The sequence below is a fragment of the Psammomys obesus genome, unplaced genomic scaffold (genome assembly GCF_907164565.1).
Source record: "Psammomys obesus unplaced genomic scaffold, mPsaObe1.curated_primary_1811, whole genome shotgun sequence".
NCBI lineage: Eukaryota > Metazoa > Chordata > Mammalia > Rodentia > Muridae > Psammomys > Psammomys obesus.
Window position 1 is genome coordinate 15,259 of NW_026589817.1, and position 69,020 is coordinate 84,278.

General features: G+C 39.6%; 2 protein-coding genes across 5 annotated transcripts; both read left to right on the forward strand.

Moving 5' to 3' along the window:
* The first annotated feature begins 1,094 nt into the window (after window positions 1-1,094).
* On the forward strand, window positions 1,095-30,909 carry Znf606 (zinc finger protein 606). 4 transcript variants are annotated; one of them, XM_055605445.1, is made up of 10 exons: window positions 1,106-1,126; window positions 1,396-1,472; window positions 2,574-2,656; window positions 3,447-3,503; window positions 3,989-4,080; window positions 23,431-23,472; window positions 23,561-23,647; window positions 23,798-23,924; window positions 24,239-24,334; window positions 26,921-30,909. In XM_055605445.1, exons 3-10 carry the CDS (start codon window positions 2,626-2,628, stop codon window positions 28,894-28,896), a joined length of 2,508 nt encoding a protein of 835 aa, XP_055461420.1. In that variant the 5' UTR covers window positions 1,106-1,126; window positions 1,396-1,472; window positions 2,574-2,625; the 3' UTR covers window positions 28,897-30,909. The 4 variants fall into 4 exon arrangements, with proteins under 4 accessions (XP_055461421.1, XP_055461420.1, XP_055461419.1 ...); XM_055605446.1 differs by lacking the exon at window positions 1,396-1,472 and having other exon boundaries at window positions 1,095-1,126; XM_055605444.1 differs by lacking the exon at window positions 1,106-1,126 and having other exon boundaries at window positions 1,168-1,472.
* A 5,735-nt stretch (window positions 30,910-36,644) lies between these two features.
* On the forward strand, window positions 36,645-49,636 carry CUNH19orf18 (chromosome unknown C19orf18 homolog). The gene is made up of 7 exons (XM_055605448.1): window positions 36,645-37,181; window positions 37,287-37,376; window positions 41,614-41,709; window positions 44,391-44,443; window positions 44,526-44,731; window positions 47,636-47,796; window positions 49,145-49,636. The coding sequence occupies exons 1-7, from the start codon at window positions 37,079-37,081 to the stop codon at window positions 49,297-49,299; spliced, it is 864 nt and encodes a 287-aa protein (XP_055461423.1). The 5' UTR covers window positions 36,645-37,078; the 3' UTR covers window positions 49,300-49,636.
* The last annotated feature ends 19,384 nt before the right edge of the window (window positions 49,637-69,020 follow it).

A 69,020-nucleotide genomic window follows, 5' to 3' on the forward strand; every position in this document is an offset into this window, starting at 1 on the left:
ACTAACTAACTAACTAACTAACTAACTAACTAACTAACTAACTAACTTAACTAACTAGCTAAGTAATTAAAGACACACACACACACACACACACACACACACACACACAGTCATCATTTTCTCACCTAAACTTTTCAGTGGTTCCCTCTAACTCACAACAAAGAAGCCAGATTTCTAGGGTAGGGTTGCAGTTCAGTTGGTAGAGTGCCTGCCCAACATGAACAAAGCCTTGAGCTGGATCCCCAGCAATGCAGAAAGGTGGTAGTACCTGTAACCTCTGCACTCAGGAGTTGAAGGCAGGAGGATTAGAAACTCAAAACCATTTCCTCTTCCTGCAAATCTTTGACACTCTTTAATCCTACATTTAAGCCATGTATCTCATAAGTTGCTCTTCAGTTTTTCCATCCTCTCTCTTAATTCCGAAAACTTACTCACACAGCTTCTATTGGTTAATATGTTTTCTGGGGCCACCTTTGCTTCTCTGTGATCCATAACTATGTGTTGCTAGTGTATGCCTGACTAGTTTTACTTGCATTTCTTGAAAGTGGTCTTGCCCTCCCTAAACTATGCAACCTCACTGGTCATAAACTGGTCTGACTTGGCAGAGGTTTCTTTGGCTCTTTTCTGTTCTATTCTCAACCACTGTTCAATAAACGCTGACTCAGGGAAATACCACAAAATAACTTGATATCCTAGACTTGGCTTTCCCATCTTGAAAGAGATTTGGGGGACAATCCTGATGTTCTCAGAAGTGGGGCTTTATAGGTAAGGGGACACTCAGAATTAGGTTCTTCATCTAAAAATAAGTAGGTATAATAACAACCACATTCTAAATCTTGTCAAGGTTGAAGCAAGTGCTTCTGAGAGATCATTTACCCTCATCAAGCTCTGACTTCGAAAGTGGGTGCCCTGAGCTGACATTTTACTGAGATGTAAAGTGAGGTTCCTGCCCTCCCAATCTATCCTAGTGGAAAAAGAGAGAACCAAATATCCCGGCCTTGTTTGGCTTCCGGTAGAAGCAGGAAGTGCGCCTCCTTGAAACTACAACTCCCAGTAGTCCTTGCATTGCGCCCTGATCGACTCGGGGGAGGGGGGGGGGGGGCGGCCGCCATTGTCCACAGCGGAGGTAAGGCCTTATTCCAGACAGAAGGGCTTCCAATGTCGCTGTTGCGGAGAGACTGGCAGGTCGTGGGAATGGTCAGTGAGAAGCGGCGCCTGCAGTCAGGGCTTGTTCAGTGCCGGGGTGCGTCGGGCTCCTTCTCTTTTCTTGTCGACTTGGTGCCCCCGTTGCCCTCAACCCTCCTGCACCCCGGGTCTGGGTGCGCGGTTTCTTCATTCTCGGAAAGGCCGGCCGGACTGGGCCGAGTAGACCAGTGGAATCTTGTCTGTGTGCAGGACCGAAGCCAGACGCTCAGTGCAGCAGCCCCGAGCCAGCTAAGCCTGCCGCGCAGGGTCGGGGGGCTACGAGCCAGGTAGGGCGGGCAGCTTGCTGAAACCAGCTCCTGGAGTGACCCGGAGGCTCTTACCCCTTCCGCACAGGGCCTTATTTGGGAAGGCCCAGGGTTCTTTTAAACTTGAAGCGACAGGGAGGTGTGTGTGGTGTGTTGTGTGCGTGTGAGTGTGCGTAGAGAGAGAGAGAGAGAGAGAGAGAGAGGGAGAGAGAGGGAGGGAGAGAGGCAGGGAGGAGGGGGGAAGGAGGGAAGGGGAGAGGGAGTGAGAGGATTCTTGTAACTTGCTTGCCCTGTGTTTTGGTTCAAATCCTGGGGTGTCTGAGTCTCAGTGAGTGTGCCAATGCTTAGTACCCGACATCTCTCCATCACTCTGAGAAGTTACCGGTCTCACACAAAGACCTGGAATCCGTGCATTTGTGGGGTCTGACGGCACTTTTGCCTCTAGTGAGGCTGCAAGGAGGGGACCGATGGGCTTGATTCTGGAAGATCTTGCAGGTGGCTTCTGTTGTTGTTTGGCTTTAACATTTGTATAACGATCACATTTTTATCGTTAAATGTGGATTCAGTCGATTTGTTGTATAAACTGTGCAGCTGTACAACCCCCTCTACCAAGAATAACCAGTCTTTTTAAATATGGAAATGCGCTTTGTAATTATTCACCAAGAACTGCATGACCAATGTTATGCTTGGCAAACATGAGTGCTGTATACTCATTTTGCTCCAGTTCTGTCATTTTTCTTTTTCTTGTGCTATGTCTATGTCGACTGTGAGGTTGGTGTTGGGTGTCTTCTTCAGTTGCTTTCCATCTTGCCTTTGAGACAGGGTCTCTTACTGAACCTGGACCCTCTAATTCCACTCTGTGGACTGGCCAGAAATCCCCAGGGATCCTCCTGTATATACATATGAGTATGTAACAGGTCCTCTTGCATGCTCATGTCCCTGACTCAGCTGTTTGTGTTTGAAATGTAAATAAGTTTTTTTTTTTTTTTTTTTTTTTTTTAAATCTTGCTTCTTAGTGGTCTTTTGTTACCTTTGTAGATGTGTTCTTTTTGTTCTCCCTGGATCTTTTGTGAGAAAGAACCAAGTATGTCTTTTTTTTTTTTTTTCCCACTTTGTCTCTAGGTTGGTAATTGCAGTGCTCCTGGGCAGGACCCTGGTCAACTAATCCTCAGGGATGGCAGCCATCAACGGATGGCCCTCCTGGGGTGAGTCCAAGTCTTGATTTTTCTGCACCTTCCCTACAGAAGACTTACTGTTCCTGTAGGTTAGGGCTGAGAAGGTGCTACTGGCTTTGGGAGCTAATAGGAGGTCTAGCTGTCTTGGTATAAAATTAGAACTAATTAGTGGTTAAGGGGAATTTTATTCATAAAAGACAGCATAAATCTTGTATATTTGATGGTCAGCTTCTGAAAAGGGCCTCTATGAGATACTCGAGTAATTTATAGGACTCTTTAGAAAAGAGTCATACAGTACATACAATCAAAACATTTTTATTTCTCCGGTGTTTTTCACTTTATTATTGTATAATACATAACGTTAATCTGTATTTTAAAAGCAGTGTTAATAATGATATGTTTTATCTTTGAGTTGTTATCACCATAGACATCAAAGCAGTAACCTACTTATATAAAAATACGTGAGGTTGCACCTTATCAGACACTTATGCAAAGGGTTCTGTTTGTTTAGATTTTTGAGACAGGTTTTTCTGTGTTGCCTTGGCTGTCCTGGACTTGCTCTGTAGACTAGGCTGGCCTTGAAACTGCCTCTGCCTCTGGAGTGCCCCAATGCCAGCCTTCAGAGGGTTCTGTTTTTAGTTGCCTTGTTGTTAAATCATATTCTACAAGTGCATTTCCTATAGAGATCCAGGTTATGTTGGATTTTTTTTTTTTTTAATATGCCTTTGGACTCTGTAGAGGGCTCTGTCATGTTCCTTTTTTCTTGTGTTACCTGTAATCCCTGGGTTTGTGTCAGTCATAATCTGTTGTTTCTCTGCAGGTCCCCTCATGGACCAGTCTTGGGAGATGGCAGCTGCTGGTCCCTCTGCCTCCTGGGGTGAGTGAAGAACATGTACCGTCAACTGTGTTGGCTGCCGTGGAATGTCCTCTTCCATTAGTCATCTGCCATAGTTGGGGTCAGAGCTGGTGAACAGTGGTTCTTTAAAAGAGGAGCTTGTAGTCCAGCTGTCACCAGGGAGTTGGAATAAAAAGGGGTCAGAAAATTGTCTGTAGGGGTAAAGTGATGATGATGTCTTTAGGACAGATAACAGCAGAATTGATGTCTAAATATTGAGGGCTGAGACCTAGAAAGGCTGTGAAAAGTGCTTCACAGAGATGGTGCCTCATGGCATAGGTTGGTGAGGATTCACATGTTATTTCTCTGATTCCCATTTCCTTTATCTTTGGGGTGAAGAAGTGGCTTTCTTCCTTACCCCTGATGGTAGCAGCAGGGACAAGGATTAGCCCTTCTCATTTCCATAGGGTAAATGATGGAATTCTGGCGGGAAGAGGTGCCTCTATGATGTCTTTTTCCTTTCTTAGCCCTGTGCCCTCAGGTTGCAGCATGGTCCATACAGGGAAGCCCTGAGGAGGAGGGAAGAAGGACAGCTGTTCTTCCAACAGCTCAAGTCCAGGTGAGATGGAACTTCTGCTTTTTCTTGAACGGTCACTGTCTTCCCAGAGGATGAGTAGGTTTTCCTTCGCCACCCTAATTGATAAGGTTCCATAATTTACAGCAGCAAGAACATAGGTTGAAGAGTCAGCCAGTTAGGGATTCCTGAATGCAGGTAGGGGAAGCTAGTCAATTCTCCATGATACAAAGCCTTGCTGTCATCCCGCCTGTCCACAGAGCTGAGACACATGTGCCAGCAATTGTTTTGAGAGAGGTGAATAATGGTCATTTGTCTGTAGCTCCTACTCCTTCCCCCACTAGTTTTTTACTTCTGTGTTCAGAATCAGATTTAGGCTGATGCTGGGCAGTACACTCTGTGCTTGCTATGAGAACAAGAACAGATGTGAGCTTTTACCTGGAGGACCCAACAGGCCACTTTTTAAGGTGTTTCACTCAGGTGATGACACTTCATAGCTACCTTGGGGCTACACATGCTTTCTAGGACACAGGAACCCTGAGACATGGAGGGAAACTATAAGCTATATTGCAGCTCAGTCCACTGATGCCTTGGGAGATGAGACAGTCTGCATAGAGGTCAGAAGGGATATAGGATTGTGGAGGGGGAGGTTACCGAGAATAAGCCAAGTGATTAAAGGAAGGTATCAGATGGGCACATCTGGTAAGCAAGGGTAGCTGCACGTGTAGTTTTGAGAGCTGGGGTGTGCTGTATGCCTGGTGTCTGCATACGGACTTATTTTAGGTAGGAGAGGCTGGGAAGAACTCAGGTGAGCCTGCATGCCTGTGGCAGAGTTAGGAACCTCAGAATTGTTGCCATTAGGAGCCACCATGATCCGGAATGTGGCTGGAAAGGTGTGTGTGGAGAGGCTGTGAGAGGCAGGCTGGTGTCAGAGGCTTCAGTCTGATCAGGGTCTGAAAACTAGAGAGGAGAGTAAAATCAGAGAGATACAGGGGAGCCCTGCAGCAGCTTCAGGACAGTGAGAGCACCCAGGTAGCTCCTCCGAGAGAGGAGAGGGATGTTGGGTGGGAGTAGTGTCACTGCGTTCCCCTCTCTTCTGGGTTTGCCATCAGAGGGAGCCACTTGTCTTCTTTTTTCCTTTTAAAAAATATAATAGCTTTATTGAGATAATAGCTATATGCTAGAATGTTGACCCTTAAATTTAAGTTATACAGTTCATTGGTTTTTAATGTAGTCACAGAATAGTGCTTCTAACCTCTAATTCTAGAACATTTTTTGTCACTGAAGAAGAAATCTTCTATTCATTAGCAGTCACTGCCTTTCTCCCTACTTTCAGTCCCTGTCAACCACTGATCTTTAATTTAAATAGAATCATAACATAGTACATTTTGAATCTGGCTTCTTTCACTTGACATATTTTAAGGGTTATTAATTTAAAAAACTTTAAAAATTAATTTGTTTGTGTGTGGGTGCATGTGTGGAGGTGTGAGTGTTGGGAGGGGGAATCTGAGGACAGTTTTGAAGAGTTGATTGTCTTCTTTCATCATGTGGGTCCCAGAGATTAAATCCAGGTTGTCAGGCTTGGCAGCAAGCGCCATCTTACCAGTCCCTTTAGAAGACTAAGGTTTTTTTCATTTCTGTGTATGGTTTTTTGCCTACATGTATGTCTGTACGGGTAGGTCAGCCATCTTTTTAGGCACTTAAATTTATTGTGTTTGTGTGTATGTGTGTGTGTCTACATCCAGGTACCCAAGAAAACCAGGAGAGGGTTCTGGGTCCTTTGTAGATGGAGTTAAAGGTATTTGTGGGCTGCCAAACTTGAGTGCTAGGGACCTGATGAAAGAAGAGTGTCTAGCTGCTAAGCCGTTTTGCCAGCCTCCGTGGGTGAGCTCATATTTTAGAGTGCTGTGGAGCAGTGGGTCTCAGTGTGGGCCGTGACCCATTTGGGGGTTGAATGACTCTTTCACATAATATTTACGTTACAATTACACAAAATATGAGATATTTACATTATGATTAATAATATAGTAACATTACAGTTATAAAGTAACAACAAAAATAATTTTATGTTTGGGGTCACCGCAACATGAGGAACTGTCCTAAAGGGTCACAGCATTAGGAAGGTTAAGAACACCTGCTCTAGAGTCTTTTCGTGACACAGGCTCAATTATTTGTTTTTTTCTCTCTCTCTGTAGTTTTGTAAATCTTGATGTTTCCAAATAGAATTTTGTTTGTTTTTTTCAAGACAGGGTTTCTCTGTGTAGCCTTGGCTGTACTGGATTGCTTTGTAGACCAGGCTGGCCTTGAACTCATAGAGATCCATCTTCCTCTCCATCCCTGAGTGCTGGGATTACCAGCATGTGCCAACATGCCTGGCTTCCAAATAGAATTTTAAAAAGTTTTAACTTTAAAAAAAATTAATCAAATTTACATTTATTCTGCTTTCTCCTTGCTGTGAAAGGTAGGAAAAAGTAGTTTGAAGTTCTAGGTCTTTTCCTTGTAAGTTAAAATGATGAAGCAGGAAAGCAAGATAACGTGAGATAGTGAAATATAAAATGTCTTAAAATAACACCTTTATTTAACTTCCTTCCCTCAAATTAAAAAAAAAAAAAAAAGCCTTTTACAGTTTCAAAGCTAGCAGGTGAACTGCACTGAGAGTGTGGTTACCACACGGCGGTGCTGCTGTCCTGAGAAGCAGAGAGGTCTGGCAGAGATGCAGGTGCTGGTTATCTGGCCAAGGCTCCCTCCCTGCTGTCACAGTGTGGACATCATTTTCACTTCCTTCAACAAAATCACCAGCAGTGAAGATAGGCTAGGAAAGCCAGCTGGGTGCCCAGTCAGTCTCGAGGACAGAAGTTAGCTATGATCAAATGCTATGAAGAAGCCTGATTAATTACCGTGTTGTACTCAATGGTTAAATTACGTGAGTTTCTGAAAATGACTAGTTATTGCTGGAAAAATAAAACAGTTAAAATAACAACACTTCCCAATGTCTGAAGAGTTGTGATTTCTGAGACCATCCTTATGGCTCTCTTGCCAGATCATTACTGTGAATTTTCTCTGCTGGAAACTTGGGCTTGAGTTTTGAATTTTTTTTTTTTTGAGATTGGGTCTTGCTTTATAGTCTTGGTTCACCTGGAACTTGCTATTGAACTAACATTGAACTCAGAAGAGGTCTACTTCCTTCTGCCTCCCAAGTACTGGGTTAAAAGCATTCCTCACCACAGCCAGCTATGACTTCTTAATTAAGCAAAATTATGAGGAAGACATTATGCCTGTTGTTTCTGTATGGCTCTCTCCAAGTTAAGTAATTATTGAAATAAAGCATTCACTTAGTGGAAAAATCAAGAGGTGCCATCTCAACTGAATTCTTTGAAACATGTCTAGCATGACCCTGGATCCTGTTCTTTCAAGGACTAGGGGAAACAGTATTAATGATAATATTCCAGTTTGCTTAAAAATACCAAGGAGCCGATCCTAATATGGAAATGTTCTCTGTAATAATTCACCAAGAATTTCTGCATGACAAATGTTAATGCTTGGCAAACATGAGTGGTGTGTAGTCATTATTCATCAGGTGTGAAGGTTTACACTTTTCTGCAAAGAGCTTGTGTTCAAATGCTAATAATAGCCAGGTATTGTAGTGCATGCCTGAAATCCTAGTACTTTGGATGCTAAGGCTGGAGAACCATGAGTCTGAAACCCTGTCTTAAAAACAAACAAACAAACAAACTGGGTGGCTGGAGAGATGATTTTGTGCTTAAGAGCAGTTATTGCTGTTCAGAGTTCCAATTTTGGTTCCTAGCATTGATGCTAGGTGGTTCACAACTACATATGACTCCGGCTTCAGAAGATCTGACAGTGTGCTCTGGATTTGGCTGGCACCTGCACACATAAACATTCACATACAGTCACACAGATACACATGCATAAGCAGAAATAATTAATTAGTCCCTTAAAAACAACGACCACAACCACCAAACAAAACACTGGCTGGTGAGATGACTCAGCAGGCGGAATGTTTGCCAACCAACAATTCTTGATGGAGGGAGAGAACTGACTCCACAAGTGTGCCATGACACATGTGCCACATCACACACAACAGTAATATGTGAAAATTATAAAACAACCCCAAACAGTACATAAAGCACTAGTAATGAAAATCTTTAGGAATGGCACAGAGTCCACGAAGGAATCTGTAGATAATTAGCAGCCTTACTAGGCAGACAGCTATGACTGAGTTCATCCACCTTAGGTGAGTGGTTTAAATGTGTGGCTAGTGTGTAAACATGCTTTAGAATGCCTAGGTCAAAGCACGAGGTAAATATAAAGTAATACATGCAAGAACGTTTACAAGAATTTGAGTATGACATCTCTGCAGTCATCCCACCATGTGACTGGAATTACCTGTGTTCTGCAGTCTCACCCAGTGCCCCAGGTAGTGCTGAACTCTCTGCTCTTAGTGATGAGGTGCCATGGAAACTGCTGCCTATTACCTTCTAGTATCACTTTCAGCTGCTGTGTTTTTCATTTTCATTTGAAGTTTTAGACTGCAAATGTTTAATGAGTCTTCTCTCTGAGATGAGACCTATGATTTTGGTGTTTTCATCTGAAGGACTCACTGTCTTTACAGGCCTAGTTTGATATTTTTTTCCTATAATTACAGAAATGTGTAAAGAGTAATTAAAATCCCATCTCTGAATACACAGCTATTACTGACAAGTGTGGTAGCACATGCCTTAACTTTAACAGGACCAGAGAGGCAGAGATAGATCTCTGAGTTTGAGGCCAGCCTGCCTTGTATATTAAGCTTCAGGCCAGCCAGTGATACATAGAGACACCCTATCTTAAGAAACAAATGGGGGAAAAAGCCCTTTCCTGACAAAACCCAATAGTTATTGTTTTACTGTATTTGCTTCAGTCTTTGCATAGTCTTCAATCTGTCAGAGCAACTGAACTTGGATGGTTTCCTTATATACAGAGTCTATTTTTATATGTAGAATATATTGGCAATCCAATCTCTTAACCAATACTACAAGTAGCTTTCAAAAATTTTTTAATTTTTACTTTTTATGTTGTGTGTGCATGCTTGTCTATGCACCATGTGCATACAACGCTTGTGGAGGTCAGAAGAGGACAGTGGATTTTCTAAGACTAGAGTTACATTTGGTTGTGAGCTGCCATGTGGGTGTTGGGAACTGAAACCAGGTAATATGCAACAGCGACCAGTCCTTTTAACCCTTGAGTCATCTCTTCAGCTCTACATATAGTTTTAAAAAAGCCTACTTTGATAAGTTTGGAAGTTTGCTTTCATTGATAGACATAAACAGGTCAGGTTTGTTCTTTCTGTACCACCAGGCATTCATTACCTTCAGCAAATTGCATCCTACCCCTCCTTTTATGGATGGGTGTCTAAATCCTCTACCCCTGTTATCACTGCTATTTCAGCTAAAGCTGTGCAAGTGTTCTTGTTACTTCCTTTGTGTACATATGAAACTTGTACACAAAGCTTATGTGTCCAAAGGCTGAAACCACTGTTCAGTTCATTTTAGGAGAAAATACCCATTTTCTTTTTTTAATATAATCTTTTATTATTGCAATTTATTCATTTTGATTCCAGCTGTAGCCCCCACCCAATCCTACCCTCTCTCTCTCTTCTCTGCCTGTGCCCCTCCCCCAGTCCACTGATAAGGGAGGTCCTCCTCCCCTTCCCTCTGATCCTAGTCTATCAGGTCTCATCAGGAGTGGCTGCATTGTCTTCCTCTGCAGCCTGGTAAGGCTGCTCCCTGCCTCAGGGGGAGGTGATCAAAGAGCAGGCCAATCAGTTCCTGCCAGAGACAGTCCCTGTCCCCATTACTATGGAACATCACTTGCTTTTAAATTGCAAGGTCAAAAAAGTGCATTACATTACTTTAGTTTGAATGAATTTGATTCACATGAATATATTTGATTCAAATTAAAAAACTATTTGATTTAGTGAAGCTGGGTAGTTTTTTTGCTATGTGTTTCTTTTTTTTTAACTTTTATTAATTATACTTTATTCATTTTGTATCTCCCCATAAGCCCCTTTCTCCTCCCCTCCCGGTCCCACCCTCCCTCCGTTCTGCATGCATGCCCCTCCCCAAGTCCACTGATAGGGGAGGTCCTCCTCTCCTTCTTTCTGATCTTAGTCTATCAGTTCTCATCAGAAGTGGATGCATTGTCAGGGTTCTAGGTTATCTCCACAGATAGTCCTTGGTTGGAGTATGAGTCTCTGGGAAGTTCCCTGTGTTCAAATTTTCTTGTTCTGTTGCTCTCCTTGTGGAGTTCCTGTCCTCTCCAGCTCTTACTATTTCCCACTTGTTACATAAAATTCCATTCACTCTGCCCATCAGTTGGCCATCAGGCTCAGCATCTGCTTTGACAGTCTGCACAGCAGAGGCTTTCAGGGGCTCTCTGTGGCAGGTTCCTAGGTTGTTTCCTGTTTTCTTTTTCTTCTGATGTCCATCCTCTTTGCCTTTCAGGATGGAGATTGAGCATTTTTAGTTAGGGTCCTCTCTTTTGCTTAGTTTGTTTAGATGTACAGGTTTTAGTGGGTTTATTCTATGTTGTATGTTTATATGAGTGAGGATATACCGTGTGTGTCTTTTTGCTTCTGGGACAACACACTCAGGATGATCCTTTCCAGGTCCCACCATTTACCTGCAAATTTCATGATTTCCTTATTTTTCATTGCTGAGTAATAGTCCATTGTATCGATGTACCACAGTTTCTGCATCCATTCTTCAGTTGAGGGGCATCTGGGCTGTTTCCAGCTTCTGGCTATTACAAATAAAGCTGCTACAAACATGGTTGAGCAAATGTCCTTTTTGTGTACTTGAGCCTGTTTTGGGTAAATGCCTAGGAGTGGTATGGCTGGATCTTGAGGAAGCGCTATTCCTAGTTGTCTGAGAAAGCGCCAGATTGATTTCCAGAGTGGTTGTACAAGTTTACATTCCCACCAGCAGTGGAGAAGGGTTCCCCGTTCTCCACAACCTCTCCAGCATGTGTTGTCCCTTGAGTTTTTGATCTTGGCCATTCTGATGGGTGTAAGGTGAAATCTCAGGGTTGTTTTGATTTGCATTTCCCTAATGGCTAATGAGGTTGAGCATTTCTTTAAGTGCTTCTCTGCCATTCGATATTCCTCTACAGACAGTTCTCTGTTTAGCTCTGTTCCCCATTTTTTAAGTGGATTACTTGGTTTGCTGCTTTTCAGCTTCTTTAGTTCTTTATATATACTGGATATGAGTCCTCTGTCAGATAAAGGTTTGGTGATGATTCTTTCCCAATCTGTAGGCAGTCGCTTTGTTTTGATGACGGTGTCCTTTCCTTTACAGAAGCTTTTCAGTTTCATGAGGTCCCATTTATTGATTGTTGCTCTTAGAGCCTATGCTGTTGGTGTTCTGTTCAGGAAGTTTTCTCCTGTACCAATGGGTTCTAGGGTATTCCCCACCTTTTTTTCTAGCCGATTTAATGTGTCTGATTTTATGTTGAGGTCTTTGATCCACTTGGACTTCAGTTTTGTGCAGGGTGGTAAGTATGGATCTATTTTCATTTTTCTACATGTAGACATCCAGTTGGACCAGCACCATTTGTTGAAGATGTTATCTTTTTTCCATTGTATGGTTTTGGCATCTTTGTCAAAAATCGGGTGTCCATAAGTGTGTGGGTTTATTTCTGGGTCTTCTGTTCGAATCCATTGATCCACCATTCTATTTCTGTGCCAGTACCATGCAGTTTTTATAACTGTTGCTCTATAGTACAGCTTGAGATCAGGGATGGAGATACCTCCAGAAGATCTTCTATTGTAGAGGATTGTTTTAGAAATTCTCGGTTGCTTGTTATTCCATACGAAGTTGAGAATTTTTCTTTCCAGGTCTGTAAAGAATTGTGTTGGCAATTTGATGGGAATTGCATTAAATCTGTAGATTGCTTTTGGTAAGATGGCCATTTTTACTATGTTAATCCTGCCAAGCCATGAGCATGGGAGATCTTTCCATCTTCTCATATCTTCTTCTAATTCTTTCTTCAGAGACTTGAAATTTTTTTTCATACAAGTCTTTGATTTTGGTTAGGGTTACACCAAGGTACTTTATGTCATTTGTGGCTATTGTGAAGCTTGTTGTTTTTCTAATTTCTTTCTCAGCCCTTTTGTCTTTTGTATACAGGAGTGCTACTGAGTTTTTTGAGTTAATTTTGTATCTGGCCACTTTGCTGAAGGTGTTTATCAGCTGTAGGAGTTCCCTGGTAGAGTTTTTGGGGTCACTCATGTATACTATCATATCATCTGTAAATAGTGATAATTTGACTTCTTCCTTTCCCATCTGTATCCCCTTGATCTCCTTCAACTGTCTTATTGCTCTAGCAAGGACTTCCAGCACTATGTAAAAGAGATATGGAGAGAGTGGGCAGCCTTGTCTTGTCCCTGATTTCAGTGGGATTGCTTTAAGTTTCTCTCCATTCAGTTCGATGTTGGCTATAGGCTTGCTGTATATCGCCTTTACTATGTTTAGATATGTGCCTTGTATCCCTGATCTCTCCAATACTTTAAACATGAGTGGATGTTGGATTTTGTCAAATGCTTTTTCAGCATCTAGGGAGATTATCATGTGGTTTTTTTCTTTCAGTTTGTTAATATGGTGGATCACATTGATGGATTTCCGTATATTGAACCACCCCTGCATACCTGGGATGAAGCCTACTTGGTCATAGTGGATAATATCTTTGATGTGTTCTTGTATTCGGTTTGCAAGTATTTTGTTAAGTATTTTTGCATTAATGTTCATAAGGGAGATTGGCCTGAAATTCTCTTTCTTTGTTGAGTCTTTGTGAGGTTTAGGTACCAAGGTGACTGTAGCTTCATAGAATGAGTTTGGTAATGTTCCTTCTGTTTCTATTTTGTGGAATAGTTTGAAGAGAATTGGAGTTAGCTCTTCTTTGAAGGTCTGGTAGAATTCTGCGCTGAAGCCATCTGGTCCTGGGCTTTTTTTGGATGGGAGACTTTTGATGACTGCTTCTATTTCTTTGGGGGATATAGGACTATTTAATTGATTTACCTGGTCCTGATTCAGCTTTGGTAAGTCAAATCGATGATGAAAATTGTTCATTTCATTTAGATTTTCAAATTTTGTTGAGTTTGGACTTTTGAAGTAAGTCCTAATGATTGTTTGGATTTCCTCAGTGTCTGTAGTTATGTCCCCCTTTTCATTTCTGATTTTGTTGATTTGGGTGGTGTCTCTCTGCCTTTTAGTTAGCTTGGCTAAGGGTTTGTCGATCTTGTTGATTTTCTCAAAGAACCAGCTCTTGGTTTCATTGATTCTTTGAATTGTTTTATTTGTTTCTAATTGATTGATTTCAGCCCTGAGTTTGATTATTTCCAGCCGTCTACTCCTTTTTGGTGTGTCTGCTTCTTCTTTTTCTAGGGTTTTTAAATGGGCCATTAAGTTGCTTGAATGAGCTGTCTCGAATTTCTTCTTGAAGGCACTTAGTGCTATGAACTTTCCTCTTAGCACTGCTTTCATTGTGTCCCACAAGGTTGGGTATGTTGTATCTTCATTTTCATTGAGTTCTAGGAAGACTTTTAATTTCTTTCTTTATTTCTTCCCTGTCCCAGCTGTCATTTAGTAACAAGTTGTTCAGTTTCCATGTGTGTGTAGGCTTTTTGCTATTTCTGTTGTTGTTGAAGTCCAGCTTTATTCCATGGTGATCAGACAAGATACAAGAGATTATTTCAATCTTCTTGTATCTGTTGAGGCTTGCTTTTTGACCAACTATTTGGTCTATTTTGGAGAAGGTTCCATGAGGTGCTGAGAAGAAGGTAAATTGTTTTGTGTTTGGGTGCAAAGTTCTGTAAATGTCTGTGAGGTCCATTTGATTCATGACCTCTGTCAGAGATATTGTTTCTTTGTTTAATTTCTGTTTTGTTGACCTGTCTTTTGTTGAGAGTGAGGTATTGAAGTCTCCCACTATTAATGTGTGAGGATCTATATGTGGTTTAAATTTTATCCATGTTTCTTTCACAAATGTGGGTGCTCTTGTATTTGGAGCATAGATGTTCAGGATTGTGATGCCTTCATGGTGAAATTTTCCCTTGGTGAGCATGAAGCGTCCTTCCCCATCTCTTTTTATTAATTTTGGTTGAAAGTCTATTTTATCAGATATTAGAATGGCTACTCCTGCTTGTTTCTTGGGTCCATTTGCTTGGAAAGTCGTCTTCCAACCTTTTACCCTCAGGTAATGTCTATCTTTGTGCCTTAGGTGTGTTTCTTGTATGCAACAGATTGCTGGGTTTTGTTTATGTATCCATTCTGTTAATCTGTGTCTTTTTACTGGAGAGTTGAATCCACTGATGTTGAGAGAGATTAATGACCAGTGGCTGCTAGATCCCTTGATTTTGATGTTGGCTGTGGTCATAAGGTTGTGTGCTTGGTTGCTTTTTGTTTTACTGTAGTAAGGTTAATTTTTTTTCTGTGGTTTCTTGACAGAAGCTAATTTTCTTGGGTTGTATTTTCCCTTCCAGTGTGTTCTGTAATGCTGGATTCGTGTGTAGGTATTGTTGAAATTTGTTTTTGTCATTGAATATCTTGTTTTCTCCGTCTATGAGGCCTGAGAGTTTTGCAGGGTATAGTAGCCTGGGCTGACATTTGTGTTCTCTTAGGGTCTGCATGATATCTGTCCAGGCTCTTCTGGCTTTCATAGTTTCTGTTGAAAAGTCAGGTGTGATTCTAATGGGTTTGCCATTATATGTTACTTGGCCTTTTTCCCTTGCAGCTTTTAGTATTTTTCTTTGTTCTGTATACTTACTGTTTTGATTATTATGTGGCTGGAGGATTTTCTTTTCTGGTCAAATTTGTTGGGTGTTCTGTAGGCCTCGTGTATTCTTATTGGCTTCTCCTTTAACTTGGGGAAATTTTCTTCAATGATTTTGTTGAAAATATTTTCTGTGCCTTGGATTAGGGAGTCTTCTTTTTCCTCTATACCTATTATTCTTAGGTTTTGTCTTTTCATATTGTCTTGGACTTCTTGGACGGTCTGTGTCAGGAATTTTTTGGATTTAACATTTTCTTTGACAGATACATCGATTTCTTCCACTGTATCTTCTACACCTGAGATTCTTTCTTCCATCTCTTGTAGTCTGTTGGTTATGCTTACCTCTGTAGTTCCTGTTTTCTTCCCTAAATTCTTCCTCTCCATTATTTCCTCCATTTGTGTTTAATTTTTCCACTTCTATCTTCAGGTCTTGAGTTGTCTTGTTTACTTCCTTCACCTGTCTGCTTGTATTTTCCTCTTTTTCTTTTAGTTCCTTCAACTCTGTTCCTTTTATTTCTTTCAGTGATTTAATTATTTCTTCCCTGAAGGCCGCAAACGCTTTGGCTGCATCTTCCCGTATTTCTTCACGGATGGCCATAATCTGCTTGTCTCTAACTTCTTCCATTTCTTTACGGATAGCCATGATCTGTTTGGTTTTATCTTCCTCTAATTCTTTACGTATTTTATTTTTTTCCTCTTTTAACCTCTTCATCAGCATAGATTTAAGGTCATCTTCTTGATTTTCTATTATGCTGTGTTGTCCAGGGCTGTTCGCCCTTGGATCGCTGGGTTCTGGAGATGCCATATTGCTCTGTCTTTTGTTGGTTGAGCTTTTACGCTGACCTCTACCCATTGGGCTGTTTTATGTGTTGGCTGTTAGTTTCTTTGCTTCCTGGAGTCGAGGTAGGGAGAATCCCCTTGGCCGGAAGATGATTTTTCCTGAAGGAGTCCTCCTTTGCTTTTTGGTTATGGTCACTGTATGGTCAGTGTTTCTCAGGAATTGCCACTGCTCACCTCAGGTGTATAGCCCTGAGTAGTAGCTGTGGTCTTTGTTAGGCAGGGGGGGATCTCCTCTTACCTATAGAAGTTCTCAAGACAGCTGCCCCACTGCTGGGTTTCTCGTTATAAATTTAGTGAGCTGCTGCTGTTACAGTTTTCCATGTACAGTCCTCTTGAAGAACCTGCTGATTCCCTAGCTGTGGGGTTTTCTCCCAACAAGGAAACTCAGTCTGTTATCCTGGGGCGCACAGTTCTGTCCGGGAAAGTGGGAGGTGCGCCCAGCAATTCTCTGGGCCAGAAGCTGAGTGCTCTGCTCTGGGCCTGGAGAATGTGCACCTAGGTTGAGTTGGTGCCTGGGGGCACTGCTCTGGTCTGGAGGCTGGGTGCCTCACTCTGGACCAGAAGCTGTGTGTCCCTGTCTGGGATGGCGGCTGCAGGTACTGCTCTGGTCCAGACGCTGTGGGTGCAGCCCTCTTGAAGGACCAGGGATTCCCACAGTTTTGTCAGTCTAGCTAGGGATAACTGGTTGATCCTTGGCATAGTATCTGAGGGTTTCTGTAATGGCTCTCTGGCTTTTGTAGGTCTGAGGATGCAGCTGTGTGCCCCAGTGCCCTAGGGGAACTCAATAATGGCGGCTGAGCACAGCGCTCCTGCCTGCATTAGAAAGCTAGAGCCTAGAGTCTGTGTGAATCCAGAAAGTCTTTTGGTGCTGGGTGTCCTGAGTTTTAGACCTGATGATCCCCCACCGCTGGGGGTTTCCTCCTTCCAGAGACACCCAGTCTTTGCTTTGGGGACTGCTGTTCTGTCTGGGGTGGCGAGTAGAACCCACAGGCACAGACACCCGCCCGTGGCTCCGCCTTTCTGTCCTTTGGGAGCCTGGGCGTCTGCCTAAACTGGATAATTTTCCCGAGACCTTTTCGGGGTGGGGGTGTCGGCTGAATGCTGTGAGATCAGACCAGCCGTTTCCCTCCCTGTGGGTTTGCACCTGAGAGTGAGACTCAGTCTGTGGTGTCCTGTTGCCCTGGGGCCCACAGTTCTATCTGAGGCGGCGAATCAGGTGCACAGGCAGGGCTCTGTGCAGGCGCCTGGATCCCTGGCTCTGGCTCAGGGCCGGCTCCTGGGGCGCCGGCAGAACCCGAGTCTTTTCCAGAGGATGTCTGGGTGACCTAAGGTCGGTCCCAATGATTTCCTGCTTCGTGGGGTTATCTCTTGACTGGAAAATCTAGTCTGTGATGTTCAGGGCCCACAATTCAGTCTGAGACAGTGACCAGATCATGCTGGCGTGTAGCTCTGGGCTGGCGACCAAGCGCCTGGTGGAACCAGGATCTCTTCCGCAGTTTAGCCGGGTGAGTTAAAGCTGATTGAATCCCCCACTGTGGGGTATCCTCTCACCTGTGAAACACAATCACTTATGTTTTATGGCTGCGAGTTCTGATTGCTGGTCACTGTGCCAATCCTGCTGTGCTGCTCCTCAGAATGAGAGTCCTCCCGGTGCCGCCATCTTGCCCCGCCCCTGCTATGTGTTTCTTATCTTTAACTCTCAGATATCCAGCAACTACCTTTTCCATGTGCATTCTGGGTCCTGACCATATATATGATGATATGAATAATACATATCATACATATGCATATATATGATGATATGAATTATCTTTTTCTTAACTTGTGGTATTTCACCAGCTAAAATGATTATTGATGTTTTGCCAAATGTTTGTCTTTGTTTATGGCTGGTTGCATTGGCATCTCAAAATACCATGTATTATTTTTAGAAGTAGTTCTATCCTTTATATTCTTTCTGGAGTCTTCTGGTAGATATTGGATTTCCTGGATAAACTACTATTTGATTTTCTCCCTGAGTGTCATATTCTTGGTAGAGGTGGGAGCCCAGGAATCTATTTCCACTACCACAGAAATCTTTCTATGCACCACTCTCACTAAAGTGATTTCTATCCTGTCTATTCTTCAAAGCCTTTGTATCTGTTTTTTTCTTAAAACAAACAAACAAACAAACAAACAAACAAACAGAAAAGAAAACCGCTTTTCCTGGAGCATCCTATTATGTTTTGTATTCAACCTCTTCAGGCTTAGAACAATAATGAGACCTTACAGTTGTTTGAAAGTTGCCTGAGTCTTCTCTCTGGATTTGTGTCCTCTTGACCACCTAGTTGCCTGTTTACCTGTGTGGCAAATGTTCCTGCCTTCTATATATTCTCACCAAGAAAAGTTTGTAGGACTTCTTGATGGTCATACTGGGTCGCTGCCCCACAGCTTTCCCTCCTGATTGCTGCTTTCTGCTTTTCTGCTAATGCTACTGGTTCCATGGGTTCATGGGTTTAGGTCAACTACTCAGTTGTTTCCCTAGTGCAAAGCCTACAGTCCTTCCTGTTTCTGTGCCAGACTGAAGATGTTTCAGCTCATTGGTAAGCCAGAACTGTCTATACTCTTGAACCCAGAGGGCCTGTAGGAATTATGCTCAGGTGTCTTAAATGCACTGCAGCTGGTAGCACTGCCCACAGGGTGGAGGGTCAGGTTTTCCTGAGCACGAGCCTTTGCCCCCACTGTTCTCAGGCTGATTTTTCTGCTCCCTTTGCTGTATCATTTAAGCTGAGAGAACAGTCCCTTCTGTGGTCTTCCTGCAGGTGGTTCCTATCCTACTGCAGTCCTGCCTACTGTGTGGGGTTGGAAGTGTGGGACAAGGGGACTGTGTACCACTATTTGAATAGTTAGCATTGTGGCAGGAATGTGGGGAGTCCACGGTGCTTCTGGTCCATTCTTTTCATTGGATGGGATATTTCCTTTCATTAAAAATTTTGTGTATAAGTGTTCTGCCAGTATATATGTGTGTGTGTTTTTAACACATGTATGGCTGATGTTCTCAGGGCGGAGGAGAGCATTGGATTCCCTAGTACTAGAGTAAAAGACAGCTGTAAGCCTTCATATGGGGGCCGAGAATTAAACCAAAATCCTTTGGAAAAGCAGCAAGTGCTCTTAATCATTGAGCCATCTCTTAAGCCCCCTAATTCAAACAAACAAACAAACAACAACAAAAAAGATCTCTAAGAAGAAAAATAGAACATAAACTGAGGATTACCTTTTTGTTGCTATTGTAACAGAGTAACAAATTTAGGTGCTGAGAGCAATTGTATTTATTTGTTTTGAACTCAGAAGTGTAAAATGGGTTTGCATATTTGGGAGTACTACCATAAGTCTCTAACCTTGGCTCTTGGGAAGTGGAGGCAGGAAAATCAAGAGTTCAAGACTAGCTGGGGTAGTGGCATATACCTTTAATCCCAGCGCTTGGGAGGCAGAGACAGGCAGATCTCTGTGACGTCGAGACCAGCCTAATCCACAGAGCTAGTTCCAGAACAGCCAGGCTCTTACACAGAGAAACCCTGTCTTGAAAAACAAAACAAAACAAAAAAGTTAAAGGCTGTCATCAGGTGTGGTTCTCTTCTTCTCTAGCGGGCTGTTGGCTACCAGCCCATGAAGTTAGGAGGAGCAGAAGGCAAGACACAGGGCTCGGAAGGCAGCGAACACGATGGAAATGACCTCCAGGAACCACTTCAGCGAGATAGTTCAACTTTATTCAGGGAGAACAAAGACTATATAGTCCTTGAGGAGTGGGTGAGAGGCTCCCAGGATAGGTGTACATAATTGTTTAGAAGTAGGCGCTTCAAGAATGCTTGGTTTGCATTAAGCAGCATGCTCCTATCATATGAACGGGAACACAGTACCTAGTTATCCTATAGGCACAGGGAGAGGAGATCTTGCAGGGAACTGTGTTAAAGGCCATGTACCAGATATGGCTAGGGGCATCTATGCCTAAAGACACTCTCCACATGAGGTTAGACAGAGAGTAGGAGGAGCTGGGGAGCGAAAGCCCTCCATCTAGTGCTAAGCTCAGAATGAGAGGACTGCAACCTCAAACAGCAGGGTCCTTCTAACAATCAGGTATGTACTGAGTTCAAGGACTGAGTTTGAGGCCAGCCCAAGCAACTTAAGATCCTGTGTAAAACAAGAATAAAAACAAACCCAGCAAACCCAAACAAAACACTGCCACCACCAAGTATCCAGGATGCAGGGCTGTGTTCCTTATGAAGGCCCCAGGAGAGTCTCTCTCCCAACCCCCATTGTGTGGCGTGTTTCTTTCCTTTCCTGCACAGTGAAGGCCGTACTGGGAATTTAGTCTAGAGCACAGTAGGCAAGAACTCTACCACTAAGCAGCATCCTTACTCTTCTCTGTAAAACAAATCATTCTCACTAATGCTTCCATCATTACATCTCTGACCTTTATACTGCTTCCTTCTTCACATAGATGACCTTCTGATTACATTGGATTCACTCAGACAATTCAGACTACTCTTGTCTCAGCATCTTTACCTTAGCTACATATGTAAGTCCTATCATTAAGGTAACAGATTTTGAAGGTTAGGACTGGACATCCTTCTGCTCTTGTTGTGCCTTCCATATATCCTCATGTTCACCACTTTCAGCAACAGCAGTTTTTAGTTTCTGCCTTTGACTTGTTCTGCGTAGCTTTTTTGTTCAGGTGGAACATTTTAAAAACAAATCTCAGAACCTATAAGTATTTCTGAGTATCTGTTTTAGGACATAACCAACAGTACCTTTCTCAGTCCAGCAAAAGTTAGCTAATGGCCAGCTCACATTCCATTTTTTACTTGTCCTACTATGTCACAGTCTTATAGTTGGTAAAACCAGGACCTTACATTGCTTGTACTTTTTATCCGAAGAAAATAGATCACCTCTTGATTTACTGTTCCTGATGTCATCGAAATGTTATTTCCTCAGTCCTCTGTAGACGGGTAGTTGTACGAGAGGTCTAAGTAAATTCATTTGGCATTTTCAGCAAGAGCAGTTCTTGAGTGGTGCTTAGTCCCTCCGTGTGTGTATGTATGTGTGTGTGTAGAGAGAGCTTTTGGAAGTTAGTTCTTTTCCTCTACTACATAGGTGACAGGAACTCAGCTCATAGGCTTCGTAGTAAAAGTCTTTACTGAGTCATTTCACCAATCCCATTGTGTTTGTTTTGTTGCTGATTTTTTAAATAAAAATTACTTCATTGTAATGAACTCATAAAAACATCATAGAACATTTAAGCAAACATTTGCCCAGTCCCAAACTGTATATCCCAACGAACAGTTAGAATAGCCACCTGAGGCATTGGAGCTTTGGTAAGAGTAAAACATATCTTATTTTTGAGACAGTGTCTCTCACTGTCTGGGGCTTGCTGATAGGATAGGCTGGCTGGCCAATTAGCTCCAGGGATCTTCCTGTCTCTGCCTCCACAGTGCTAGGGTGACAGTGTCTGCTATTATCTGCAGCTTTTTATGAAGGTGCTGGGAATTGATTGTATCTCATTATGCTTATTGGACAAACTCTTTACCAGTTGAGTTTTTGCTCCAGCCTTTATCTTGTTAGTGAGCATATGGCGTTTGGTTGTTGGATTTTTCAGGTGACAGGGTGGATTATCAGGTGTGAGGTATTGTTATACTGATGCCTTTGTTATACACCTTAAGTCTTCTGACAGCTATGGCTTAGTGGTTATTGGTGGTTATTGCCAGTGGCCACTGTTACTGTCAGGGTTTATAAAATCCTCTAATAATATCATTTGTCTTGTGTTTATTAGATATTATATTCACTTTTGATCATATTTAAAAGGGGAGGAGGTGAATTTGTGGTGGTCTACAGGGTTGATAGTTGCTAGGTTGTGTGTATTGACTCTGTTAAGTTTGTTTAAGCTATTTGGGCAATGCTTCTCCTCCACCCAATAGGAGTTAGGTAGTATGAGACAGACAGGGACTAGAAGCCCCAGGGTAGTAAGCATGGCTTCTCAGCTTGCCTGCAAAAATTCATTGTGCTTAGATTTTTACACTTCTCTGTCATTCTGTAGAAACAACAGGAAGTTTGAAGGAAATGGGTCTGGGAAGATCTGTAACAACAAAAATATGGAATTGACCTTGTTGCCAAGGTTGGAGAGGATTTTGAGAAGGGGTATAGTATGTTTAGCACTTCTAGGTGCTTTGTATTGGAAAGGTGGAGGCAGAAATCCACATCCTTGCTTAACAGTCTCAAAGCAGCAGGGATTTTGGTAAGAGCTTGCTGAAAATAACATTCACCTCTGCATGTTCATTGTCCCTAGATACTTCAGTATAGAGCAGCAACAGCGATGGGATACAGTAAAACTGAATGTGTCAAGAGTGTCTGCAGGAGTTGAGTTTGGGGTTATAAGGCAGTCTTTGAAACAGAATCAAGATTTTGTTTTAAGTCAGTCATTTTATGAAGGCAGAATAAATGCAGTTCTGTTGGGCAAAGTAAAAAAGTTAGTATATTGAAGAGTAGGTAGCTCAGATCAGACATGACAAGTTGTTTATCAGATGTGATAAACAGACATAAAGGAGGACCATGGGAAAAGCAGTATCCAGGTAAGAAGAAGCTAGAAGCTTTAAAGGGAGGGCAGAGGGTCAGAAGACCCTGATGTGTACCTGCTGCATTGTACACATACCAGTCCAACAGCTTTTTCTTAGGGTTGATTCTTTGTCAGTGATGAGCGAACCAGGGAGTCATTCTCCAGTCAGTGATTTGGACCTTGTATATAGAAAGGTTTTGGAGGCCAAGAAGTGAATAGAGACTATAGGGTTTGTGGCCTACCACCCATACACTCTGCCCTGCAAGTGTAACACCTCCTGTTCCACTCAGGATGCCCAGACAGCGGTTTTACATTGCTTTCTTAAAAGGAGTACTAAAGATAAAATCATTGTAAAAATCAGACTTAGGTTAGCATTGTCTTCATCTTCTCTAGTTTTCTAGGTTCTATTTTCCCTTTCCCCCTTTGGATTTTATATTTTTTGTTTGCTTAGAAACAGTTTCTTTCTGGGTAGCACAGGCAGGCTTCAACCTCTGATCCTTCTGCGTTGGTGTTCCGAGTTCCTGAATTATAGACCTATACCATGCCTGTCCTGGTTTCTGTATTTATTTTTGGCACTATGTTGCTGAGGCTGATATTGAACCTGGGAGCTCAACTCATCTCTTCTTGCTTCAGTCCCTGATGAGTAACTGGGATTACAGGTGGATGCTACCCTTCCAGCCAGCTTGGATTTTTTTATTTTTTAACTGAACTGTTTTTGACTACTGCTGTAACCAATTCCTCAGCCCAAGTTGCTCTGAGCCGTCCTGCTTATCCTTGGTTCCAGCCCTTTGATGGAAATGACCAGTGACTGGAAACTTTATCCTATGGTAAGGATGGCAGATTCCAGATCATCTTCAAGATCCCAGGTCCACATATTAGAGCAAAGATTTTTCTAACACAAGGTCTCTGGCCCACAGGTAGCCTCCTTCTACTCTGGTCCCAGGTGTATTCATGTATTGAGAGGACAGGGCATTGTCAAGGTGGGATTCCTTTTTGTACTGGCCATTGTTACCAGAATTGGTTTCTAATAAGAAATAAACTGGGAAACATATTAAAGATCCTCTCTGTGTCTTTTACTGACTCCATGTTTCTGTTTTTGGCTCTTGATAATTTAATTAATGTTGTGTGTGCATATTCCCTTCTAGGTTGGAGCTTTCAGGACTCTTGATGAGCACATTTTTGCTGTGGTTGGTACTCAGTTAAACTTGATATGTATCAGCTAGAATCTTTTATTAAAAATATTTTTTGAAACAGGATCTCTCTTTCTCTACATAGCCAGGCTGTTCTAGAACTCATTACATAGACCACGCTGGCCTCAAACGCACAGAGATCCATTTACCTCTGCCTCTGGAAAGTGCTAAAGTAAGTCACAACACCTGAAAAATCCTGGTACTGTCTAGCCCATCATTTATATCCTGTCTTCTCTCTTCGAAGGCTGTCAACCTCATTCCATCCCTAGAAAATTTGGAAAGGTTTGCCATAGGCTGAAAAGGATCATATATGCTCTTTCAGGAACCAGTGACTTTCAAAGATGTGGCTGTGGCCTTCACCCAAGAAGAATGGGGGCAGCTGGACCTTGTTCAGAGGACTCTGTACCGTGACGTGATGCTGGAGACCTATGGACACCTACTGTGTGTGGGTAAGGTGGAAACTGACAGTATCCTCAGTTATTCTGTGAAGGAAGTATTTATATTTTTGAAGGGCTGAGATAATCATGAACGTTGAGATTCAGGGATGAAACTCCTAATACTTATGAAGTGTAGAAGGAGAAGGATATAGAAGGAGAAGGATATATATATATATATATATATATATATATATATATATATATATATATATATTCTCCCTCAGTGAGGAGTGACATGAGAAAGAGGCAAGGGAAGATTTTTTTTTTTCCTTCTGGCAATTCCCAAGCGTTGTCTCCAAAGTCACATGTCTTTCCTCCATGTGTAGGGAATCAGATTGCTAAGCCTGAAGTCATCTCCCTGTTGGAACAAGGAGAAGAGCCATGGTCAGTGGAGCAAGCATATCCTCAAAGCACTTGTCCAGGTGAGGTGAAGCCACAGGCATGAGCTTTTCCTAAAAGCTCTCCTTTTTGAGAACTGGGCTAAGGGTAGAGAATTATTATTATTATTATTATTTTAATACATTCTGAATTCCTTCTAGAGAGATTTCATTTTCTTCATGTTTTCCTTTCTATCTACTGCATGATTCAGAGCAGAGCCTCTCATAAGGTTGCAGTTGTAAGCTGAGCGCCTCCCCCCACTTTCTGTCTGCACTGTGGTTGTTCATATTTGCCTTCTCTAACATATATTCTCAGTTATTTACCTACTTAAAAATTTATTTTTAAATTTCTAAATTGTAGTCTATGGCTTCAAACACTTATTTACAAAAGCAAAAAACAAAAATAGTTTTTGAATATAGGCTATGTTTTCACCAATCTAAAAAAGACAAAAGCTACATAAAATGTATAAGTTGAAATTTCCTATACACTCACTCTAACCCACATTGTCACATTACTATTACTTCCCAGTATACATGTAATAGATTCTCTTTACTATGTCTTTTTCTTGTTGTTGTTATTGTCTTAGTGGTTGTGGTGAGGATTACAATTAACCTCTCTAGTTATCTTATTGGATTAATACTAATTTAATCTTAATAAGTAATATAATAATATAACAATAAATATAATAAAATAAATAATCTAATAATGATAAATAAAATAATATAATAATAAACTTTGCTTTTGTATAGCTTGTCCTCTTTTACACACTAAATGTATTTTATGTTATTAGCACACATTTATAATTAATTATGTTTTATCTTTTTAAATTTTCAGCTATTAGAATTCTTAAATTTTTGAATTATATTTATTTGTATGGAGGTGGTAGGTTGGGAATAGGGGAAGGTCAGAAGATAATTTGCAGGAATCAGTTTTTTCTTTTCGTCATATTAATGTTTCAGGTTGTCAGATTTGGTGGCAGGTATCACTGAGTTATTGTGTTATTGATTTTATCTCTAAAATCAGATAAAGAGATGTTATAAAGATAACACTGTAATTTGCTGAGTGTGGTGGTACATGCTTTTAATTCTGAGCACTTGGGAAGAAGAGGCAGCTGAATCACTGAGTTCCAGGCTAACCTTGTCTACAAAGCAAGTTGCAGTACAACCAAAGCTATATAGACAAACACTGTCCTGAAAAAACAGAAAAGAAGAAAAAGAATGTGATTTTGCTGTCTTGTTACTATGTAATTTCTTTGAGTTACTTCTTAGGTTTTTTTTTTTTTTTCATGTCAGCCTAAAGGTCTTTTAAAATTTTTTTATTTTTAATTGTGTATGTGTGTGTGCACTGTCACAAGTGCCCAAAATTATAGGTGGTTTTGTGCTATTATTTAAATATAGATGATCAAACTTTGTCACATGGCTGTTTCACCATACTGTACTTTTTTTCTAGTCCATCTCTTATATCATTGCTCTAAAACTGTTGCTTTAGTGGTCACAGGAATTGCTTCTTCAGGGGAATCTTTATACCATGAAATTTCCTTTTGATAAGTCTTATGTGTTTAAATCGTGACTGGACTCTGGAACAACAAATATTATAGTAGTAGTTTATATAAATAACATCCTGGCTTGAAACCTTTTGGTGATATCTTTCTCACTCCATCCCTCACCCCCACCATTTCCAGATTGGCAAGCAGGAAAACATTATAACACATAAGTAAATTATAACTTTAATCACTAAACATTACTTTCCAAAGGCCTGCATGCTTATTTATTAAGCCCTTCATTCCCTCCATCCCTTCATTCATCCCTCCCTCCATTCCTCCTTCCTTCATTTTTTCGTTTCTTCCTAATAGTATTCATTGTGTCCTTTTGTCAGTGGTTTCCAGTGCTGCCTCATGACTTATAGGACTTGAAATTCACCACCATCATGGTTATGGTTTATTGCAGTAAAAGTATATACAGCAATATCAGTAGAGTCCAGAGGATACCAACTATAAGTTATTACTGGTATTTTCACAACAGAATTGTATATTTCTAGCAAGAAATTGTGATGACCTGTGAAGTTGTCTACTGGGAAACACGGTTGGGTTTAAGCTAGTATCCATTGTACTTATTGGAGATTGTCGTGTAGGCAGTACTACTACTGTGACTGAGATCCCACATACTCTAGATTCCTAGAAAGAAAGCACGTCTTCACTAGAAATGACATTAATTAGAGCTTTCTTGAGAAATTGCTGTAGTTTGCTTCAAGGCCATGAGCGTGAAAAGCTGTTACAATAGTTGCAACATTTCATAGTCTTGATTCTCAGGAGTTGGCTAAGGCTGAGCCATAAAGCAAGCCAGGTTGGTAATGTGTATGACTTGAGTAGCTCAGTCCTGCATAGTTAACTTTCTCCTGTAAATCCTTCTTTTCATGAGAAAATACTCCTCAATGGTTTTATTGGTGTCATTATATACTTTTTTTTTTTTTTTAATAATTAGCTATTGTTTACTTTTCACTATTTCTCAGGCTTTTTTGTCTGGACTTGAAAATGAAATATACTCTAGCATTTTTCATGGTAGGAATAATGAGTTTCACCAGTAAACCCTGACATCTTTTTGCACTCACAGCTCCTCCTGTTTCCGTTTCAGAGTCGATGAGAAATGTTGAAAGCAAAGCATTGATTCCAGTTCAGAGTGGTTTTGAGGAAGAACAATCCAATGAAATCACACTAGAAAGATACATATGGGATGATACTTGCCTCTCCAAGCTAGGAGTTTTGGGATGTGAAAACCAATTAGAAATGTATCACATGAACCGGAGTACAGGTATGAGGCAAATGGTTTTCATGCAAAAACAAGTACTTTCTCAACGAGGTTCTGAATTCTGTGAAGTTGGTACAGCGTACAGCCAAAGCTTAAACTTGATTCCATCTCAGAGAGTTTCTCAATTAGAACATTTCTATAAACCTGATTCACATCTTGAAAGTTGGAGCTGTAATTCAGCTATAATGTATGCAGATAAGGTTACTTGTGAAAATAATGATTATGACAAAACCTTCTGCCAGGCTATTCAGCCTGTTTATCCTGCAAAAATGCAAACTGGAGATAACCTGTTCAAATGTACTGATGCTGTGAAGTCTTTCAATCATAGTATACATTTTGGTGACCATAAAGCAGTGCATACAGGAGAAAAACTCTATGAATATAAGGAATGCCATCAAATCTTTAACCAGGGACCATCACTCAATGAACACCCAAGACTTCAAATTGGAGGAAACCAGTATGACTATAAAGAATATGAGAATATCTTTTATTTCTCATCTTTTATGGAACATCAAAAAGTCAGTACTGTAGAAAAAGCATGTAAATACAATGAATGGGAGAAAATCTTTGGGTATGACTCATTACTTGCTCAACATACAAGCACATATACTACAGAGAAACCCTATGAATATAACAAATGTGGAGCATCTTTTATCTGGAGCTCTTACCTTATTCAGAATAAGAAAACTCATACTGGAGAGAAACCCTATGAATGTGATAAATGTGGAAAAGTTTTTAGGAATCGTTCAGCCCTTACTAAACATGAACGGACTCACGCTGGAATAAAACCCTATGAATGTAACAAATGTGGGAAAGCCTTCAGTTGGAATTCTCATCTTATTGTACACACAAGAATCCACACAGGAGAAAAACCTTATGTATGTAATGAATGTGGGAAGTCTTTCAACTGGAACTCTCATCTTATTGGACATCAGAGAACTCATACTGGAGAGAAACCTTTTGAGTGTACTGAATGTGGAAAATCTTTTAGCTGGAGTTCCCATCTTATTGCCCACATGCGAATGCATACTGGAGAGAAACCCTTTAAATGTGATGAATGTGAAAAAGCTTTTAGGGATTATTCAGCTCTTAGTAAACATGAAAGAACTCACTCTGGAGCAAAACCATATAAATGTACTGAGTGTGGAAAGTCCTTCAGTTGGAGTTCCCATCTCATTGCTCACCAGAGAACTCACACAGGAGAGAAACCTTATAATTGTCAAGAATGTGGCAAAGCTTTCAGAGAACGCTCAGCCCTTACTAAACATGAAATTATTCATTCTGGGATTAAGCCCTATGAATGTAATAAATGTGGAAAATCCTGTAGCCAGATGGCTCATCTTGTTAGGCACCAAAGGACTCATACTGGAGAAAAACCCTATGAATGTAATAAATGTGGAAAATCCTTCAGTCAGAGCTGTCACCTTGTTGCTCATCGGAGAATTCACACTGGAGAGAAACCCTATAAATGTAATCAATGTGAAAGATCCTTTAATTGTAGCTCTCACCTTATTGCACACCGGAGAACTCATACTGGAGAGAAACCATACAGGTGTAATGAGTGTGGGAAGGCATTTAATGAGAGTTCTTCCCTTATTGTACACTTGAGAAACCACACTGGAGAGAAACCCTACAAATGTAAACATTGTGAAAAAGCTTTTTGTAAGAATTCGTCCCTGATTATCCATCAGAGAATGCATAGTGGGGAGAAACGCTTTATATGCAGTCAGTGTGGAAGAGCCTTTAGTGGTCACTCGGCTTTACTTCAACATCAGAGAAATCATAGTGAAGAGAAACTGTAACTGAATTGGCCACAGACTTTTTTTTTATTGTATGTTTGATAACACATTGAGGGGGGGACCCTATAAATATAACCAAGAGGGATGTTTTTCACTAAGAATTTAGTAAGACTATATATACAACAAGAACTATTATACAACAAGAACTCTTTTTGTTGTTGTTGTTTTTAGAAGAAACCTAAGTGACATGAATGAAAAAACAAGGGGAAGCCTTTGGGCTGTTATATAGCCTGCATTCAGTGTTAGGAAATTATAGAAAGAAGCTCTAAGCTTCTCACTTGGTATACAAAGAATCCATGTTTGAGGAACATGATTGAATGAATAAGGTATTCTAGCAAGAGCTCTTATTTGTAGACAAAATGTAGAAATTTGTGCATTGTTCAGAGGGAAGTCTTGTGCCAAGAATAGTGTTTTGACTGGAAAGTTACTACTTGGAATATTAGATGGAAAGTTTCATGTTAACATTTTGTGTGTAATCATAGAAACAGATTTTGCTATTACATTGAGGGTCTAGGAGCTTTTTAAGAGAATATGGAATAGTAAATCTGAATTTAAGAAAAAACTAGCGTAGTATTGAGTAGGATATTTACTGTTGATCAAGGATAATCTCTTTAGAAAAAATTCGTAAAGGAGATCAGTAATTATAGAAAATTGAAAGGCTCTTTCCTCGAAATATGAGACTGAGTTTTGAAACAGAAAATGGTACTTAATAATGTAGTATCAGTGTCCATTGCTACTTACCACTGAATTATTGGGCAGTTTGTTTATAACTTTTTAGGCAATCACTATAAATTGTAATTGTGGAGAGTCTGGCAGAATACATAGCAGAAGTAACAAGAAGAAGGACACAGTTGTATATAAACATCTACTGTAACCTTTAAAGAAGTATGTTTGGATAAAGACTTCTTAGATCCATGGAGAAACTAACCCATTTAATTTAAGTTTATTATTATTATTATTTTAATATTTGTTTTACAAATACAAAAGCACTTATCATGTTCTAGGCTTCATTTGAAATGTTTTTTTTTTAATTTCCTTAACTCTATGAAGTAAGCTACCCTAGTTTTACAACCCCCATTTTATAAATGGATAAACAGAAGCAGAGATATTGAGTAACTTACCCAAGTGACACATGTAGTAAGATATGCAGTTGAGATTATTTGGCTCCAGAGTTTGTGTTTTTAACCACTGAGTTTTCTTTCTTTTGTTCAGTGTTTTTATAGTAAATATTTGATAATAAAATTCAAGAAAATTCTAACTAATGTAAAAAAGTTATTTGGTTTCTGTTTCCTGATGAAATTTTGCTAACATGTAAACCAAGAGCTCTTTGGAAAATGAACAACTCTGATTAGGACATGGAAACCACTTTTCTGAGTCCTGGGTTCCATAGAAGTCCACTGCTCACAGCTTTGAGGGTTATAGAAAGCAAGGCAGTACAAACTTGAGCAAGTGTAAGGACTGTCCCATGTGGGTTCAGAAATGCCCCTGATAAAGCAGAGGCAAAGGTTCTTTGACATGTTGGAAATTAGTACCCTCTGAATTCATTGTTAGCCTTCTTCTTATCTTCTTTACATAAAAGGATTGCTTGCTAGGAGGGAGGATTTGGGGAGAGAGTACTGCCAGAGTTCATCACCTGCATTGGGGAAGTTTTTTTTTTTTTTTTTTTTTTTTAGGAGAAATGTGCAAAAGGAATGTAAGGACTCAGGCAAGGGTCATTTGTAGATATTGGGTAGAAATTTGGGATACATAAAGTCCATCTAGCTCTCTAGGATTCAGGACTCCCCCATCGTGAGAAGTGGTATCATACTAGTATTAAGATGTGGTGTTCACTTCTGACTCTTACAGCTTCATGCAACTTGGGATGTAACATTTAGTGCCTTTGCAGGGTCTGACAGTCACTTAATAAATGTTATAGGAGAACTTGATGGCTTTTTATTGTGATTTTTGTAAAGACTCTTGGATAAAATACTAGTATGGCCTCTGTAAGAGAGTAAAAAACTATATTTAGAATCATATTGCCAAAATGATGTGGACCTTGCATTTTACCCCAGAAAAGCCCCATTGCTTAGATTTATAGACTCCTGAGGAATTCCATACATTGTGTGCAGTATTCCATACTCTGGTATCTTATTTTATAACCTTATTAACAAGCAATAGTATCTCTTAAAAATGTTTCTAAAAAGGCTTTCATGGAGTCAGAAGAAAGTTCCAGGGCCAAGAGTGTAGAGCAGGACAGAAGGCATGCTTAGCTTGTGCAGTGCAAGGCCTAAATTTTAATCTTAAAATTCTCAGGCTACTGTCTTACCTCCTTGAAGGATTCCCTACCACCTCTGCCTTACATGGCAGCATACTGCTAAGACTGTTGGTAGTATGCTCTGCACTGCCAGGATCCCTTTTATTATTCTGATTCCAGTGTATATATGGTTCGATCATTGCCCCTTTGACCCCGTTTTCTACTCATTCCAACGTAAACCTTCCTAGTCCACTTCCATTATGTGAATTGCTGCTTGTTTTCTACCTGTAGATTTCAACTGTGACTGTTGTGTCCTCTCCAAGGAGACAGTGTTCTTTTCCTTTCAACTTTCTCCCTTCTAAACTGTTGCTGTCTGTCCCTTTTCTCTAAAACACAGGTTTTACACAGGATACCCATTGTTTTAGCTATAGTCCCACATTTTGGGCTCATCTACAAATTTCAATGTGTTCTTTTTCTGACTCTGCATCTGAAACTCTCACAATTATTTCTGATTCTAACACACTTTGATACATGTTGTGTCCTGACATTGAAAGTCCTGGGGCTGCCACTGACGTTTATGCTTGTATCCCCCACAACCCTTTCCTTGTCCCAAGAAACTCTTTACTAGCTGTTGAAGCATCCTTTCCTGTTCTATTGACTGTTTAGTTTTCCACTGCTGTGACAAAATACCCAAGGAAAAGGAAGAAATATGGCTGATGGTTTTAGTCCATGGTCACTTGAGACTCAAGGTGTCATTTGACAAAAAGCTGAACATTTGACTCTTATTGGATGCTAAGCAAAAATGTGGTGAGCCTAAGGAGAAGAAAGAGAAAGTTAGGGACAGAATGAAATGAAAGTCCTTGAAGCAAAAGAGAATGATTAACAAATGGGCTGGGAGGGTTGAGTTTTGTCCCATGCTTTGGGAACGTGACACTTTTTGGACACAGCTCACACTGGGGATGATTTCTTGTGGAGTTTCAGTCTCCCAGCCTCACCTTTGCATCCTTCGCTACTGTACTCCATTGGTGACTGCTTTCCCTCCAGTTACTCTAGCTAGACTGAGAAGTATTTTTACCAGAAATGCTTCACAAGGAAGATGTAATTCTTTCTCACTGTGGAGGGACAGATAAGTTTTGTTGCTCTCATCCACTCAGCTGAGCCAGATCACCTACTAGGTGTAGACATTGTGAGACATGGAATATAGTTGTCATTAAACATCACTCTTACCATTTAAAACTTGGTGAAGGTAATATTCAGTGTAAAAAAAAAAGTTGACTGATGGGCTAATAGTGGGATGACTCTACAGGTAAAGGTGCTTGCCACTGAGCTTGATGACTTAAGTTCAGTATCTGGGATCAGTATGATGGAAGAAGAGAGTTGACTTGCACAAATTGTCTTCTGACCTCTAAATATGTGCAGATTCATACAAATTAAAAAAAAGTGATGAATTCTCTGAAGGGAAATAAGATGAGCAGTGTAGATTAATGATACAGCACTAGGGACAGGAAAGAAGAGCTCATATGGAGAAAGATGAGATTCTGTAGGATGGCTGGGTAGGGTAGGAGGGAGGGGTTGTCAGAACTGGTGAAGTAGTAGCTTACTACAATGACATTATTAATAGGGGCAGAGATTTAAAAAAGGGAGTGTTTCATGTCTGAGATTAAGAATCATGTGAAAGCAATGATAATAACTTTGAGGTTGATCCCTTAACAGGCTTAACTTGTCCTCAAAACAAAGGGGCTCTGAAGAGAACGCTTAAGCCTCAATATATAAAGATGTGTTCCTCATCATCCAATGATGAATGTCCCACAACAGTTGATGATTGTAAATTTCTTCAAGATGGTTATAGACAGTAAACCAACTGTAGAGAGCAATGACTCAAAGTTGCATCATGGACAAACTGCAAAGATCCACAGCAATCAAACCACTCTTGAAACAGACAATGGAAAAAAGACACATGAAAAGTGACAATGATTTGACTAACAGTTAACTCCGGGAGAAAGGATGGTGGTCAGAGGCAAGGAATCATGTTTAAAAGTCCTGAAAGTAGCTAAACCTGGTATCACAGGCCTGTAATCTCAGCCATTTGGGTTCCCAAGTCAGGAGGATTACAAGTTTCAGGATGAGATATGCTATTGAGTTAGTTCACTGGCAGTGTGACAGTAAAACTGTCTCAAGAAATCCAAGAAGGGAGACATACAGAGATGACTCAATCTGTAAAGTGCTTGCTTGCTGCACAAGCATGAAGATGTGAGTTCTGATACCAGAACCTATGTGAAAATCCGGGTGCAACAATTTGTGGATGTAATCCAGGAACTTGGAATGGAGATAGGAGGTTCCCCATGGTCTGCTGGCCAGCCAGTGTACTCAAATTTGTGATTTCTAGGTTCAGTGAGAGACCCTTGTATTATGTAATAAGATGGAGGCTGAAGGGGATACTGTAGTTACTCCCCAGGCCTGCTGCCTTGTTGCAATGTACTCAACAAACTTTTTTTTCTATTAAAACCAAAGTTGTGAGTATGTGCATTACATTTGTGTCAGAAGGTTCCATATACTCTGGTACTCAGGATCTGGAATTATGGGTGGTTGTAAGCCACCACAAGGAAGCTGGGCACTAAACCTCAGGAAGAACAGAAAATGTTCTTAATTTCTGAGCCATCACTACAGTCTCAACTGATCATTCTTTAGTCATTGGGAATGTCCGTAAGAGTTTTCAGATATGGTATAATTCTAGTCTTCCAGAAGGTTGCGGCAGGATAATCTCAAATAGAAAATTCTGCCTTGAAAAGAATATCTTTTTGGAAATGAAGATGAAATATCCAGGTGAACCACCATGAATATGGCACCAAAAGAAACTGACAAGACATGAAAATGCAGGAGGCAGTGAAGGGCGAATATACTTTCACTCTGAGTGACCTGACACTTGGTGGGGCTGCTCCTTTCTACTTCTCATTTGGACCTCAGCTCCTCAGTTATTTACCAAACCTCTCTGATATTTCTGCCAGTTCCCATTCACCTCATTGCCATGCTTAAAAATTGCTTCATAGCAGAAGCCACCATATAACATACCCTTTATTTTTGGTTCTTTATTGTTGATTCTCTTCCCCAATACCATGCCAGGGTGTGAACTTTGTAGTTGGGACCTTGTTAGCCATACACCCCTTTGGCCTGCATAATAGCTATCACGATGTATTTGATGACATACCATAGCATAAGTATATATTTTTTCTTTTGTGGTTCTAGATCAACCCCAGGACCTCTATATTGGCAAATGTTCTACTACTGAGCTTCAGCCCCTATTTGCACTGAGTTCTTGACTAGGCTTGTGCAGCCTGAACTCATTACATCAAGACCCATGAGTTCTCCCCTTCTGCTCCTGTTATTGCCTTGAGGTCCTGCCCTGACTTCCCTTGTAAGTGCTTATTGCTGAAGACACTGCACACTTAGAACACAAGACCTGAAGGATTCAAGCTGTATCTAACCCAAAAGCTGTCTTTCCTGATGTCTAGTCTTCCATAGTTTTAGAAAGTATTACGCAGGCTGCAAGGGAGGGAGACTATAGTCCTGACTGGCTGTGACACCTATGAACCATAACAGTGATTAACATGGCAACATATCCATTAAGGTGTAATAGAGGCACTTACATGTTGGTAGCAACCAACTGATGTTTAATTGAACTTAAGGCCCACTCAAGAGCAAGGAAAACATGTCAGGTACTAGACTCTTAACCTGTGGCCAGTGTGGCTAGTGAGTAGATATACTACTGCCATTTTGCTAGGTCAGCATAATTCCTAACTACATTCTAAATATTAACCTTACACTCACAGATAATTGTACTTGTAACTTCTCATCAAAGAAGATTTTTTTTTTTTTAACAGCAAAAAGAGACCATGACAGAAAATCACAGCTGGACACACTGCAGAGATCAACAGATGGTTGGGTATTCTAGCCCTAATGGATGCATCTACATCACAATCCCTGTATCTGTTGTTCAGGAAACATCACAGAAATGGAAGCAGAGAACTTGTAAGAGGCAGAATACCAGGGATTTTGCTGTGAGGCCATCTCTCTTAGAAATGGCTCAATAAACAAGACCTGAAAAATGGCAATATCAATAGACATGCCAGCATAGAAGAGAGAAAATGTCACACGATCCTATCCAGATATAAAAAACTATAGGTAATTGATGACTGTTGCAAGAAGGAGAACTAACCAGAGATAACTCAGACCTGGCTGGGATCAGTGAGAAAATAAAGAAAAAACAGACAGATATAGGGACACACAGAAAAGCTGGAATTAGGTGGTCTGGGTTCTTCCCTGGAGAAATAGCAGCACCCTGGGAGCTAACTGTGCTTGTGTAGCATTGGACTGAGAGGTGGAGTTATTGCATACAGCTGAGGTATGGGAGGCAGGGCTAACATATGCAGGTAAGGTGGCAGGGTTATATTACACGTATGGATCAAGGTGACAGATATATCTGATTTTGGTCGGAGTAATCTCTGTGGGGGAACAATCTTCAGATTACAAATATCAGGGCTAAGAAGCTTTGGTGGACATTTTCTGCATACACTGTCAATATCCAGACATTGACCAGAGGAAGGTTTTGCTGTGTCCCTGAGTCTCACCTGCCTGTGTTTGTGTGTTGGTGGTCTTGCCTGTTTGTCAATAGGTCTGAAGTTCTGAGGTCCTTGAAACAGCCATGCTATGTCTACATCATACATTTATTCAGGACTTCAGTAACTCAGGGCTTTCTCCTCTCCCTACAGTTATCTAATATGATGGGGTCAGCTCTGCAGTATGACACAAAAATAGACTCAGCAGGTTGTGCCTGTATATCTATCTATCTATCTATCTATCTATCTATCTATCTATCTATCTATCTCTACCCTCTGTATATTTATCTCTATCTATCATCAGCATCTGTCTACCTATCATCTATCTAATCATCATTATCATCTATATGTATGTCAACATATCTGTACATAAATATATAACAATAATAAGAAATGAGGTTATCAATTTGAGGTGGAAGAACATGGGAAGAGCTGGAGGGAAGAAAGGAAAGAGGGAAATGATGTAATTTTATTTTAGTCTAAAAATGGATTAAAATCATTTTACAGCCTGATCCCAGCCCCTCCCTCTTCTCCCAGTCCCACCCTCACACCCCTTCCTCTATTTCCCCTTAAATAAATGAAAAAACCTTTTTTTGAACTATATAATTTAAAATAAAAGTACAAAAAACTTCAGAAATCATAGAAATGAATTAATAAGTTTGAAACAAAATATATTAAAATAGGTTTAAAAAGGTTGGCAGAATAATTATGATAAAGGTATATTATATATTTGTGTGTTTATGTATGTTTTATATGTAATATATATATATTTAAAAATAAGAAATTGTGAAAGAATTAAAATAAGATTTAGAATCCAGAGAAAGAAAAACAAAACAAACTGATCATGGACTGCATTGTAATGCTTCTGCTTTCTGTGAAGCCTTCTTGGTTTTATTGTTGTGATTTTTTGGGGGACAAGTTTTCATGTAACCCAGGCTGGCCTTGAACTCTCTAACTTGTTATATAGCTAAAGATGACCTCAAACTGCTCTACCCACTAAGTGCTGGGATTACACATGTGTGTCATTGCAGTTAGCTTCTGTCACTTTCTTCTGATGTATCAAGATTCCTGAATCAAGATTCCTGCCTGCCTTCTGCCTAATCTGCCTTTTCCCTAAAGGCTGGAACTGGTCTCATTCTTGTCTGTCTCATGCTAGGACACGTTACTTATTTCAGTCTCCTTGACTGCCCTAGTTCTGAGAAGGAATTTCAGGGCAGTAGGGTAAACTGACCTCACACTGTGGGCTCTAAATCAGAACCCAAACATTCCACTGCTCCAGATGCTGGGCAGTCAGATCAGTATTTCTTTTGTTTGAAAAAGAACTTATAATTTTAGAGTGATGGACAAGGTTCAGAGCTTTTCTATGTTTTTATTTTGGTTTTTATTGGAATACCTACTTCCTGTCTGTTTGCCTTATGCAGCTGAGTTAACAAGCTCACCAGGTAGCTTCAGCATGGCCTTTCTTATTTGAGGGGGAATAAAGACTTTTGTCCAGGGAAGTAAAAAGAAGTTAATTACATTTCACTTCTACAAGTTTTCTTTTCAAGGAAGCACACAGTTACAAACACCAAAAGCTCCTATGGAACAACCCAGAAACAACCTTGCAATACCTGGACCAGAACACTCAGGACTTCCAAGTAAGTCATTGCTTAGCTTGTGAGGTGAGGATCAGACCCAGATGTGTGGTGGCGGTGGTTGTGTGTGTTGTATATGTGGTATATTGTTTGTGTGTGGTGTGTATGTGTGTGTGTGTGTGTGTGTGTGTGTGTGTGTGTGTATATATATATACATATATATATATATATATAGTATGCATATGTGGTGTAGTGTGTGCAGTGTGTGTGTGTGTGGTATGTTGTGTGTGGGTGGTACATATGTGGTGTATTTTGTGTGTGGTATACGTGTGTATGTGTGATGTTTGTATGTGTGGTATATATGTGAATGTGTTTGGTATATGTGTGTGGTGTGTATGTATGTGTTTGTGGTGTGTGTGTTATATATGTGTGTGCTTGTGTGCATGTGGTGAATATATGGTATGTGTGTTGTGTGTATGTGGAAATATGTCTTGAGTATTTATTAGTAGTGAAGTTCATAGATGAGTTAGACAAACATTTGATAGGAACTTATTCTGTGGGATCCATAGACATTCCCAAGGCTAATACTATGTGGGGCCCTGGAGGGTCCCAGCATGTGTACCATCATGGTCTAGACAGCACCTTAATGCACATTAGATAAAGCTACTCCCTTTGAATAGCTGGGTTTGTGATGGTGACCTAGGTCCTCACTTAGGGGTTAGCAGAGAGGTTGTATGCCACAGAGCACAGGCTGAGTTAGAGCTCCACCTTTTTTCTTGGGTGAGGCAGAATATGAAACCAGGCCATGCACTCCTGGTTCTGACTTTCCAGAAACTTCTTTACTTTTGGCTTTTCTGCTTGGAGCTTTCCCCAAACTGCTTGTTGCAGAGTCCTCTTTAAACACAAGGCTACCTTTCTGCCTTGCTGTTCTTCCCATGTTAGATGTTCCTTCTGGGTCTTTTCACATCTGCTAAACAACTGTCAGGAGTAGATTCCTCCCTTAGCATTCTTGTTTTATATTTTTTAATGTATAATTCTCAGTTTTTGAGAATTTCCTACATGAGTACTGTATTTACATTATTTCCCTCCTCCTCCTCCTCTCTAATTCTTCCCACATCTCGCTAGCACTCCGTATAAAATTCACTTCTTTTTAAATTATTGTTCACATACATACACACACGCACACACCCTACTGAGTCCATTAGTACACATATGCACATTCATCTAAGGTTGACCACTTGGGATTGGATAGCCAATAAAAAGGGGGTTGGTCCTTGGAGAACTCAGATTCTGCCTATCTTCACAGCCATTGAATGCCTGCAGTTCTTCAGGATTATGGGCTGGGACTTATGAAATTTCTCTATTCCAGGTTGGTATGTCAACTGACATTGTCATTTTGCAAGATTTGTTTAGGTGACCATATTGTTGAGACTTTGTGGATATAGCTTCCCTCTCATGTCTAGAAGATGCCATATCCTAGCAACATCTTGGTTTTTTGGCTCTTTCTATTTTTCTGCTTCATCTTCTCAGATGTTCTCTGAGTCTTATATGTAGTTGTTGCATTGTATATATACCAGTTCATATTGGATGCCCCATAGTCACTTAATCTTTGTATTTTGACTTGTTGTAGATCTCTGTAATAGTCCTCATCTGCTTCAGAAAGAAGCTTTCATAGATGAGGAATGAGATATATACTTGGACTCAGCTCTCTTATTTTACAATGTGCCTGGGATTTGGTTGAATGAGGTATGTGGGGGGATACAGATATGGAAATGAAACAATGAAAAAAAACACAATGCTCATCACAAAGAGCATAACATAGCTTATTCTATAGCCAAATATGAGTATCTGTATCCTGAGAACAGAGATTCAGGTTACCTCAAATTTCATGGTCCAGCGTGGTAACAGTCTAATGAACTTTTTACAGTCATAGAACAAAGATAATCAGGACACTTTTCAAATACATTGATGGAAATATCAGTAGATGGATAAATCTCAGCTACAGTCTTCAGATGTTATCTGATGGCATCCTTTGCATTTTGGTTCATGGAAACTAAGGATATGTCTGTTTGTATATTTCAAAGATCTACCTAATGGTAAAAAAGATGTCAGTTCACACCAGAGGAGGGCAATAAATACCTATTGAAAGGGTAAAGATGATCTAAGATAATTTGACTCTGGACTTGCAGCATTCCAACTTCTCTACACCATGAAAGTTATCAGTCAATAGGCCTTTGTCATTATGGCTTCTTTCCTGGGATTCTTGTTTCGATTGATGAAGAAAGAAAATGTTATACTCACAAGCAGCAAATGAGAAGAGACACTTAGTGAAGTATGGCATACAGACAGGGAGAGGTAGTGAGGGTGTGGGAGCCTTTGTTTTTATTTTCACAAATAAAGCTAAGGCAAGGTAAGAGGCCTTACTGTTGAGTAGTTTGAATAATTTCAGTTGGCTCAAGGGTTGTTCCTAGTTGTGCTCTGGAGTGATGAGGGTAGCTGAAAAGCAGTCTGCAATCCAAGTGCTTGCAAAGGAGGTCACTAAAGGTGGGTGTTTGCTCACTGAATTTGGGTTGGCTCATTTGCACGTGAAAGATGAACTCTGCTATGTTTAGGAGTTAACTGTCCTGGTCTGGTAGTATATACAGAGTCATGAAGGCCCTCAGATATCAAAGTATCAAAATATAGAAAATAATAAAAGTGTATTGATCAGTCTAAAACATACCATTAATCTAAAATCATAGCTATGATTAGGTCATTTGCTTGTCCATATCACCACCAAAGCATGAAGCTTGGTTAGGGTCAGCCTGTGAGAAAGCTTGTGTTCTCATCTGTACTTTTATACTATCCCGTTTCTTCAGTTAGTGCTACTGGTTTGCCGAGCCATGAGGTTTAACTCTCAGCTGTAGGTTCCATAGCTAGAGGAAGGAAGTAGTTGTCTAATGGAATTGCTTGGAGTCATCATTGTTCTCCTGGAACTCTTGGCTGATGTTTATATGGGAAGAAGTGTGACTCATTCATAATAAGAGAAACGTGTTGAAACATCATAGTGATTGCATTTTTCATCTGTGAGGTTGAAAGTGGGCAGGATGTTTCAGAACTGTACTTGTGTGCTCCTGAGATTTGGGCCTCAGGTGATGAACCACTAAGCTATGTCCTCAGCCCTATTGTTACTATTTTAAGATAGTGCCAGTGAGTTGGGGTACAGATGGAGACATTGTCCTCCGATCTCCCTCTGGTGTTCTCCTAGAATTTTAGGGACTCTGAGTTCACATCAATATGTATACTTTGGTGCTGTGAACATTTCAGGAATAGCCAGGTTATGAAAAAGTTGAGATTTTATTAAGGGTATTTTAATATAGATTCAGAAAGAGATATAGAAAGAGATGAGCTCAGGGGAAAGTAAGACATTCCCAAGTGTTGGTAAAGGTTCCTCAAGGAAGAGTTGCTGCTCACTGATTTTTACAATAGTCAGATGTAGGGTTTTGGTAGCATTGGGAATGACTCTGTAATCACTGGGGGATCCCGAGGGAGGCCTGACAGATTGAACTTGAGGTCACTGGATCCATTATTTGTTCCACTTCCTAATGCATCCATTTGAATCTCTCTCTGCTTTTCATCATGGCTTGTCTCTTTATCATACATTTTCATGGCATATTGGATGGTCAAGAATAACTTCTTGGGAGCTGAGGTGGAGCTTCTGCCCTACAGCCTGGTTACAAAACCACCTGTTTCTCATTCCCTATTTGTAGCAAACTCCACCTAAGATTTTCTAAACTCATCATCTCAAGCTCTTTCCTCCTGTTTCTTTCAAACCTGTAGTCAATGCCTTCCAGACTGCTAATGTGTCTTTACCCATGCCTCTCAGGCCTTCCCACATGCCCAGGCTAGTAGCTAGTTTTCAGCTTTTATTAACACTAGACTATCGGTAGCCCATGTTCTTTTCTCCCCGTCAGTGTTTCATTGTAAATGGTTGAAGGCATACCGAAAGTTTGGGAGGCCTGTAGAGTGGATCCCACATGCCAAATATACGTAGTTAGCATTATCTTTATACTCATCTTGTCATAGGTTTATGCTGAGATCTGAACATCAGGGCATTCTTCAGTTCTCTCAGAAAAACCCTCCTTTCTGTGCCAGTGGAGCAACAGGAAATGAGAAAAGACCAAGTGTAGTCGCAAAGGCTCGAAGGGTAGTAACTACCTCAAGTGGTCAGGATTTATAGGTGGCTGTCCATTATACATACTTTACCAATTGCTTTTGTTTAATCTGTACAAAATAATTACTTTTTATTTTTAAATTTCAGGCACAACACAGAAAAAGGATACGCTTGATCCTACAGAGACCACTCATGTATTCATAGCACATTTTGCAGCCCCCAGTTACAACTCTTGGAGTTCAGGTATCTGGGATTACACTATGAATTGTCCTGTAGTTTTCTTTTATTATAGCAGCTTACAACTTGAGACCATTAAAGCAACATTGTGATCATAAGCCAAGGTGACACATGGTAGGTGGCAGATGACAGGAATTAGTAGCAATGGTTAGTACATCTATGTGCAAGAAGTCAGTTTATTTACAGATTATAGGTTGCTATGGGTCAGTAAGTCTGAAGATGATAGGTGTGGCTATAGTGACTAGTACATTCATAGTGTAAGAATGAGGGCTTATCAGTTCATGTCAGAGGCAGTCCCTGTTCCCATTATTATGGAACCCACTAGGAGACTGAACTGTCAATGGGCTACATATGTGCAGGGGTTCTGTGTTATCCCCATACATCCTACTTGGTTGGGGTATCAGTCTCAGGGAAGACCCCTGTGCTCAGATTTTTTGGTTCTGTTGCTGTCCTTGTGGGGCTTCAATCCTCTCCAGATCTTATTATTTCCCACTTCTTTCATAAGATTCCCTGCAATCTGCCCAAAGGTTGGCCATAAGTCTCAACATCTGCTTTGATAGTCTGCAGGGCAGAGCCTTTCAGAGGCTCTCTGTGGCAGGCTCCTGACTTGTTCCCTGTTTCTCCTTCTTCTGAAGTCCATCCTTTTTTATCACCTCCCCCTGAGGGGGGAGCGGCTTTACTAGGCCACAGAGAAAGACAATGCAGCCACTCCTGATGAGACCTAATAGACTAGGATCAGAAGGAAGGAAAAGAAGACCTCCCCTATCAGTGGACTTGGGGAGGGGCATGTGTGGAGAAGAAGAAGGAAGGGAGGAATTGGGAGGGGAGGAGGGAGGGAACTATAGGAGGGGATACAAAATAAAGTGTAAGTAATAATTAAAAAAAGGACAGAACCCAAAACAAAACAACAACAACAACAAAAAGAATGAGGGCTTAGATAGGAGGTGACCAAAAGCAGGAAGTCTGGGGTTTGGGGAAGTAAAAAAAATATTAAAATTATTGCATTATTAATGAAATAAAATATGTCTATGTATCTCTGTTTATGGTACCTGTGGATGAATGGACATCAGAGGACATCTTTCATGACTTGGTCTTAAACTGAGGTTGTTAGGTTTATAGCAAGTGCTTTTACCTGTTGAGCCATTGCTCATATGAACAGCCATTTGTGAACACAAATTGCGCTGTTCAGTTTCACGCTAATATATTCTTTTCAGCCAGGATCTCATTATGTAGCCTGAGGTGGCTTTGAACTCACAGAGATCATTTTGTCTCTGCCTACTTAGTGCTGAAATTACAAGTGTGTGCTAGAATTCCTGGCAGCACTTTTACCCCTTTGAAAATTGATGTTAATTTGAAGATGATTAATAATAATAATACAAAGAAGAAGAAAAAGACAAAGATGAAGAAGAAGGAGAAGAAGAGAAAGAAATAAAAGAAAGAAAAATATGTTCATTCCTTGGCTTCCTTCCCTGTCTTCTCCCTGTTTCTAATATTGAATCCTGGCTAGGTCCAGATAGCAGGGCAGACCTTCAAATGAAGCCAGCATTGAGGTACATTTGCTCAGAATAGGTACGATAGAAAGTATCAGTTTCTTGAAGAGTCCTCTTGTCTTTTTTTCACCATGTATATTAATTTTCTCTTGCTGTGATACAATACCACAAAATCTCTGAGACCTAACGCTCTAAAGGAAGAGTCTATAATGACAGAGGAAACAAGACGGTGACATCCAGAGCAGGAAACAGAGAGCAAGAGAGACTTTGATTGCATATGTAATATAGAGAGCTACCCTTAGAATTTTTAAAAAATTAATTTTAATGAAAAATATATACAATATATTTTTATCATAGTCTTTTTTCTTCCCAACTCCTCCCAGATCCTCTCTAATTCATATTCTTTTTTTTCTAATTGATATTCTTTCTTTTTCCAAAAAACCCAAGTTCTCAAAACTAAAACTGAAAATCAAAACTAACAGCAAAAACAACAGTAAAACGAGATAAGACAAAAAAATTCTCAAGCAAAACAAGAAACACCTAACAACCCAATGGAGTCTGTCTTGTTTGGGCTAGCTTTTCTTGTGTGTGGGGCTTGCTTTGGATCATGGTTTATTTTCACTGTGACACTCTATTGGAGGAAATTTTCCCTCTCCCAGCAGGTATCAATTGCAAATAACTTCTTGGAGAGGGGTGAGACTTTGTTCCTACTTCCTCTTCTGATTTCCTAGGTTTTGTCTGATTTGAACTTGGGCAGGTCTTGTGCAACCTGTCACAACTTCCTATGAGTTCATATGTATATCAACTCTATTGTATCTGGAAGAGTCTTGTTTGCATGGAGTCATTCATCACCTCTGGCTCTTACAATATTTTCTGCTTCTTCTGCATCATCAGAATCACCCAGCTACAATAACTACAATACTACTTCTAACAGTGACCTACCTGCAAAAAAATCTGCTGCAATAATGGCACAAACATTATAGGAGTAACCAGCTAACACAGACAGACAGACCCATATATGTATATATATTGGATTTATGTCCCACTCCATGAGATAGAGCCCATGCCTGACACTGCTAACAAGGTCAAGGACCTGAGCCTTGATAGGTGATGTGCGCTAGAAGAAAACTTACTACTCTTACTACTATTATTTTGTTAAAAGAACAGCAATAAAATGTCATATTGCTATACCCACAGATCAGAGCATCACTCAACCCTCATCAGAGAAGCTGCTTGTAATAGATGAGAATTAACATGGAGACCCACAACTGGACAATGTACAGAGGAGAGTGAGAGACTTTGGAGCACTCAGCCCTAAATGGGTGTCTCTAAATGGGTGTCTTAGTACTTTTCAAAATTAGGGATGCCATTTGTAAAAGTATTGCCAGTTTAGTGTTTGGTTCATTTTTTGTAACAAACTTCTTTCTATTTCTAGCAATAATTCCACGTAGACCTGGTCTTGTTCATGTAATTTCACTCTCGAGTATAGCTTTGCTCATTGCCCTGATATGTGGACTCATGATCTCCTATTCGATATAGTAAGTATACGACAAATAACATCGTCCATTCTTAATAAGGTAGCAAATACACAAGGAAATTATTTTTTGTCAAAAGATGGTGATAATAATAATGGTGATGGTATTTCTTTTAATTATTAAATTAGTATGGTCATTGTACATTTTTCCAAAATGAATGAAAGTTTCAGAAGCTCAGTGTTGGAGTTATAAGTGTATACCAACACTTCTGGCTTATTATGTGGGTCCTTGGTATTTAACTCAGGTCCTCAGGCTCAATCACTTTGCTGACTGACTGATTTCTAGAATTTAGATATTGAGATAAAGCTCTTATTTTTTAAAAAAATATTAAAATTTTTTTGTTCTTTGAAAATTTCATACAACATACTTTGATCACATTGGGTGGAGATTTTTAAAAAAGACAGGGTCATTTTGAAATTATTATGCTAAGGTGGCATCATGCTATTTGGACCAGATTTTCTGGCTCTGATTCAAGCTAGGAGTCTATGACATTTTTCAGAAACAGCCAAAGTACAAATTTCTTTAAAATTTGATGGCAACCTGAGCATGGCAAGTGAATATCTATATCTATATCTATCTATCTATCTATCTATCTATCTATCTATCTATCTATCTATCTATCTATGAAACTTAACTAATAAGAAGGATTTTGTTATTTTTAAAAAAGGGTCTCACAGTTTAGCCCTGCTAACCCAGAACTTAACATTATTCTGCCAGTGCCTTGAGCTGGGAGTATAGTTATACACCAAGATGTGGAATACTGATTGTTTTGGGATATTTGGTTTTATTATGGACTTTTTGTATTCATATCAGCTATTGAAATGTTTAATTAAAGTAGTTATCTTTATTCCTGTGTGTTTTTGAACACTCCTAAAATTTGCTTCTGGTACCAGTGCCTCACTTTTTATGAATCGATATCTTTACTACATTTAATGAATATTTTTTTTCATATCACAGCAGGTATCTAGGACAGAGGTTCACAACTTGTGGGTTGTGATCCCCTTGGGGTCAAATGACCCCTTCACAGAGGTTGCATATCAGATATCTTGCATATCAGATGCTTACATTATGATACAGGAGCAAAATTATAGTTATGAAATATCAGTGAAAATAATCTTATGGTTAGGGGTCATCATAACATAAGAAACTGTATTAAAGGGTCGCAGAATTATGAAGGTTGAGAACCACTGGTCTAGGATATTCATTCCCTCTGCTTTTCCCTCTGTCACTGCTCTTTAAAATATAATTAAGCTAATCATCAAATTATTCTTGATTACCCAAGTCACAGAGAACTAGGTATATAAGTATGTTAGGAAAACCAAAACACATTTCCACATCAAACAAAGAGCTTATTCAGAAATCCACTTTTAGAACTGGACAGACAGTGACAAGAGGCACTACCTCAAGTGTAAATACTAAGGGCATGTTTAAAAATTCACTGATCAGGAAGAATAATATATTTTTTCAAGTGCAGAAACTTTTATTTTTATTAAGTTCTAGTTCATAAACACAGTCAAATATGATTACTTTATAAGATACAGGGAAGGATTCATAGGCACCTGGTCTAGGACAATCCCCTTCCACACACACAACTATGAGAATAAAAGATAACTTTCTAAACTTCCCTTATCGTAGGCAAAGATTTTTAGACACATAAAATAGATGCATCTGTAGGATTAGGGTAACTTGTTACCAAATCTGTCTTCTAAGTTCTCTAATTTCATGGTAATACAAACTTTCTTTTTTTCATAATAATCTTTATTATTTTTAAATATTTTAAATATTAATTACAGTTTATTAGTTTTGTATCCCAGCTGTAGCCCTCTCCTTCATTCCCTCCCAGTCCCACCCCTTCCCTCTTCTCCTCCCTGCCCCTCTCCAAGTCTACTGATAGGGGAGGTCCTCCTCCTCTTCCATCTGACCCTAGCTTATCAGGTCTCATCAGGACTGGCTGCATTGTCCTTCTCTGTGGAAGAATAATATTTCAATGTAGTGTTATAAAATATCAATACCCAAATAACCACAGGTTATGAAATAACAAGAGCTTTCTGAGTGTGAATGCTAATGTGGTTGTATGTGGCTGGAGGTCAAAGTCTACTCTGGGTGTAATTCCTCAGGTGTCATCCACCTTGTTTTTTGAGACAGGATCTTTCTTTCTCTGGGATCTAGATCTCACAAATTAGGTTAGATAGATGACAATGAGCTGCACGAATCTGCCTGTCTCTGCCTTCCCAGATTTCGGTTACAAATGTGAACCATCACACCTGATTTTTCATTTGGGTTTGGGGGTTGAACTCAGGTCCTCAGGCTTGTTTTCTGACCAACCTGTCCACTCAGCCTCAAATAAGAAAGGGGATTAGAGGCTCTGTAATATTCTACATCCATTTAAAATCTTGGCATTTTGTTCATTGAGGCTTTCTTGGCATTAATTTTTTTTGGTATCATATTGCATAGATAATAGGTTTTGTTGTAAACTCATTGAATGTTGTATCTAGCCCATATATGTCATCCATACCTAGTTATTTAGTTTTGAAGTTTGAGGCTATAAGAGTATTTGGTGACATGAATTGGCTGGGCCAACCTTCCATAAATGTATTTTTCTGTCTTTGTTCTCCACCTACCAACATGTATAAGCAATTCCTGTTGAGTCAAAAAATTTTCATGTCCTTGGATGGAGTGATGAATTGGGGGTTAAGGGGGCTGAAGTTCAGTTCCCAGCATACAAGTTGGGTAGCTTACAACAGCTTGTAACCACAGATCCAGGGAATCTTATGTTTTCCTGCCTGGTCACTACAGGCACCTGACTCCCACTCCCATATGTAAAAATACAACTTTAAAAACTGCAGTATAAAGACAGAATGATTGACTATAAAATCTGCCTTTATATTTACCTCTATCCTTCTCCAGTCGACTGGTAAAGGCTGAGGAAAAACAGCAGCTTGCGATGTTGTATGAAAATGTCGAGATTCCACTTTTAGATGAGAAAGAGGCTTCTGAAGATGAAGGTCAGGATGAATCTTCTCTGCTGCATTCCGAGAACGAGGAGCTGGAGAAATTCATTGGCTCAGGTGCTTTGTCTTGTCAGATGCGAGGTTGTGAATGGTGGTTTGGGTTTTCCAAAGAAGATATCAGTGAGATTAGAATCTGAGTTAAGAAAAAAATGGGTGTTCATGAACTGATCTCATCAAGTTCCAGGGATTATCAGTGGGAAGCTGTCTAGTTGCTTGATTCCCAATGTGGGCAATTTCAAGAATATAAGGCAAAGATCAAGAGACAAACTTTGTTTTGAATGAAACTTTTCCTTGAAAGTTTCTTATTTTAATACCAATACTTATTAAAATACTTATTATTGGTATATTATTTCTGCATTTAGAACATCTATAAGCAGACATTTAAGTTGCCTCAGACTGGTGTAGAAATGGGTTCCATCCATACAACAGCGATATTCCTCCCAATGGAAGAACTGTATCTGAGACACAAGAATATGAGAGATGCCTTCATGTATTTTTTATATATAAGCTTGATTTGTAAAAGCTTTCAGGTTCTTACTCATATGTTCTAAAAGAACATGTAAAGTTCTGTGTCTGGTCCAAATACACCGACATCCTCTGCTTAGTTCTTGCTATTGATCTTCATGTTTTTGATCTTGTTCTTTTTCTTCCTGTTCTTGATCTTTTTCTTCTGGTACTTGTTCTTATTCTTGTTTTCCTTCATGTTCTTTTTGTTTTTCTTGTTCATTTTCTTCTAATTCTTGTTTTTGATCTTCTGTTCTTGTTCTGTTATTGTTGCCCCCCCCCCTTTTTTCTTCTTCTCCTCCTCCATGTTTTCTCTGTGTAACCTTGGCTGTCCTAGAACTTGGTCTGTAGATCAGGCTGGCCTCAAACTCAGAGATTGGCCTGCCTCTGCCTCCTGAGTACTGGGATTAAAGGTGTGTGCCACCACTGCCTGGCTATTAAACAATCCTAAATGTGCCCAACATGAAAGAGACAGAGCAGAGTTGATGGTTGATGCCAACTGAAGTTGACAGTCTTCATAATCCATAAGAAATATTTTCCAATTTATTACACGGGATTATTATTGTATATTTGAAAGGCTTGCACATAGAATGCAATAATTTTAAAATTCAAATTTCAACTGAGAGTGGTGTTTCACACTAAGAATCACAGCAATTGAGAAGTGGTAACAGGGAGGATGGTGAATTCAAGGCCAGCCTGGGGTGCATAGCAAGATATTGTTTCAAAAACACAGACAAACAAACAAACACAAACCAAAATAAAATTTAAAAACCTCACTATTTTTATAAGTAACATTTATTTTCTGAAAATGCCTTATTTACTATAAATTTCCTCTGACCCCTTGTCTTTATTTCTACTCTTCACTTACTCCAATCTCAGTAATATGATTTTTATATTTCAGTTATTAGAACAAAAAGACGGGAAAAAATTATGAAGAAGAAAAGGAAGGAAGAGAAAAATCTACTGAAGGAAAGTACATCAGAGAGCTCCAATTATACTGAAAAAGTGGAGAGTCATGACAAAATGGAGAAGTATGAAAAAGCAGAGAATCTGTGAAAACAAAAGAAAGGTGTAGCATGTGCTAGGCAATGTGGAGACCAAATTGCAGAGATAAAAAGACGACTGAGAACATGAACAGAACCTACTTCTAGAGAACCTTGTATAAGAATATTCTAGAGAAAGAAATGTGAGAAGTATATAGCAGAAAATAAATTCATATGATACAGAAACTCTTACTTTTTAGCTGTAATAGTACATGCATAATTATAACTTAAGTGGAATATAAAAAAACAGCCCAAGTTCCTTGATAATGAAAGACAAATTGTCAGGATTTTGTTCTCTCGCTCAAGACCACAAATATATATTTGTCCTTTTGGGGGAGGCCTCCAGACTGTGATAGCAAAATATTTTCATTAAACAAAACTTTCTAAGTAATGTTTCTATCAGATCCATTTTACACACAAAGATACACTGAGGATACCAGAGTAAATATAGGGATAAATTACTAGACAGCCATTTTTGTTGGTTCTTAGTTCTGATAAGGGAACTTGGCCAGCAGGGGAGGAGATATATAGCCAGTTAACATATGCAATAAACTGTGAGTAGCTAAGAGCTGTGGGAAGACAGAAGAGGCAAGCTTCATATAGGTCCAGTCTTTCAACCTTACAGCATAATGTTGTCACATTCAAAGTTCATGCTGGAGACTCAAGAAACAAAACAAAATACCACCCAAAAAATCCTAGTGTTTAAGTACATTGACAATTTTGTGTTGAGACACATTCATTGCCACCCTGAGTTCAATTGCACTCCTAGAAAGATAAGCACTAAGTTATTATATGACCCAGCATGTCTACTCCTAGGTATACATGTCCATAAAAACTTTCCCATGTTTATAACAGCGTTATATGGCCAGGCATGAGGGCATATGCCTGTAGTCTGAGAACCTGGGAAGTAGTCACAATAAAACTATGAATTTGCAGTCAGCTTGTAATATACAGTGAACTGTTGTCTCATTAACTGATAAACAGATGAGCGAACTAATTTATCCATATAGTGGAATATTTCTCAGCAATTAAAGGGGTGAAGTACTGATGTATACTCCACATGTGTGTTCATAATGAAAACATTCTACTGAGTGTAAGAAACCAGAACCTTATCCTGTGGTTTGTTTATATAAAACACTCATAAAAGGCAAAGCCTGAAATAACAGGGAGCTACAGATGATGGGTGGAAAGGCTCTCTGGTTGTAAGTTCTAACCAATCTAGCCAATCAGTGTGAAAATTTGAAGAGTTTCAGAAGAAGCATGGCTTCTCACATGCCCCTAATTTGCTAGTCAATCACTTTACTGTGGTGATTGTTTTCTTTGCTATATACAAATGTAGTTCTTGAAGAGCAGCTGTTCTGTTGTCAAATTGCTTTGGGCCCAGACTATGTCAGTAGACAAAAATATCCAGCTGATAGTTATTCTAATAGAACAAGCTGTGTGCCCTGTTCTTCCTGTGTTGTATTCTATGGCTATATTTTTAAACTCTGGGGTTCATCCATGACATCTTCATAGGCAAATTTTGTTAGGTAAGACCAGCCTGACTCAGAACCTAAATCCCTGATTCTGTATATTGTTCTATGAACTCAGTTCTTGAGTTTGTCAGTCATACATTTTCCAATGAGCTATTCTCTCCTACAAAATTCATCAGGCACTTAATTAGCATTTCCTTTCAGGTTGTTGGCATGGAACAGATGTGGAGGAAACCAGTTTTCATCAGCACCAAAAGCTGTGCATTTGAGAAATCACTTCAGAAGCAATGCAAACAAAGACTCATTGCTGAAAAGCTGAAGAATCCAGGTGTCTGAGACACCATCTTCTAGCAGAGTGGCTGGGGAGCACTTCCTCCTCAACCCAACATTTCTGGCAATAGGCTACTCACACACAGGAGAAGTCCAAAAACACATCTGAGAGTTCACTTTTCCACTGCGAAAGAGTCATTACACCTTGGGATACTATGAAAGCTTTCAGCTCCCAAAAAGTTGTTGTCTTCAGCAAGGAAAGATATTACAAGTGCAATATATATGTAAGAAATACTTCAACACAAGCTGTGGCTCCCATGGTCATTCAAAAGTTCATACTTCAAAAATACCATATGAATAAGGAGAATGCATCACATCTTCTAGTCAAAGGTCGAACCTCATTATCCACAAAAAAGTTCATGTGAGAGTAAGACCTCATCAATGTGGTGAACATGGAAAATTATTTAATAGAAAGAGAATATAAACATCTTTAGAGAGAAAATTCACACTTGTGAAAGGTCTTAGGTTAATATAATGCTCTTGTGGAATGTGTAGTTTACCCTTGTTCATTCAAATGCTGATTTCTCTACCCCACTATCTGGTTTCAATCCAAACATTACATTGTGATGCTTATCCTAAGCATCACCTGTGTCAAGTTTGTATTGTCAATAAAACAACCAGCCACAATGCTAAGCAATGGAGAGACTAGGGTAGGACATCCTGGTTCTGAGGGGAGGAAAAGGAAGCAAGTGGGAACAGAGATCAGCAGGACAGGACTTGGAACCAAAAGGGGAGACAAACTGGACCTAAGATATGACTAAAAGCAAGTATAATGGGTGAAATCTGAATGGTAGGAAAGCATGCAGGCTTGGAGGTTTAGGATGGAGTAACTATTGCCCAGCATTGTGCTCTAGATTAATTAAATAAATACTAGTCTCTCTGTGGTGATATGGTTTAGGAATATCCTAAACAGCTGGTTTAGGAATAACCATTGATTAACTAAAAGATAAATCAATGATAAATATTAATACTCAACAACAAACGGCATACCATTATGTGGCAGAATTTATAGTAATCTAGCAAGAACTTACGTAGAAAGTAAAACTATAGAGCAGTTTTTCAGTTCTGTTCCTTAAAAACAAAGCAACTGTACTTCCTGATCAGACAGACTCGATCAGAAAGGCTCCCTGCAAAGCAGCAAGGCCTCCAGCAGGCTGAAAAAAAAAAAACCCAAAAATTAGATACTAACCCCAGAGAGGCATATTCTTTAGGTAGAGACAAAAAAAAAATGTCTCTTTAACAAGGAAGCTTCTCAGAGCCAGACTTTGCTAGCCAAGACAGAAAGAGAAATACCTTTGATAAGGAGTTCTTGCCAATCTGAGGAGCAAACATTTGTGGACCCAATAACTTCTGAGAGGAAGGGGTCAGGATCCAGTGAGGGAGGCAGAAAAAAAATACCTCTCCCTGGAAGCAGGAGCCAGAGAGAGACAGAAAAGCTTCAAGCATCTGAACTGACAAGGTCTGAGAGGAAAGCTGAGTCTAAGAAAATAAAGTCCTCAAGGAGAGGTTTTGAGATGAAAAAAGATAATTTCCAAAAAATAGAGGCCATCATGGAAAGACAGGAATCCACATTCAAACAGATGAGGGAAATGGTGCAAGACATGAAAACAGAACTAGAATCAATAAAGAAAACACAAATAGAGAAAACCCTGGAGCTGGTGAAGTTAGGGAAAAGATCAGGAAACAAAATTAGGCATCACCAACAGAATACAAGAGATGGAAGAGAGAATCTCAGGTGCTGAAGATACACTTACAGAAATTGATACATCCCTCAAAGAAAAAGTAAAATCAGAAAAGTTCCAAATGCAAAACATCCAAGAAATCAAGGATGCCATAAAAAGACAAAATCTAAGAATAAAAGGAATAGATGAAAAAGAAGATTCCAGGCTCCAAGGTCCAGAAAATATTTTTCAAGAAAATCATAGAAAAAAAATTTCCCAACTTAAAGAAATATCTATCCATTAACATACAAGAGGCCTACAGAATACCAAATAGACTAGACCAGAAAAGAAACTCCTCACATCACATAATAGTCAAAACATGAAATTTACAGAACAAACAAACAAAAAATATTAAAAGCAGCAAGGGAAAAAGGTCAAGTAACATATAAAGGCAGACCTATCAGAATCACACCTGACTTCTCAACAGAAACTATGAAAGCCAGAAGGGCCTGGGCAGATGTCATGCAGACTCTAAGAGACCACAGATACCCACACAGACTACTATACTTAGCACAGCTTTCAATCAACATAGATGGGAGAAAAAAAATTTCATAACAAAACTAAACTTAAACAATATCAACACAGCAATCCAGCCCTACAGAAGATACTAGAAGGAAAACTCCAATGAAAACAACTACATGCAAGAAAACACAGGATATAAATAACTTGACAAAAAATTAAAAGAAAACAAGCATTGGAACAATATTACCACCATTTTCACAATAAAAGGAACTAATATTCATTGGTCATTATTATTATCAACATCAGTGGACCCAACTCTCCAATTTAAAGACACAGACTAACAGAATGGTTAGGATCCAACATTATGCTGCATCCAAGAGACACACCTCTACAACAAAGATAAACACTACCTCAGAGGAAAGGGCTGAAAAAAATGTTTTTCAAGCAAATGTACCCAGAAAACAATCTGGGGTAGCTATCCTAATATCTAATAAAATAGACTTTCAACCAAAATTAATTAAAAAAGATGAGGAGCGGCACCTCATTCTCATCAAAGAAAAATTCATCAGGAGGCCATCACAATCCTGAACATGCTACAAAAACAAGAGCACCTACATTTGTAAATGAAACATTATTAAAGCTTAAATCACACATCAATCCCAACACGTTTATAGTGGGAGACTCTCACCAAAGGACAGATCATCTAGATAGAAATGAAATACAGAAAAACAGACACAGAGGTCCTAAATCAAATGGACCTAATACATGTCTAGAGAACTTTTCAGCCAAACTCAAAAGAGCATATCTTCTTTTCAGCACCTCATGGAACCTTCTCAAAAATTGACCATGTAGTTGGGTGCAAGCAAGCCTCAACAGATACAAGAAGATTGAAACAATCCCTTGTATCCTATCAGACCACCATGACCTAAAACTAGACCTCAACAACAACAGAAATAACAAAAAACCTACATACACACAACTCTCTACTCAATGATAGCTTGGTCAGGAAAGAAATTAGAGTCTTCCTAAAATTCAATGACAATGAAGGCACAACTTACCTAAACTTATGGAGCACAATGAAAACAGTGCTAAGGATCAAGGACCTCAACATAAAACCAGATACTCTAAATCAGTTGGAAAAAAAAGTGGGAAACAGCCTAGAACTCATTGGCACAGGAGACAACTTCCTGAACAGAACACCAACAGCACAGGCTCTAAGAGCAACAATCAATAAATGGGACCTCATGAAACTGAAAAGCTTCTGCAAAGCAAAGGACACTGTCATCAAAACAAATAGCCTACAGATTGGGAAAGAATCTTCACCAACCCTTTATCTGACAGAGGACTCATATCCAGTATATATAAAGAACTAAAGAAGCAGAAAAGCAACAAACCAAGTAATCCACTTAAAAAATGGGGAACAGAGCTAAACAGAGAATTCTCGAAAGAGGAACATCGAATGGCAGAGAAGCACTTAAAGAAATGCTCAACCTCATTAGCCATTAGGGAAATGCAAATCAAAACGACCCTGAGATTTCACCTTACACCCATCAGAATGGCCAAGATGAAAAACTCAAGTGATAGCACATGCTGGAGAGGTTGTGGAGAAAAGGGAACCCTCCTCCATTGCTGGTGGGAATGTAAACTGGTTCAACCACTTTGGAAGTCAATCTGGCGCTTTCTCAGACAACTAGGAGTAGTGCTACCTCAAGACCCAGCTATACCACTCCTAGGTATATACCCAAATTTGCTCAAGTACACAACAAGGACATTTGTTCAACCATGTTTGTAGCAGCCTTTATTTGTAATAGCCAGAACTTGGAAACAACCCAGATGTCCATCAACGGAGGAATGGATACAGAAATTGTGGTATTTTTACACAATGGAATACTACTCAGCAATCAAAGAGGAAATCATGAAATTTGCAGGCAAGTTATGGGATCTAGAAAAGATCATTCTGAGTGAAGTATCCCAAAAGGAGAAAGACAAACTGGGTATATACTCGCTTATATAGACCTACAAGATATGATAAACATAATGAAATCTACACATCTAAAGAAGATAATCAAGAAAGTGGACACAGGCGAAGGTGATTAATCCTCATTTAGAAAGACAAATGGGATGTGCATTGAACTTATGACAGGAGTCTACCACAAAAGGCATCTGAAAGACTCTACCTAGCAGTGTTTCAAAGCAGACACTAAGACTCATAACCAAACCCTCGGCAGAGTGCAGGGAATCATATGAAAGAAGGGAAGTTAGTATGATATGGAAAGGATAGGAGCTCTACAAGGACCAAATATATCTGGGCACAGGGTCTTTTCTGAGACTGACACTCAACCAAGGACCATCTATGGATATAACCTAGAACTTCTGCTCGGATGTGGCCCGTGGTAGCTCAGTAACCAAGTAGTTTTCCAAAGTAAGGGGAACACGGACTATTTCTAACAGGATCTCAAGGGCAGGCTGTTTGACCCCCCCCCCCCAGGGGAGGAGCAGTCTGTTAGGCCACAGAGGAGGACTTTGCAGCCAGTCCTGAAGATACCTGATAAAACAGGGTCAGATGAAAGGGGAGGAGGTCCTCCCCTATCAGTGGACTTGGAAAGGGGCAGGGAGGAGACCAGGGAGGGAGTGTGGGGTTGGGGAGGGAATGAGGGAGTGGGATACAGCTGGGACACAGAGTTAACAAAATGTAACTAAAAATAAAAATAAAATAAAATAAAATAAAAAAAGAAAACAGTGCTAAGAGGAAAGTTCATAGCACTAAGTGCTTCCAGAAAGAAGTTTGAGATATCTCATACAAGCAACTTAATGACACACCTAAAAGCCCTAGAAGCAGACACACCCAAAAGGAGTAGATGATTGGAAATAATCAAACTCAGAGCTGAAATCAATGAATTAGAAGCAAAGAAATCAACCCAAAGAATCAATGCGACCAAGAGCTGCTTCTTTGAGAAAATCAACAAGATAGACAAATCCTCAGTCAAACTAACTAGAAGGCAGAGAGAAACTATCCAAATCAGCAAAATCAGAAACAAAAAGGGGGGCATAATGACAGACACCGAGGAAATCCAAACAATCATTAGGTCTTACTACAGAAGTCTATATAAAACAAAATTGAAAATCCAAATGAAATGGACAATTTTCTTTATAGATTCTATTTACCAAAATTAAAGGAAGATCAGGTAAACAGATTATACAGTCCTATATCCCCCAAGTAGAAGCAGTCAACAAAAGTCTCCCTTCCAAAAAAGCCCAGGGCTAGATGGTTTCAGCACAGAAATCTACCAGATCTTCAAAGAAGAGCTAACTCCAATTCTCTTCAAACTATTCCACAAACTAGAAACAGAAGGAACATTACCAAACTCATTCTATGAAGTCACAGTCATCTTGATACCTAAACCACACAAAGACCCAAGGACAACAACAAAAGAACTTTAGACCTATCTCTTATGAACACTGATGCAAAAATACTCAATAAAATACTTGCAAACAGAATCTAAAAACACATAAAAGATATCATGCACATGACCAAGTAGGCTTCATCTACTTGCAGGCATGCAGTGGTGGTTCAATATACAGAAATCTATCAATGTAATCCAGCATATAAACAAACTAAAGGAGAAAAACCCACATGATCATCTCAGATGTCGAAAAAGCATTTGACAAAATCCAGCAACCATGTATGTATAAAGTCTTGGATAGATCAGGGATACAAAGGATACCTAAACATAGTAAAGACAATATACAGCAAACTTATAGCCAACAACAAACACAATGGAGAGAAACTTAAATCAATCACATTGAAATCAGAGACAAGGAAAGGCTCCCCACTCTTTCTGTATCTCTTCAACATAGTACTTGAAGTCCTAGCTGAGCAATAAGACAACTAAAGGTGATAAAGAGGATTGAGTTCAGAAAGGAAGAAGTCAAAGTATCAATATTTGTAGATGATATGATAGTATACATGAGTGACCTGAAAAATTCAACCAGAGAACTCTTTCAGCTGATAAAACACCTTCAGCAAAGTGGCTGGATACAAAATTAACAAAAAAACCAGTAGCCCTCCTGTATACCAAAGATAAAAGGGCTGAGAAAGATATTAGGGAAACAACACCCTTCACAATAGCCACTAATAACATAAAGTATCTTGGTGTGACTCTAACCAAGCAAGTGAAAGACCAGTTTGAAAAAATCTTCAAGCCTCTGAAGAAAGAAATTGAAGAAGATATCAGAAGATGGAAAGACCTCCCGAGCTCATGGATCGGTAGGATTAACATAGTGAAAATGGCCGTCCTGCCAAAAGCAATCTACAGATTCCCATGTAATCCCCATCAAAATACCAACACAATTCTTTAAAGACCTTGAAAGAAAAATTCTCAATTTCATATGGAAAAACAAGAAAACCTAGAATTGCCAAAAGCATCATGTACAACAACAGATCATCTGGAGATATCTTCATCCCTGATCTCAAGCTGTACTACAGAGCAATAGTAATAAAAACTGCATGGTACTAGCATAGAAACAAACTATTGGATCAATGGAATCAAACAGAAGACCCAGAAATAAACCCACACACCTATAGAGACTTGATTTTTTTTTTTTTTTTTTTACAAAGAAGCCAAAACCATACAGTGGAAAAAAAGACAACATCTTCAATAAATGGTGTTGGTCTAGCTGGATGTCTATATGTAGAAAAATGCAAATAGATCCATATTTTCACCCTGTACAAAACTAAAGTACAAGTGGATCAAAGACCTCAACCTAAAACCAGAAACACTAAATCTGTTAGAAGAAAAAGTAGGGAAGAGCCTTGAACTCATTGGCACATGAGACAATTTCCTGAATAGAACACCAACAGCACAGGTTTTAAGATCAACAATCAAAAATTAGGACCTCATGAAACTAGAAAGCTTTAATATAGCAAAGGACACTGTCAGAACAAAACGACAGCCTACAGACTGGGAAATGATCTTCACCAACCCTATATCTGACATTGGGCTAATATCCAGAATACATAAAGAACTCAAGAAGTTAAAAAGCAACAAATCAAGTACTCCAATTAAAAAATGGGTTACAGAGCTAAACAGAGAATTCTCTGTAGAGGAATATCGAATGGCAGAGAAATATTTAAAGAAATGCTCAACATCCTTAGTCATCAGGGAAATGCAAATCAAAAAGACCCTGAGATTTCACCTCACACCCATCAGAATGCCAACATCAAAAGCTTAAGTGACAATACATGCTGGAGAGAATGTGGAGAAAGGGAAACCCTCCTCCATTGCTGGTGGGAACATAAATTTGTACAATCTCTTTGGAAATCAATCTGGCTCTTTCTCAGACAATTAGGAATAATGCTTCCTTAAGATCCAGCTATACCACCACTGGGCATATATCCAAAATATGCACAAGTACACAACAAGGACATTTGCTCAACCATGTTCATAGGAGCTTATTCGTAATAGCCAGAACCTGGAAACAACCCAGATGTCCCTCAACTGAGGAATGGATACAGAAATTATGGTATATTTACACAATGGAATACTACTTAGCAATTAAAAACAAAGAAATGAAATTTGCAGGCAAATGGTGGGGTCTAGAAAAGATCATTCTGAGTGAGGTATCTCAGAAGCAAAAAGACACACATGGTATATACTCACTTATAAATGGATATTAGACATATAATATAGGATAAACATACTAAAATATGTACACATAATGAAGCTAAGCAAGAAGGAGTACCCTGGGTAAGATAATCAATCATCATCCAGTAGGGCAAATGGGATGGACATAGGAAGAGGAAGAAAACAGGGAACAGGACAGTAATCTACCACAGAGGTACTGAAAATATATAACCAGCAGTGTATCAAAGCAGATGCTGAGGCTCACAGCCAAACTTTGGGGCGAGTGCAGGGAATCTTATGAAAGAAGGGGGAGATAGAAAGATCTGGAGAGGAAAGGAACTCCACAAAGATAGCAACAGAACCAAGAATTCTGGGCCAGCTGTCATTTCTGAGACTGATACTTTCTTTTTTTAATTAATTAATTACAATGTATTCACTTTGTATCCCCTCTGTATCCTTCTCCCTTGTCTCCTCCCAGTCCACCCACCCTCCCTTTTCTCCCTTTTTGACCTTTCCCTAGTCCCCTGATAGGGCAGAACCTTCTCCCCTTCTATTTGACCCTAGCTTATCAAGGCTGACTGCATCATCTTCCTTTCTGGCCTGGCAAGGTTGCATTTACTCAGGGGGAGGTGATCAAAGATCCAGCCATTGAGTTCATGTCAGAGATAGCCTCTGACCCCCTTACTAGGTAACCCACTTGTTAACTGAGCAGAGGGTCTAGGTCCTCTCAATGCATGGTCCTTGGTTGAAGTATTGGTCTCTGCAGGACCTTCTGAGTCCAGGTGTTTTGGCTCTGTTGTACTTGTGGAGTTCCTGTCCCTTCCAGGTATTTCTGTCTCACTCTTCTTCCATAAGGATTCTGGCACTCTGTCCAAAGTTTGGCTATGAGTCTCAGTATATCCTTTGATACACAGGTGGGTAGAGTCTTTCAAAGGTCCTCTTGGAACGGCTCCTGTCCTGGTCCCTGTGTTCTCCTAATTTCAATGTCTATCCTGCTTACCCTTCTGAATGAGGATTAAGCCTCTTCCCTGGGGTCTTCCTTGTTGTTTAGCTTCTTTAGGGCTATAGATATTTGTATGTTTATCCTGTATTTTGTGGTTAATATCCATTTATAAGTGAGTATACACCATATGTGTCTTTCTGCCATCTTTCAGGATGATCTTTTTTAGTTTCATCCATTTGCCTGTATTACATGATTTTCTTGTTTTTAATTGCTGAGTAGTATTCCATCTAGGTTCTTTGCAGATTCTGGCTATTATAAATAAAGCTGCTATGAACACAGTTGAGCAAATATCCTTATTGAATGGTGGGGCATCTTTTGGGTATATGCTTAGGAGTGGTCTAGCTGGATCTTGAGGTAGCACTATTCTTAGTTTTCTGAGAAAGCACCAATTGACTTCCAAAGTAGTTGTAAAAGGTTACATTACCACCAGCAGTGGAGGAGGGTTCCCCTTTCTCCACAACCTCTTCAGCATGTGATGTCACTTGAGTTTTTGATCTTAGCCATTCTGATGGGTGTAAGGTGAAATATCAGGGTCGTTTTGATTTGCATTTCCTGAATGACTAAGGATGTTGAACATTTCTTTAAGTACTTCTCTGCCATTTGAGATTCCTCTGTTGAGAATTCTTTGTTTAGCTCTGTACCCCATTTTTTAATTGGATTACTTGGTTTGTTGGTGTTTAATTTCCATCAGTTCTTTATATATTCTGAATATTAGCCCTCTGTCAGATGTAGGGTTGGTGAAGAACGTTTTCCAGTCTGTAGGCTGTTGTTTTGTTCTGATGAGAGTGTCCTTTGAACAACTCTTTATTCAATGACAAATGGGTCAGGGAGGAAATAAAGAAAAAATTAAAGACTTCCCAGAGCTTAATGAAAATGAAGCACCTCATGGAACATTCTCCAAAATTGACCATATAGTAAGACACAAAGCAAGCCTCAACAGATACAAGAAGATTGAAATAATAATATCAGACCACCATGGCCTAAAACTAGACCTCAACAATAACAGAAATTGCAAAAAGCCTACACACACATGGAAACTGAAGACCTTTCTACTCAACGACAACTGAATCAGGAAGGAAATAAAGAAAGAAATTAAAGACTTCCTATAATGCAATAAAAAAAGAAGGCACAACATACCCAAACTTATGGGACACAATGAATGCAGTGCTAAGAGTAAAGTTCATAGCACTAAGTGCCTTCATAAAGAAATTAGAGGCATACAAGCAACATAATTGACACACCTGAAAGCACTAGAAAAAAAAAGAAGCAGCTACACTCAAAAGGAGTAAACTGCTAGAAATAATCAAATTCAGGGCTGAAATCAATAAATTAGAAACAAATAAAACAATTCAAAGAATCAATGAAACGAAGAGCTGGTTCTTTGAGAAAACCAACAAGATAGACAAACCTTTAGCCAAACTAACTAAAAGGTAAAGGGACACCATATAAATCAACAAAATCAGAAATGAAAAAGGGAACATCACAATAGACACTGAAGAAATCCAAGGAATCATTAGGTCCTACTTCAAAAGCCTGTATGCAATAAAATTTGAAAATGTAAATGAAATGGAATTTTTTCTTGATAGATTACATTTAGCAAAGCTGAATCAAGATCAGGTAAATAAATTAAATAATCCCATATCCCCCAAGGAAATAGAAGCTGTCATCAAAAGTCTCCCATTCAAAAAATGTCCAGGTCCAGATGGTTTCAGCACAGAATTCTACCAGACGTTCAAAGAAGAGCTAACACCAATACTCTTCAAACTATTCCACAAAATAGAAACATTCTATGAGGTCACAGTCACCTTGATACCTAATTGCATAAAGACCTAACAAAGAAAGAGAATTTCAGACCAATCTCACTTATGAACACTGACACAAAAATACTCAATAAAATACTCGCAAACCCAATCCAAGAATACATTAAAGATATCATCCATCAAGACCAAGTAGGCTTCAGCCCAGGCATGCAGGGGTGGTTCAATATATGGAAATCTGTCAATGTAATCCATTAAATAAACCAAGTGAAAGAAAACACATGGTCATCTCCTTAGATGCTGAAAAAGCATTTGACAAAATCCAACAACCATTCATGTATAAAGTCTTGGAGAGATCAGGGATACAAGGCACATACCTAAACATAGTAAAGACAATATACAGCAAGCCTATAGCCAACATCAAACACAATGGAGAGAAACTTAAATCAATCCCATTGAAATCAAGGACAAGGCAAGGCTCCCCACTCTCTCTGTATCTTTTCAACATAGTACTTGAAGTCCTAGCTAGAGCAATAAGACAACTAAAAGAGATCAAGGGGATACAAATCAAAAGCAAGAAGTCGAAGTATTATTATTTGCATATGATATGATAGTATACATAAATGATCCCAAAATTTTACCAGAGAACTCTTTCAGCTGATAAATACCTTCAGCAAAGTATTTAGATGCAAAATTGACTGAAAAAAAAAGAAAGAAAGAAAACAGAAAAAAAAACAAAGAAGCAGGAGTGTTCTGCACAAAAGAGAACACACATAAGTGGGGGTTAAAAGTATGTTTTGGGAGCTGATTCTCTCCTCCTGAAATGTGGAACCCTGTTTTGAACTCTGGTCATTAGTCTTGGCAGAAAGCACCTTTACTTTCTGAGCCATCTGTCTGGCTCTCATCACTTTAATTTCTGTGTATTTGTAGCTGATCAGCACAGTTACAACAATTAGTTGGAATGATACACTAGTATAGCTTGCCATAGCATTTAAAACAGGGTCTATTACAATTATCTGTGCTGTAGCATGTGCCAACCTTTTTCTGGAGGATAAGTACTATGCCACTATATGTATATATAGTGTTGTCTTCATGCATTTGGTTTTTTGTTTGTGTGTGGACATATGGAATGTTTGCATCTTTCAGCTGTTTTGAATGATTCTGCTATATAAATTACTAAAAATATATTTCATCATGATCCTGCTCTTAATTCTTTTTACCTCATACTTAGAAATGGAATAGACATTTAGTTTGATGTTGGCTGTAGGCTTGCTGCACAGTGCTTTTTACTATGTTTACCTATGTGCCTTGTTTTTTTTTTTAAAGTACAAAACTATTTTCTTTTCTTTTCTTTTATTTTTATTTTTAGTTACATTTTGTTAACTCTGTGTCCCAGCTGTATCCCGCTCCCTCATTCCCTCCCCAACCCCACCTATGTGCCTTGTACCGCTGATCTCTCCAAAACTTTAAACACAAACATTTTGTCAAATTTTTTTTTGGCATCTAAGGAGATGATCATGTGGGTATTTTTTCTTTCAGTTTTTTCGTTTCAGTTGAATTACATTGATGGATTTCCATATGTTGAGCAACCTCTTCATGACTGGGATGAAGCCTACTTGCTTGTGGTACATGATATCTTAAATGTGTTCTTGGAATCGATTCGTGAGTATTTTATTGAGTACTTTAACATCAATATTCATAAGCGAGATTGGTCTGACTGTAACCTTGTACAACCACTTTGGAAATTAATCTGGCACTTTCTTAGAAAATTAGGAATAATGCTATCTCAAGATCCAGCTATACCACTCCTGGACATATATCCAAAAAAGTGTTCAGCCATACAACAAGGACATTTGCTCAACTATGCTCATAGTAGCTTTATTCATAATGGCCAGAATCTAGAAAAAAAAAAAAACCTAGATGCTCCTCAAACTGAAGAATGGATACAGGAGTTGTGATACATTTACATAATGGAGTACTACTCAGCAATTAAAAACAAGGAAATTTGCAGACAAATGGATGAAACTAAAAAACATCATCCTGAGTGAGGTAACTCAGAAGCAGAAAGACATACATTGTATATACACTTTTAAGTGAATATTAGCCATATAATATCAGATACTATAATACTAAAATCTATAGTCCTAAAGAAAATAAACAACAGGAGAACCCTATGTAAGAGGTTTAATTAATCCTCATTTAGGAGAGCAAACAGGATAAACATTGGAAGTGAGAGAAGACAAGGAAGAGGGCAGGAGCCTTCCAGAGGGGACCCCTGAAAGACTCTACCCATCAGGGTATTGAAACAGACTCATTGCCAAACTTTGGGCAGAGTACAGGGAATCTTATGGAAGAAGGGGGAGAGAAAAAGACATGGAGGGGACAGGAGCTCCACAAGGAGACCAACAAAGCCAAAAACCCTGGACCCAGGAGGCCTGCAGAGACTGATACTCCAACCAAGGATGATGCATGGAGATGACCTAGATCCCCTGCCCAGAGGAAGCCCATAGGCTGTTCAGTTTCCAATGTGTTCCTTTTTAAGGGGAACAGGAGCTGTCTCTGACATGAAGTCAGTGGATGGCTTTTTGATCACCTCCCCCTGGAGGATGCAGCCTTGCCAGGCCAGAGAGGAAGATGATGCAGGTAGTCCTGATGAGACCTGATAGGCTAAGGTCAGATAGAAGTGAAGGAGGACCTCTCCTATAGATGGACTAGGGGAGGAACATAGGGGGAGAAGAGGGAGGGTGGGTGGTACTGGGAGGAGATGAGGGAGGGTGCTACAGTCAGAATAAAAAGTAAATAAATCGTAATAAATAATAAATAAATGAAAAAGAAATATAATAGATAAAATAGCAATTCTTACTTCACATAAAATAATATTTTATATACATAAACACCATAGGAACTTCTTTCAGAAAGGTATTTGTAATCTGAACAAAATCAATAAAGAAAAAGAAATGCCTTAGAAGATGCATTGCTTTTAGGAAGAAGCACAAAATATATTTTATAAAGGACACAGGAATATGCATTTACTTCATGTTCTTCAAGGAAACCTTCAGGAACCAAGATACTTTTCCTTGATTCAATGCACAATATGACAACAGAATCAATGTGATGCCATCAAATACACATCACAGTTTTCATCGTCTACAACTTGAAATACTGATACTAATGTTCATATTCATGAGTAGTACTGTAGCACAATGGCAGAGTGCTTGTTTTTCATGCCATAATTGCTCAGCTGTATCCCCAGTCCTTTCAGTAAAATAAAATTCCTATGGAAGAGAAATAAAAGAAGAGTTATGGTTAAGGTGATGGTTGGTGTTAGGATTATGCTTAAGGTTCGTGTTCTGGTTCGTGTTTGGTTCGGGTTAGGGGTATGGTTGGGATTAAGTTTTAGGGTTATGGTTAAGTTCAGAGATGGGTTAGGGTTAACTAAGGGTTAGTGTTAGGATTAGTTTTAATTAAGGGTTAAGGTTAGGGAAAGGTTAGTGTTAGAGTTATGGTTAGGGTCAGGTTTAGGTTTAGGGTTAGGGTTACAGTTGAGGGGGTTAATGTTAGGGTCATGGTTATGGTTATGGTTAGGTTAGGGTTAGCATTAGGGTTAGGGTTATGTTTATGGTTAGTGTTAGGGTTAGGGTTAAGGTTAAAGTTTAGGGTTAGAGTTATGGTTTGGGATAAGAATTAGGGTAATGGTTGGGATGAAGTGTTAGATTTAGGTTTAGGTTAGGGTTAGGTTTACGATTAAGGATTAGAGTTAGGTTAAGGTTTAGAGGTAATGCTAGAGTTAGGGTTAGAGTTAGGATAGGGTTAATGTTAGGGCTAGGATTAGGGTTAAGGTCAGGATTAGGGTTAAGGGTTAGGGTTAATTTACAGTTAGGGTTCAGGATCAGGTTTAGATTAGGATTAAGGTTAGGGTTAGGTTAGGGATAGGGTTAGGGTTAAAGTTTAGGCTTATGGTTATAGTTAAGGATTGGGTTAGGTTAGGATTAGTTTTAGTGTTAGAGTCCAGTTTAAGGGTTAGAATTAGGGGTTAGGATTAGGTTCAGCTTTAAGGTTAGGATTACGGTTAATGTTAGTGTAAGGGTAAGGTTTAGGGATAGGGTTAGGGTTAGATTTAGGGTTTTTGGTTAGGGTTGGGGTTAAGGAAGGGTTACTGTTAGGGTTAGAGTTAGGGTCATGCTTAGGGTTTGTGTTAGGGTTAATGTTACAGTTAGGGTTAGGGTTCGGGTTCAGGTTTAGGTTAGTATTAAGGATAAGGTTAGGTTAGGGTCAGCATTTGGGTTATGGTTAGGGTTAAATGTTAGGGTTATGGTCAGGGTTAAGGGTTGGGTTAAGTTAGAGTTAAGGTTAATTTTAGGGTTTGGTTTAAGAGTTAGGATTAGGTTCAGGGTTAGGGTTATGAGTATGGTTAATGGTTAGCATAAGGGTTAGGTTTAGGGATAGTATTAGAGTTAGGGTTAGGGTTACCGTTAAGGTTAGTGTTAGTGTTAGGATCAGGTTCAGGTTAGGGTTAAAGGATTAGGGGTAGGGATAGGGTTAGCATTAGGGTGAGGGTGATGGTTAGGGTTAGAGAGTTTTGGTAAGGATTGTAGTTAGGCGTAGGGTTAAGGTTCGGGTAAGGGTTGTTGGGGTTATGTTTATGGTTAGGGTAAGGCTTAATGTTAGGGTTGGGTTTAGGAGTTATGGTTAGGGTTAAGGTTAGAGTTAGAGGGTTAAGGTTATGGTTAGTGTTAGGGTTAGGATTATGTTTTGGTTTAGTTTAGGGATAGGATTAGGGTTATGGGTCAGGGTAAGGATCAGGTTAGGGTTGGAGCGAGAGTTTTGGTTATGGTTAGGATTATTGTTAGTGTAAGGGTTAGGGTTAGGTTAGGGTTATTGTTAGGGTTAAGGTTAGATTTAGGGTTAGGTTAGGATTATTGTTGGGATTAGGGATATGGGTTAGGGTTAAGGTTAGGTTTATGGTTAAGGTAGGGTTTGGGTTAGGGTTATAGATAGGATTCAGATAAGAGTTTGGATTTGGGTTAGGGTTAGGGTTAGGGTTATGGGGTTAGGGTTAGGACTAGGGTTAGAGTTAGAGGGTTAGGGTTACAGTTAGTGTTACTGTAAGGGTTAGGTTAAGGGCTAGGGATAGGTTAGGGTTAGGGTTAGGGTCAGGGTCAAGGTCAGGATTAGGTTTAGGTTTAGATTTAGGGTTGGGGTTATTTTAGGTAGTTAGGATTAAGGTAAGGGTAGGGCTAGCATTAGTTTTAATGTACAGTTATGGTTATAGTTAGGGTTAGGATTCTGATTAAGGGTTTGGGTTAGGGTTGGGATTAAGTGTTAGAGTTAGGATTCAGGTTCAGGTTTGTGTTAGGATTAGGGCTAGGGTTAGGGTTTGAGAACAGGTATCCATTCAGGTTTGCGTTAGGATTCATATTCGGGTTTGCATTCGGGTTTTGTTTAGGGTTAGGGTTTGGGTTGGCTTTAGGGTTAGCATTATGTTATGGTTATGTTTAATGTTAGGGTTAAGGGTTAGAGTTAGGGTTAGTGTTAAAGTTTAGGGTTAGTGTAAGTGTTCAGGGTAAGGATTAGGGTAATGGTTAGGATTAGGGTAATGGTTAGGATTAGGGTAATGGTTAGGTTTAGGGTTAAGGATTAGGTTTAGGTTTAGGTTTAGGGGTAGTGTTAGAGTTAGGGTTAGGGTAGGGTCTGGATTAGGGTTAAATCTTAGGGTTAATGTTACAGTTAGTGTTAGGGTTCAGGTTTGGGTTAGGATTAAGGTTAGGGTTAGGTTAGGGTTAGGGTTAGGGTTAGGGTTAGGGTTAGTGTTTGGGTTTGCATTTTTGTTTGGGTAAGGTTAGCGTTAGAGGTTAGAATTAGGGTTAGGTTCAGCATTCGGATTACTGTTAATGGTTAGCGTAAGGGTTAGGTTTAGGGATAATGTTAGGGTTAGGGTAGTGTTAGGATTAGGGTAGGGTTAGATTTAGGGTTTTGGTTTAGGTTTGGGCTAGTGTTAGGGTAGGGTTACAGTGAAGGTTAGGAATAGTGATCGTATTCAGGTTCGGCTTTGTGTTTGGATTTGTGTTTGGGTTAGGGTTCAGTTTTGGTTTGGGGTTCTGGTTAGTGTTAGTATTAGGGTAAAGGTGTTAGGATTAGGGTTAGAGGGGTTAGGTTTAGGAATAGGGTTAAGGTTAGAGGGTTAAGGTTAGGGTCAGGTACAGGGTCATGGTCAGGGTCATGGTGAGGGTCAGTGTTAGGGTTAAGTTTAAGGTTAGGGTTAGCATTCAGTTTGGTGTAGGATTACAGTTAAGTGTCAGGGTTAATATTCTCGTTCAGGTTTGTGTTAAGGTTAGGGTTAGTGTTGGGGTTCGGGTTCAGCTCCAGGTGTGGTTTAGGGTTTGTTTTCTGGATCACATTTGTGGTTTGTTTAGGGTTAGCATTAGGGTTCACATTTGGATTAGGGATAGGGTTAGGTTTAGTATTATAGCTAGGGTTATGATTAGAGTTTACATTTAGGGTTAGGTTAGGTTAGGCTTAGGGTTAGTGTTAGGGTCTGGTTTAACAGTTAGGGTTAGGGATTGGGGTTAGGTTCAGTGTTAGGGTTAGGATTTGGGCTAATGGTTAGGGTTAGGTTTAGATTTAGTGTTAGTTTTGGGGTTTGGGTTAGTATTAGGGTTAGAATCAGGTTTAGGGTTAGGATTAAGGTTAATGGTTCGGATTAGGCTTAGGGTTACAATTAGGTTCAGGGTTAGGTTAGGATCATAGTTAAGATTATGGCTAGGGGTTAGGTTTAGGGTTAGGGTTAGTGTAAGAGTTAGGTTAGGGTTAGAGTTAAGGGTTAGGTTAGGGTTAGGATTCACGTTTGGATTTCTGTTAGTGTTAGTGTTAGGGATAGGTTTAAGTGTTGGTTTAGGTTAGGGTTAGTTTTTGGTTCCAGTTTAATGTTTAGGGTTAGGGTTAGACATCAGTGTTAGGGTTAGTGTTAGGGTCAGGGTTAGAGGTTAGGGTTAAGGTTAGGGTTAGGTCTAGGGCTAGGGCTAGGGTAGGGTTAAAGTTTAGAGTTTGGGATAGGGTTAGGGCTAGGGCTAGGGTTAGGTTAGAGTTAAGGTTAAAGTTAGTGTTAAGGTAAAGGCTATGGTTAGAGTTTAAGGTTAGGTTTAAGTTCAGGGTTAGGTTTAAGGTGAGGGTTAGGCAGGGATAGGGCTAGCGTTAGTTATTAGGGTTAGGGTTAGGATTAAGATTAGCGTTAGGTTTGGGGTTAGAGTTTAGGGTTAGTGTTTAGTTTAGTGTTAGAGGTTAAGGTTATAGTTAGGGTTATGGTTATGGTTAGTGTTAAGGTTAGGCAGGGTTAGGGTTAAGGTTAGTGTTAGGGTTATGGTTAGT

Bases quoted from the DNA above. Each gene is read 5' to 3' on its own strand.
- Znf606 (XM_055605446.1), top strand. From the start codon at position 2,626: ATGGCAGCCATCAACGGATGGCCCTCCTGGG. The intron at 23,648-23,797 runs GTAAGTCACAAC...ATGCTCTTTCAG, and splicing joins TGCCTCTGGAAAGTGCTAAA to GAACCAGTGACTTTCAAAGA. The intron at 24,335-26,920 runs GTGAGGTGAAGC...TTTCCGTTTCAG, and splicing joins TCCTCAAAGCACTTGTCCAG to AGTCGATGAGAAATGTTGAA.
- CUNH19orf18 (XM_055605448.1), top strand. From the start codon at position 37,079: ATGGACAAGGTTCAGAGCTTTTCTATGTTTTTATTTTGGTTTTTATTG. The intron at 44,732-47,635 runs GTAAGTATACGA...ATCCTTCTCCAG, and splicing joins ATGATCTCCTATTCGATATA to TCGACTGGTAAAGGCTGAGG. The intron at 47,797-49,144 runs GTGCTTTGTCTT...TTTATATTTCAG, and splicing joins GGAGAAATTCATTGGCTCAG to TTATTAGAACAAAAAGACGG.